General features: G+C 44.1%; 1 long non-coding RNA gene across 1 annotated transcript; it reads right to left on the bottom strand.

Annotated features, from left to right (window-relative positions):
- Nucleotides 1-27665: 27665 nt before the first annotated feature.
- On the bottom strand, nucleotides 27666-55111 carry LOC143830476 (uncharacterized). The gene is made up of 5 exons (XR_013228472.1): nucleotides 54988-55111; nucleotides 39666-39813; nucleotides 36959-37094; nucleotides 28557-28623; nucleotides 27666-27764 (listed from the first exon to the last, which is right to left on the bottom strand). It is a non-coding gene; the product is annotated as an uncharacterized LOC143830476 (long non-coding RNA).
- Between the last annotated feature and the right edge of the window lie 16978 nt (nucleotides 55112-72089).

Here is a 72089-nt window from a genome sequence, read left to right as displayed (position 1 = left end):
ATGCAGTTTCCCAACATGCTAGTTGTCTATTTTGTTTGTTTGCACATGCACATTAATAAAATTTTGTAATTATAACATCAGAAACCACCGTGTTCATTTGATGGGTGAAAGCTACTGCTGACTTGCCTTTGAGATTCCCACAATGCTGCCATTTTGTGACGGAGGCTTGTTCACTTCGCCTGCCGCCTTCCATCCAACCCCCTCCCCCTCCTTGGGCACTATGGATATGCATACCTGTTGTGGTGAGGGAGCAGTTTTAAACATGGTAGTTGTGCAGTTAGTTCTGCATGAGGATTGTTTAAAAATGCCCCCCTCCCATTATGCCATTTAGTCCTGTTACTCCTGTGTGATCATAATCTCCCCCCACCATGATCTATGCTATGAACTTCAGGTGGAAAGTGAGATGCTGCAGGACCCACCTTACCTGTCACCTCCCTGTGCCCAGCTAATACCCAGCCCATAGGATGGCGTGTGTGCAGGTCCATGTGTGTCTGGACTCGGGTGGCAGGCATTTTGGCTTCCATGCAGTATGCTGGCTGCAAGATGGCTGGATCTGCCTTTATTATGCCCACACTCAATTAAATAACAATAAAGGCTGTGGGCAATTTTTTGCCAATACATGTGTGTCATGTTATTATTTCTGTCCTGTGACCTGTCTGCTTACCATGCAACATAAAAAGCCCAGTGGCACATTAAAGACTAACAGCATTAATTTTACTATGAGCTTTTTTGAATCACCACACCCTTCTTTCAGTAGGTAAGGAAATGACTTATGGGGGAATTCAGTGGAGGGGAGTGCCGTGAGCGTCAGAAGCCAGTCAGCATACCCAGGAAGTCCAGGTTCCAGCTGATCTGGAAGTGGAAAGGGAAACATTGCTATGCAATATTGACAAAAATGGGGCTGCTGTGCTTGGGGAGAGAGTACAGCTGGGAGCCTCTTCCTCTCCAAGTTGAATTCCCAAGCAAGGTGACTCCTTTGTGCTCCAGCAGGCACAGCAAAATTGGAGATTTTTTGAAAAGCAAGTCTTGGTGATTGCCTTCCCATGCTGCAGATAAGCAAGGAGGCCCTGGCTGCAATGGGTTGCCTGGACAGAATCCTCCCCCCCATCCCACCGGACTGAGGTGGAGTCAAGAGGAAAAGCAATCTGGTGTGCCAGGGAAGGCAAGTAATGGCAAATGTCTGTGGGGTGGTGGTGGTAGAAGGAACTTGGGTGGAGTGGGTATGGCAGCAGGCAGGGTGGACACATGACAAAATTCAAAATGGCCACGGGGCAGGAAAAGAAATTTGGATTCTGAGATTTCTCATTTGAATACTGTGATTTGTAACCTCAAGGGGAAAAAGCACCATCCTAAAGGAGAATTCTGAAAACATGGGGTAGGGGATCTCCAAATTCAAGTCAACACCTGTGGAGGTTGAATTCTGTGCAGGACAAATGGCATTATCCAAAACTTTAAGAATGACGCTGTGGGGTTTTGATCTATTGTGGAAATGGTCTGGGTGACCTTGGGCCAGCTACCTACTGCCAGCATAACTTACCTTACAGGGCTGTTGTGATGGAAGGAAGAGAGGAGAAAATGTAAGCACTTTGGATCTTCACTGATAAGAAAGGCAGGGCATAAATGAAATAAATAAATAAGGAAATAAATAGTTACACCTCATCTCTAGGCTATGGATGACTCCTTCTGGGCCTCAAATTTCCAGCTTTTTCTTCTGCAGTTTTTTCTGTGAGTGCACATGAGATGAAGAAGCCTGAAAGAAGCTATTTTCCCTTGACTGTAGCTGCAGCTCATTCTCCTCTAATGCACTTACTTTCACCATGGGCTGTTCTTTCTCTAAGGCTGCCAACCTCCTGGTGTTGGCAGCCCTCTCTCTCCAGCATTCCACCCCTGTCTCGACTGGCTGGCTCATGGACAGACAAACCTTCCTTTTTGGCTCCTGATGGCAGTCCAAGCCCACCATCTGCTTATCCATCTCCTGGATTTCCTCTGATCACTATAAGGATCATATCACGAGGAGCAAATTTTGATGCACTCACATCAAAATCACAAGACGTCATAGTCCGATTGTATACGGCACTGGTCAGATCACACCTGGAGTACTGTGTGCAGTTCAGAAGGCCTCACTTCAAGAAGGACATAGATAAAATTGAAAGGGTACAAAGGAGAGCGACGAGGATGATCTGGGGCCAAGGGACCAAGCCCTATGAAGATAGGTTGAGGGACTTGGGAATGTTCAGCCTGGAGAAAAGGAAGTTGAGAGGGGACATGATAGCCCTCTTTAAGTATTTGAAAGGTTGTCACTTGGAGGAGGGCAGGATGCTGTTCCCGTTGGCTGCAGAGGAGAGGACACGCAGTAATGGGTTTAAACTTCAAGTACAACGATATAGGCTAGATATCAGGAAAACTTTTTCATAGTCAGAGTAGTTCAGCAGTGGAATAGGCTGCCTAAGGAGGTGGTGAGCTCCCCCTCACTGGCAGTCTTCAAGCAAAGGTTGGATACACACTTTTCTTGGACGCTTTAGGATGCTTAGGGCTGATCCTGCGTTGAGCAGGTGGTTGGACTAGATGGCCTGTATGGCTCCTTCCAACTCTATGATTCTATGATTCAAATCATGGATCTGCAGCAAAGAAATGAATTGGCAGAAATTATAACTTCACTTATTTCAATGGAAATTTTAGTCTAGACGTACTCCTTGTTTCTCTCTAGGGAAGTACAATCCTATTTTACACAAGCATGCCTCATTTCCCCAAGTGGTAAGAATTTCAAGGAGTGAGCACTTGATTTAGATTGGTTCCCTTTGGAGTAAAGGACAGTGGGGACTTACAATGGCGTTTGTAGTATTTGATTTAAGCAGGTAATGATACAGATGTGCATTTATAGAGCAGCAGATCTGCTAACCCACACCGGATCCCAAAGAAATAAATCCCATGTTCCTAAAGTGCTTCATCCAGCTCCAGCAGTGGCTTTCTACTTCTCTCTCCATCCCTTTCAGCATCTAAAATTGTGTTTTACTTTTGCATAAATGCCTGTTGGCTCCTGCCATGCAGCTAAATGGGAAGCTCACTTCTTCCAAACCAAGATGGGCACTTGAATACAGCCATTTCCTGTAAATGAATATCCTTCGAGGACATATCCACTATCATTGAGACATATTAGGTATTCTTAAGTCATAAAGGATGGATGGAGGGCTTTTCTGCATCTACTCTAGGTTGGCTTCATGACTGAATCAGTTTTTCCCTTCCCCTCTGCACAGTATCATTTCCCATTTATTGTTCCTCTACCAATCCCATCCTCCCAGTCATGAAAATGCTCTGTGGAAAAGCCCCAAATTCCAGGGATCAGAGGCCAATTGTATGACAGATTATGTGCCGCTTTTCATGGCTAAAATGAAAACAATCTAGACCCCTGCTTTATTTACGGTATTCTTCTCCAGTGCAGTGACTTGTCTTTATTGCTTCACTGAAAGTAAGCAGAAAATGCTTACAACCTCGATCACTCTTTCCACATCCATGCTTGCACAAGGGAAAGAGTTTTTACAGACCAACACATTTATGTACAGATTATTTTAACTTAAAAAAATGATTTTGGCTGATGGGCAATTCATCCAGGAGCACCCGTAAAATAGGCTAATCTCAGATAGTTAAGGCTTAACAAAACCCCTACCCAAAAGCTCACGTGGTGTAGTGGGTAGGAGTGCAGACTTCTAATCTTGTGAGCTGGGTTTGATTCTGCGCTCCCCCACATTCAGCCAGCTGGGTGACCTTGGGCTAGTCACAGCACTGATAAAGCTGTTCTGACTGAGCAGTAATATGAGGGCTCTCTCAGCCTCACCTACCTCACAGGATGTCTGTTGTGTGGAGAGGAAAGGGAAAGTGATCATGAGACTCCTTCTGCTAGGGAAAGGGGCATATAAGAACCAGCTCTTCTCCTTCTTCTTCTTCTTCTTTCTGCCCCACCATCACTCTACATACTATACAGCAGTTAAGGTGCAGCTGACGGCTCTCCAGCACCAAGGGAGGGCCCACATCATGCCCCTCCCACTTTACAGACAATAAGCAGCTGAGTTAGATGCTTCAAGGTGCTCACCAAGTTTTTCTGTCCATCTCATTTTTTATTTAAAAAATTCTACTTATCCACTTATTTTAAAATGTTTCTTTAAGCAATCAAATGCCATTTATGAGCCTAAAAAGTACCTAACAAGTTCCAGTAAAGAAGTATGCCCAGGTCATTCGCTAGTTTATTTTAGAAATCCCATCCAATTTTGCAGCCAAAAAGAGCAGCTCATGACCACCGCACAATAAAACTCAGAATATAATAAAGCAATCAACACCAGGCCAGCAAAACAGCACTTAACTAAAGCTAGCCATTGCATCCTCAGGAGCAAACATGTTGAACATTGGACATTTCACATCTAGAAATGTGCTTGTTAGTTAAGCATAGAAGAACACAACTGAACTTCCCCTGCTAAGCCATTTATAGATTGATATAAAGATTAACAAAAGATCTAGCTTTGTGCTTATGTGTATGTATGGGGCTGACCTTTAGCTGTCACTGGCTTGCTGAACTATGAGCACTTTTGCTGACTGACAAGGCTGGACAGTAAATGGTCTTTCAGTCTTCATGAGGCCATCTGGTATCTGAATGTGCCCATTCCACTGGTAAAATAATATTTAAAGAGGAACAGAAGCATCTTCTTCTTATGTCAAAATTTCTTCTTTGACTTTTATATACAGTACATGCATTATAATCCTCCAAACTGAAGAAATGTGGCTTCTTGCTGTTCCCTGACTCAACTTGATGTCGTTAAAAAATCTCAGCTTCTGATGCATTAGATTCAAAATACCAAGTCTGACCTTTTCAACATCCTGTACAAAAGGCATATTGAGTGTGTGGGCAAATGAGTCACACATTTCTCACATGCATGAAATCCAAATGTACTGGAACTACCAGGGAGGTAGACATAAAGGCTTACAGGCCAACTGTAGTGGGGTAAGCCATAGTATACCTTCCATGAAGACTGTGGGAGAAAAATCTCAACTTCTCGCTGGATGCTGTTTTGTGAAGAGTGGTGGCCAGTTCTGAAACCTGACAGACATCTTTTACTTTTACCTTTCAATCCAATCATGCTTTTAGTGAGCATAAAAGGTAGCTAGGATCCATGACAGTTCAGTACATTATTCCTCTCATTTGTTATGCAAGGTTGGTACAAAGAGAACATTTTTACAGTGACTTGTATGCTAATATATATTGACCTTAATATGTGGGAAACTGATGCAATCTTGATTTGACTCAGTAACCTGCTCTGCATCTCAATTCTGTTACATGAATACCTCTCACTTTTCAGTATTTGGGGACTGTAAAACTGATAATCAATGAATTCATTAGGACTTCCACAACAACAGCAACAAAAAATTGTATAAAGAAAGGAGCTACCTCACATTTTAAATGATTTTGCCTCCTCTGAGACTAAACATTGCAGTGAGAATAACTGCATATCAGGTTTGTAACATTTTAAAATGTTTATTTTAATGTAATAGATTTAAAAGTATAGCTGGGGAAAAGGCAAATTGCTTTAGCTTAGTCTTGAAATTCAAAACATGTAATGATTCTGGCTTGCTGGACCCATTCCATCTATGGCAGTCTTTCTCAACTATTTTTACTGCTGAGAAGCCCTTGAAACGTTCTTCAGGCTTGGAGAAACTCCAGAAGCGATATGATCATGCAGAATATGACTGGGAAGCACAGCTGTGCACATGTCCACTTGGGGCTCCACCCTCCCCAGGCCCATCATTGCCCATTTTGGGAGGGTGGAGCAGGTCAATATGTCCATATATAGGCATGTCACCCAATAAATATTTAACAAATTTAAAAAAAAACATTAACAATGAATTAACTCCCACCCATTTGGAAAACCCTCCCTGGGCCATCAAAAGACTCCAGGGTTTCATGAAACCCTGGTTGAGAAAGCCTGATCTATGATATACAAAGGCCTGACTCCAGAGATCCAAATGTATATAACATGTGTACACCTCTTTCATTGTATGTTTATGGAAAATATGATAGAGGTCAACATAGCAGAAGTTTATATGTTATGCATGATAAGGAAAAAGTAGATATAGTGAACTTTTCCTTCCTTTCCCATAATACTAAATCTCAAGCCAACCAAGGAAGTTGATGGGCAGTAGATTCAGGATAGATTAAAGAAAATACTTTCCCACACTGTGCAAAATTAACTTTTGAAAATTCATTGTCAAAGAATATAGTTATGATCACTGTTTTTGATGGCTTTAAAGAACTTTAGAAAAATCCATGAGGGGTAGAGCCTCCGATGGCAATTAGCCATGACGTTCAGAGGCAGTGAATGTCCTTTGAAGGGTGGCAGCAGACTTAGAGTTTTCTGTTTTTAGGAGAACCTGGTTAGCCATTTTGTGAAATAAGATGCTGGACTTAATGGACCATTGGTCTGATCTGGCAGGCCTCTTATATTCCATTGTGATCAACATTGTACCCAGTGTGCTTCCTCTCTAGTTTAGAAGAGTTTGAACTTGGTTTAGAAGGGCCACCTTGATCCAAGTGGAAAGGTAGGGTACAGATATTTTAATTAATAAAGAAAAATCCACAGACCACATTCCCAAGATAGTTCAGCCCTAGGAGCTTGTTTCCATGGAAAGATTACTCATGCAAGATTCTGGTGATAATACTTTGCAGACTTTTGCAGGAGAAAAAAAACATTGTACATTGGAAAAGTCAGAAGGTGGATTTCTCTTAACTCCTTCCCAAAGCATGAGCCTTCCCAATGCTTTCATTCTAAGAAGACATGTCATTTTGGTTAGAAGGAACATATCATGTAGGTATCTTTGGGCATTCTGTGATTTTAGAGGAAGTGTCTGCATGGTTTCTGTTCCTCTGGAATACTCATTTGGAATTACAACTTTCTTACCTCTTCCCATTTAGAAAGAGGAGGTTTCCAGTGTAGGGAAAGCTTGTCCCTTCAGAACAGGGAATGTGGTCCATTTCATGGGTTTGCCTTCCTGCTACATGGTCTCTCCCTCTTGAGACAAGAAAATCAGGTGGTTGTGGGGAAAAATCCAGACCAAAGAACTACTCCCTAATTATTCACCTGTGGTGGAAAGATGCATTTCTTAGATGACACTGATGCAAAGGAGCAAAAGTTGTTGGTAAATTGCACTTTCTGATTTTGTGCAACTACAGTTCTTCCAATGGATGTAACTTTGCCAGCTGGTTTTCATTCTATCTGTATGAAAAGGAGGGAGAAGATTGCTTATCCACGTTTAATTTCTGAATTCTAAACACATCTTATTACACCATCATGCAGCTTTCTATAGATATGGTGTTTTACTTGTGTAAGTAATTAAGATCCAGCTTAAAAGCCATTAGCTTGTATAGAGACCCATATATAAATAATCTCTACAAATTCTAACCTCTGAAAAGAAAATTACAAAATACTTTGTTTATAGTGAACCTTTCAGGCCATGAGAATGGAAAGGAAATTGTGGAAGATTTATGTTGCTGCATTTCATTTTTAAGAGTATTTCAGGCACAATCTTACATGTGTGTTTACACTAGGGAAGCATAATTTCATATACTTCCTTTATAGTTAAAGTGTGTTTCTTTCTTTCTTTCTGTTTTTTTACAATTAGATGTAATAAAGAATAGCCTGGCAATATATCTTATACTTCAGCTCACTTTTAAAAATCAATTAATAGACAATAACAACTAATTAGGGGACTAAATGCCATGTAGGTAGTCACAGAAGAGTATATAAATATAATTAACTATAATAAAGCGTTAGATGTTCACATACCTGTAATAAAGCATATTTTTCTTTAGGAGAATTACAATTATACACATTGACTTTTTTAAAGGATCTACAATATAGCTAATTGTAAAGGTCTTTATAATAAAATATACAGCTTTGAAAATCAGAAATGAACAGTTTCTTAGCTTTATAATTTGTATATTTTCCATTGACTAGCAGCAAGAATTCTTTGGCTTATGTAAAGTCACATAATATAGTTCATTTAAAAGTCCGCTATTTAATGTGCATAGGAATAGATGCTATTTTATATTCATATATACATACATATATAAAGATAGGTGTTCCTCAGTGACAAAGAGTGAAATCCTTCAAAGTGTTTTCTTTCATAACGAAATACAAAAGACTATTAGTATGGTAATGCTGTAAAAAGTACAGCAAAGTAGAATGAACAATAATAATTGGCTGTTGTAGATAAATCATGGAGCCAAATTTTAAAAAGACAAACAATAAACCTGTTCAAATATTGATCTAGATAACTTGGATTAATTTTCTCCCTTGCATGGCCTTTTTATACCTCCACACAGTACTTTTCATAATTCTACAGAACAGCACCATAAAAATAAACATCAGCTCATTAAATCCTCATGTCATATAACGGAGTAGTCAAGGCCAATCTTTTTTTTACAGCAATTCTGCCTACTGAAATCTAAGATAAGGAATACGGCATAATTGCTGTTTGACACTTTTGATATGTTACAGTTCTCTGAAACCATAACCTTGAAGAGCTAATCTAATTTTACTAAAAAAGACAGAAAGAAAGAAAAGAACCCCCCCAAGTGGTTATTAACCTCAAAGGAGCTGTGAATAAGTGTTACAGACTGAAGAATATATGGAACTTCTACTCAAGCAGTCAAATTAAGTGATCAGTCTCTATTTAGGAACCTTTTTCAATATATTTGATCCCCCAGGGGATCTAGATCCAACCTAGAGCTAGGAGTTGTAGCAGCTCTGCCTACATTTGCAACAGCTTGAGGTATGTCATCTCACATGGTTTAGGGAAATTGCTGCCAGCATAAACCATATAATTCCCTCCCTTTTGCCCTCAAGGATAGCGGGAAAGTGTAATCTCTCATTATTAAGACGTCTGCTGTCCTGCTGTAGCTCTGTGTCATGAGTCTTGTTCACACTCACCTTTTCATCTTAGTCACAAAGACATTTTTTTCAATGTGACAAAATTACATTTAGCAGTCAGCAGCACGAGAGCTCCTTGGAGCTTGAGGTAAAATCCTAAAAGAAATCACCAGAATGCTGTGGAAAATTTCACCAATTTTATCTACATTCATGGTCATCCTCACCTGTTTAGTTTTGCACCTTGAAGTTGATGGGAAGGGCAAAATTGTTATGATGTTTTAACCCATTCTATTTTATCTCCTTAAAAAATAAACCCAAAGATTCTCCCTTGAAAATATTGAAGTATTTTCAGTCTTCAAATCTAAGTTTTCAAACCCAGCCTTCACTCATTCGTACTCATAACAATTACCCAGTTCCTTATAAAAGTGTAATTTTTGAAAATGTGTCAGTCAGCATTGGTACCAGTTATTGTTATTTCAGTTTATTACCCACCACTCCAAAGTAGCTCGTGGTGGGTTACAATAGTCTGAATAAAATCCCCAATAAAACTCCTGTTAAAACTCCAGACATAAAACACATAAATCCATAATCACAAACCAAAAGAGAGATAGAGCGGAAAAAAATTTCAAACCACAATCCATTCTCCCCACTAGAAATCTCCTAGAGGTGGGAAGAGGGGGGCAGATGGAACCCACATCTGCCATACACATTGCTGTATCCTGGAAAGGGGGGCATACAGATCTTCCATAGACCTGGTGGAAGAGCTCCGTTTTGCAGGCCCTGCAGAACGCGGAAGCATTATAAGAATCTGTTCCCTGATTTCTGAAGGAAGTCTTTCTTCAGAATTTATTTCCCTTTACAATCATTTTACTGCTTTGAAGAAGAAGATACTGAAGAAGAAGAGTTGGTATTTATACCCCACTTTTCACTGCCTGAAGGAATCTCAAAGCGGCTTTCAATTGCCTCCCCTTACTCTCCCCACAACAAATATCCTGTGAGGTAAGTGAGGCTAATTTCTCCACTGGGGACTTTGCTGCCCCGGCTCCTGTGCAGGAGTACGAATCTGGGGTGGATTAGGTGTACTGGGCCAAATGCTCCCTCATGTGAGAGCTGGAAGAGGTGGGGCAACCTGTCCTGACTCAAACTCCAGCCTGCAACCCTGTGTGAAGCCTCCAATGCAGAAATGGAGAGCTCTGACAGGACTGCTCAATCAGAGCAGCATTATCAGGGCTGTGACAAGCCCAAGGTCACCCAGCTAGCTGCAGATTATAAGTAGCTGCTCTTAACCACCACACCACACTGGCTCTCTGTGCCTTACAGCAGTGGTCCACAACCACCGGTCTGGAGACCGGTACCGGTCTGTAGATCAGCCGGTACTGGGCCGTGGGTTCTCCTTATCCTCCTCTCTGGCTGTTGCCTCGGGGGCTGCCCTGCCACTCTGCCGCCAGCTCACCTTTGGTGCTCTCCAGCGGCCGCCATGGCTAGGGCTCCCCCTCAGCGTGGCACTGCGTAGCTGCTGCTGGCAGCGCCCCCCCAGCGGGCGGCGGGAAGTCAGGGGCGTTGGCAGGAAAGCAAGTGGAGCAGGGGCTCAGGTGGTATTGTCGACTTCCCAAAAGACTACTCTCCCCAGGCCTCAATATAATTGTCAAGCGTTGACCGGTCCCCGGTGATAAAAAGGTTGGAGACCACTGTCTTACAGTACAATTCTATCCAGTCTTACTCTAGCCTAAGACTATTACTCTAAGCAGATTTAGACTGGAGCAACTATGTGTAGGTCTTCAGTGTTAGAGAAGGAAAGCTCCCCCCCCTGAAATTACTGCCAGTGGTCTGAATAATAGACATGGGTCAAAAGGAAACAAGAAATCCACAAGGGTTACTTTACATAGGGCTGCTTTCTTCTGATCTGGAAGTCCAGTACTCTTATCTTGGGGACAGAAGGTGTTATGTGATTGCCTGATAGCAATATAATAATCTGACTCCACTCTCAGATTTTTCCCCTTTCTACCCAATTTTGAATTATCCTATTGATAATGAGCCATGTTAAATTGCAAATGCAGGTAAGCTGATGGTTCTCAAACTATGGGCTGGGAACCCCAACGTGGGATGTGACTCTCTTGCAAGTGGGTTACAAGGCTTGGAGCAAGGAAGAGCAACAGTAAAAGTAGAAGGAAGAGGATGTTCTAGGAGTAGAGTAGTTAGCTCTGGGTTAGGAAATACCTGGAGATTTGGAAGGGGGGTGGAGCCTGAGGAGGACAGGGTTTGAGGAAGGGAGAAATTTCAGTGGGGTATAACGGCATGGAGTCTGCCTTCCAAAGAGGCCATTTTATCCAGATGAAATGTCACTTGGAGATCAGCTTTAATAGCAGATCTCCAGCCACCAGTTGGTAATCATACCTAGGAGTCAGCTGCAGAATATGGATTTGCCTCTGCAAAGAAATACAGCTTGTTGTTCAGCAATTCAATATGTTGATAAATAACAAAGAAAAAAATTATAACCTGTTTACTGTCAGCTGAAGTGAGATTCCTACATTGTATGTTGGGAAGGCGGAAAATAATATAGAATTACTTTTCAAGTGGGCTCCAAAACTGCAGTTGATTCTGAAAAATTCTGATAAGTTTCTGTATTCAGTCATAGCATGCAAAGTTTTCCTGCATTTCTGTCCATTTTGCTTCTTGGAAGAATAATTCCTGTGTGCATGACAAAAAGCTGTATCAATCTGACCACTGTAGTGAAGAGGCAGAATGGGATAAAATCATCCCTTTCAACAGAATTGAACTTTTGTAACAGAAAGCAGGAGCAATTTTTATCCTCTTTCCTGCTCTTCTCCCTCACCAGGACCCAAAGTGGCTGATTACACTATGAGCATATCCTGAAACTTATCCTTTATGCCACAACCATGTGAGGTAGGTTAGTCTAATAGATTTTGATGGTTAGCCAGCAAGCTTTCAGGACAGAGCACAGGTTCTAACCCAATTGTCTCTTCCAAAAGCCTGAGAACCATTAGGGTTAATTTATATGAAAAAGGTGTTCCTGGCCTCACCTAATTTTGGAAGCTAAGCAGAGCTGGTACGAACGGGAGACCATCAGGGATTGGGTTATATATATATATATATATTTTTCCCCCATACTTTTCATATCAAGAGGAGGATTTTTAAAAAGTTGTTGAAAGAGATACTAGGGAGAACAATACAGCTCTCTTATTCCATTAAATCACTAGTATTTGAGGTTTATAAAGTTAAATGGAGTGGAAGCAGATTCTGGATGTATTTTTCACACATTACATATAAATAAAAGGATGTATTTTTCACACATTACAGTTAATATAGAATTCAATGCAACAGAATGTTGGGATAGCCACTCCTTTAAGAGAATCCCAGTTTTGGTTCTTAAGTCATTATGGAGCTTGGAGCTGGGATAGTTAAAGAACCACGCCCTCTTGTCCTGAGCACTAGTTAAGAACCTCTTCTCAGTCCCTGCTGTTTGTGCCCCCCCCCACTTACTTTCTTTTATATGCCAAGTAAATATTTTCATTTACTCAGCCTTTTAACTCGTTGAAGCAATATTTAAAGGTATTTTCTGGTTTGTTTCAAGCCTGAGGACTTACCAAAATAATTTTAGATGGCTCTGCTTATTTTACACCATTATTATATTCTGGCAGGTTTTTCGTGACCTGCTTTTACTGTTATGATATGTTTTAATATTTTATGGCTTGACTTATTTTTATTGGTTTATTGACTTGTTAGTATTTGTTTCATTGGGGACTGAACTCAAGGGGATTCTGGAGAGGTAGCACACACATTTCCTAAATACATAATGTGTAGTAATATTATTTCTCTTGTTTGTCAGCCAATGTTGAAAACCGAAGCCCTTCATAATAATATCTGTTTCTGAGTTGTATTCAGGCACCACCTCAGATGCCCTCAGATAAGGGTTTGTTTGTTTTTTTTAAAGAAAAGAAGATAATAACAAGTTGGGGCAAACAGGTTTACAATGGTTTTAATCTAAAAACAGAACATCTGTGTTCAGAAGTAATATAATCATTAATTACTAGATGTTGGGGACAAACAGGGGATATGTTGTACCAGGCAGTAGTAGTCCAGCCAGTATTTTGTAGCTAATCACAATATAAAATTTGGTTCAGGAACTGAGATAAAAATTCTGCTGGTTCAGTCCAAAAGCTGACAAGCACAGCACCTAGTTTCTCATAAGGGCATGTTTCTTACACACCATCAGGTAGTCCACAATAAAAACAATAACTTTCCCTTCTCCTTAGTGTTATCTCTCAAACATGGACTTTTTCTGAATATACAGGGTTGTTTTTTATAAGTACTCCTCTTCTGTGTATGTTCACAATTACCTGGACTAGAAACTGAAACTAAGAAACCAAAGAGTGATTTATAGAAAACATTTTTTCCCAAGACTATGGAGTTTTTCTCCCAAGTTAGTATAGTAGGCAAAGCATTATGACTGATTAACATTGTTTTTCTATAACCTATTATTTACTTTCATGTTTTCAGCCTTGTGTTATTTCTATATTGTTATATATGCAAGATAATCATTTTCTTATTGAATGGCAATTAAATCTCTAAAAAGCTGAGTGTAGCCAGCTAAATAACACTTGTAGATTTATTAATGGTAATTATTCATCTGTCACAGTGAGAGATTATTTCTAAAAGCATAAGACAGTCTCCCATGTGGCAGCTTTATTAACGTAGAATGAGATATTTTACTGAAAGTATTTTCCAATACTTCAAAGTTGAACAATGATCAAACTAAGGGATATAAACCCCCCTCCCCAAAGTTCTCTGAGGATAAGAGTAAAGTACAATCTTTTATTAGATTTCACCTTTAAACTCTGTTTGAAATATACACCTAATATCAGGAACATTTTGAATATAAAGAAGTAAAGAAATAATATATTTATTTTAAAAATATTTTTACACTGCCTTTCCGCCATACATGGACATTAAGGTAGTTTACAAAATGTAGGTGCATGTAATTTTTTTCAAATAATAATAATTGTTTTTCTTTCTGTTGAAAGAAAATTCTGTTGAAAGAAAATAATAATAATTATTTTTTCTGTAACAACAGAAAAAAAAGAACAGAAAATAGAAAAAAATCAAAATCCAATGTAATAAGAGCACGGAGGGTCCATTTTTGTTGACCATCTGTTAATTTTAAAGAGATCGGAAGATAGTTTAAAGGTACATAAGAATCTTAACAAAATAAATGGACATTCTAATTCAAAACTGATATAACTTCCTATAAAAATGAATGACTGGATGCACCAAAAACAATGCTTAAGGGACATGTCCTTTGAGTTTGCACCCATAATTGGACATTTTACTCAAGCGTTGTTTTGGTATCCAATATCTCTTAAATTTTTTTTCTTGCTGAACATGACTCTGTTTAATTTTCATTAAGACAGCAGCATAAACTTTAAATACATATACCATTGCTTGGCAAAATAGGGAACTCTATCTCCGTCTTCTGTTCACACCAACAGATGTTGCAATTTAAAATACTGCAATTCAGCTGGGAAAAATGAAAAAAAAATCATAATCATAGTCTGTTAGTTGGTCCAATGGGGAAAAACAATGGCTCAAGCCTTCCATAAAAAAAAAAAAAGATTTCTTCCCAATATTTGGGTCTGAATTGGCCTGTAATTTTATTATAGCATTTGAAAATGTATCAAATTGATATTGTCATGATTTTACGTGCCATAGTTCTCTAGCTGCAGAAACTACTGAAAGAGTGGGATCCACTCTAGCACAAATAGACCTTAATGCAGTCTACATATAGAGGAACACCAGACAAGATGCTTCAAAAAGAGTTTGATATACATTACAACTGTGAGGAGTGTTCCCAGTAATGAATTAACAAGTATGCCTGAGAAACCAAATCATTCTTCTTTGAATGGGAGCTGCATACTTTTAAAAGAAATCTGACACAGTTAGCTATCCTATATAAAGTTCCAAAATAAAGTATTAATTTTATGAACATTTCTACAAGGTAAATGAAAAGAAAGTGCATGTAAAATACCAATAATTCTTGATATAATATTCATTTTGAATGCATTTATTTTGTCCATAAAGACAACTTTAAGGGGTCTAAAGATATATCAGTAATTTAGCATAGCACCATGCATAATATTTCTAGGAAACAAGATTCAGAGATGATACTCAGGGGCTTTCTGCACCGGGATCCTTGTAGCAAATTGTTTGCTGAACGAAAAATTGCCATTTAAAATAGTCATTATGCATACCTGACTTTGTAGTGGAATCCAGTTGCGTTTCTATCGTTTCCCACAAGCTTCCGGTCTCAGCAAAAATCGCTAGAAAGGAAGCGCTATTGCCGAGCTCATCCCGCCCCTGGCCGTCCAGCAGCCAATGGGCAGCCGTTAGCATGCTCCCAAACAGCCCCTTTCCCTTTAAGAAAGGTTTCTTTTAAAAAAAAAACACACACCCATTGCAACGAATATGTGTTGATTCGTTGCAACGGAGAGACCCATCAGCTGGCAGGTGTGTTTGAGCTGTCGTTTTATCGTTGCCACGCTCCCCCCAAGTGAAAAAAAAATCCCCCCCCTCACGGGCCCGATTTTCGGCCGAAAACAGTGTAAAAAATAAAGGGAAAATACATCAGCAAACGGGCTTCTCTGTTGTTTGTGCTTAGTGACTAAACAGCTCTGGGGAGGGACTGAAGCCGGGGAAGCCTCTAAAAAGGCTTGCTGGTGGGTTGAACTTCGCTCGCTCGGAGAGAAAAAAATGGCGATCGCTTCGCCGGAAGATCAGAGGAGAGAGCCAGGGGGAGGGACTTTGTAGAAACCACAACAATGGTAACGCACAGAACTTTCCCGCTAGTGTTGCAGATTGGTTGCAGGAGTGTAGCGCTTTCCAGAGGGTGAATCCACTTTTGGGGATTTCCCTGAAAGCGCTACAAGGAAGCGCTTTTTGCGGATCGGTTTCAGGTGTGTGGCAGATTGTCAACGACGTTGTGCATAATGGCAAATCAGTAGCGTTTTCAATTGGCAACCATTGTGCGATTTTGAAGGCGTGCGAAAAGCCCCTCAGAATGGTGCACATGGTTCTTTCTCCCTCAGTTTACCCTCACAACAGCCTTGTGAATTACAGTAGGCTGAGACAAGGTGACTGGATCAAGGTGACCCGCCAAACTTCAGAGATGAGTAGGGATTTGAATTTGGCTTTCCTACATTTTAATCCAGTGCTATATGCAGTGCATGACAGTTGTTCATGCATTAGCAATAGACTTTCCCTTTTATCAACTTATTTAGTGATACACAACAACAACCCCCCCCCCAAATAATAACTCAGGTCTCAGTTTCTTTACTCTCACAAATACAGTTTCAACTGGCAAGGTGATCTACCCATCCTCTAACATAGCCAATGGTAACTGTTGAAGACAGGGCAATTCTTTATAAAGAGTATTTTTCTATTAAGGTTATTTGGAGAACTTTTACTATATTGAATATTAACATCATATCACCATAAATATTAATAATATAAATATTGTTGTTGTTGTTATGTGCGAAGTCGTGTCCGACCCATCGCGACCCCATGGACAATGATCCTCCAGGCCTTCCTGTCCTCTACCATTCCCTGGAGTCCTTTTAAGTTTGCACCTACTGCTTCAGTGACTCCATCCATCCACCTCATTCTCTGTCGTCCCCTTCTTCTTTTGCCCTCGATCACTCCCAGCATTAGGCTCTTCTCCAGGGAGTCCTTCCTTCTCATGAGGTGGCCAAAGTATTTGAGTTTCATCTTCAGGATCTGGCCTTCTAAAGAGCAGTCAGGGCTAATCTCCTCGAGGACTGACCGGTTTGTTCGCCTTGCAGTCCAAGGGACTCGCAAGAGTCTTCTCCAGCACCAGAGTTCAAAAGCCTCAATTCTTTGACGCTCGGCCTTCCTTATGGTCCAACTTTCGCAGCCATACATTGCAACTGGGAATACCATAGCCTTGACTAAATGCACTTTTGTTGGTAGGGTGATGTCTCTGCTATATGGAAGGGCAAGTTAGAATTTTAAAAGTAATATAAATATAATACTTTTAAAATTCTAACTTGCCCTTCCATATAGCTCAGGGTATGTAACAGCATTATAAAAACATAATATGATCCTCATAAAATTATTAATCCCATTAATGAAATAACATCCACATTAAAAAGTATTCAGATGTGTTGTCCTCTAAGAATGTCTTTACTAAGCATTTCACTTTCAGAAAAGCTAAATAAACACTGCACTAATGTGTAGTTTTGCACTATGTATTAAGAAGTAATAAGGTGCTCAGAATGGTGTACATGGTTCTTTCTCCCTCAGCTTATCCTCACATCAGCCTTGTGAAGACTAGTTGACCCACCAGTACCCACCATAGGACCAATATATATTATTGCATGATACCTTGCATTGCAGGTATGCTTTCAAAAAGGAAACCATCCATAAAAACTCCCCCCTTTTAAATAAAAGTCAAAAACTGAGCATCTGTGAACTAATTTATCTGAGATAAATTTCTCTGTATAAAAAATGGCCTTCAGATCTATAATTGTTGCAAACACAAAACAGATTTTGTTATTTATAGGGTTGCTCAAACACCTCCTGATTCAGCTCATGTCCTGTTTTCCAGTTGCAAACAGGGAGCTAATTCTTGATGAAATGTTCATCTGTTCATTGACCTATTCATTGCTTTTCAGCAGGTTGCTCCAATGATTCCTTCTTAACACTACAGTAAAGGGAAATCAGCTTTTTGCACATGTGAGTTCTCTCATATCCAATTAAGTTCTGCTTCCTCTTCTCCTTGCTTCACCACTGCTTTGCTTGGTTTTTAAACAGAAAGTTAATTAGACAGTTAAATCATATCAACCAATGAAACAAATGCTGCATTTAATGCTGCATTTGGTGTTTATATACGTTTTTTTTAATGTCACTAATGGCATTTATTGTGACCAGCCATGTTTTCACATACATTCAGTTTTTCAAAATCCCAATTCAAACCTGTTTGTCAATTGTCTAAGTCATTCAGATGTTATGACTTGATAGTTGAACAAAATAAGGCCAAATATTGAACTGGTTCACTGCAAAATTTGTAGCATCTCTAGTTATTTACAACGCAATCCCAAGGGCTGTCTTTAAACTGCTTAAAATGGCCATCAAACCTGAAGCTGGCATTCTTAGATATATTGGCATAATTTGGAGACACCCAGTGTATCAGACTCAGACTAGTTTGCTCTCATCAAATCTCAGAAGCTAAGCAGGTTTGGCCCAAATTAGTACTTGGATGGGGGACCCCCCAGGAAGTGCAGGATTGCTACAAAGATGCAGGCAATGGCAAATCACCTCTGAGCATCTCTTGCCATGAAAATACCCATGAGGGATCACCATAAATCAGGTGCAAATTGATGGTACTTTCCATCCCTACCAGTGTATCTGAATATATGCTGGTGCTGTGCTGAAATATCCATTACTGGTACAGATGGGCCATTGTAAGGATCAGAAATGGGAAGGGGCAGGGAGAAATGCATCCTAGGTCATCTCAGCTCAAAGTCTAGAGTAATGTTTCAATATTCTCCTTTCTTTTTTTTATTATTATTATTATATTTATATTTATACCCCGCCTCCCCCCGAAGGCTCTCAGTTATTGGATCACGAGAGGGTTTTGCCTTAGCATGCAATAACACCACATTCAGCATGATAATCCCTCAAATTGCTCCACATACATGTTAGCACTTGCCATAAAAGCAGTTGTTATCCTAAGCCTTTTCATCCAACATCTGGATCTGTTACCAGCCAAACACATTACTTGTAGGGATGCTGAATTAAGAGAGAGTGAACAGCAAACTCACTGCTTATGTCGTATCTCTTAAAAGTACACCATCTCAGGACATGAACTGGGGTTGTATGCAATTTTACAGTTGTGAAGTTTATATTCTTCAGCATCTTTTTCTGGCCTATTCCAGGGGCATTTTGGTTGGGAATGGGGTAATAAAAGTGTGAGAAATCTGCTTTTTCATTTTAAAAATATTGTTCACAAGTGTCTGTAATGCATCTCACTTTTTTTGTGGTACTCTTGTTTGTTTAAAGCCTGTTCTGAACTGTTCCAGGGTGTTCATGAGGTTTTTTGGCCTAGTAAGGGTTAATAAAGGTGTGACATTTCTGCCTTATCACTTCTAAAATATTGTTCTGAAATATTTGTAATGCATCCCACTATTTTTTGTGGTGCTCTGACCTGTTCTGGGCTGTTCTGGCTTTCACCTTGTCCCGTAAAGTTTCACACATGAACACAGAGCTCACACAACCATTCTGGTGGAATGCTCTACCAGGGCCTAGTCTGCACACATAGGATAATGCATTTTCAATGTGCTTTGGCAGCTGGGTTTTCCTGTGCAGAACAGGAAAATCTACTTCTAAAATGCATTGAAAGTGCATTATCTATTGTGTGCAGACTAGGCCCAGGTGAGATCAGGACCTTAGGGCATTATGTGGAGCTTGCAAAAGAGAGCTGTTCCACCAGACCTACGGTTGAGGCCCAAAAAACTAATACTAAAATACTGCTGGCCTTCCTTCCCAATTCTGCAAGAAAAACTGCATTGAAGTTGCACTTTAACATCCCCCCTTATGGATCAAGCAGATTAATACTATTTATTGGTTATATACTGATAAACTATTTATTTATAAGCATACATTTTAACGTTTAGATTTATGTATATGTGTTATGTGTTATGATTATATTGTGTAAACTCAGGGAAGGGTGGCATACAAGTATAAAAATACTCGGCAGTTGCCGAGACCAAATATTATCAGCAGCTCAAAATATCATCATCATCATCATCATCATCATCATCATCATCATCATCATCATCATCATCATCATCATCATCATTATTATTATTATTATTATTATTATTATTATTATTATTACCCACCACTCCCAAGTAGGCTCGTCGTGGGTTACAGATGTCCAGTTAAAACCCTCATTAAAACCCTATTAAAATGGACAAAAAATACAAATACAGTGGACCAACAACCCAACAACATGGTGGAAAACCCCCCTCTACCCCCAACCACTACCCCTACCTCTTGAGGGAGGAGGCCAGAAAGTAATCGAGTTGCCCCTTAACACCAGGGGGGGGCATCAATCTTCCCCCACTGCCCTAGCCTCAACCGTAGATCTGGTGGAAGAGCTCCATTTTGCAGGCCCTGTAGAATGCTGGAAGGTCCCACAGGGCCCACAGCTCATCCGGGAGCTCATTCCACCAGGTCAGGGCCAGGACTGAAAAAGCCATGGCCCTGGTTGAGGCCGGGCATGCTTGTTTGGGGCGGGTAATGACCAATAAATTCTCACTCTCAGAGCGTAAGGCCCTGTAGGGGGCATAGGCTAATAGGAGATCCCTCAGGTATGTGGGTCTCAACCTACGTAAGGCCTTAAAGGTTAAAACCAAAATCTTGAACCAGATCCAGACAGCAACTGGCAACCAGTGCAGCTGCTTCAGCATAGGCTGGATGTGGGTCCTCCATGGTGTTCCTGTGAAGACCCTAGCAGCTGCATTTTGTACCAACTGGAATCTCCAGTTATATTTTTCTTTAAACAAAATAACAGACATTTGCTTTGCTTTTAAATGCACAGAGTACAAATACAGCAGGTAGAGGCAGTACCAATGTGGAATACTAGGGAGAGAATGACAGATCAAATATTGATCTTTGATTACGGAAATGGGATGTAAGATGATTCCTGCTTTCATCTGCAAAATGCCAGAACGTGCACAATGTGTTTGTACCAGGAGGTTCAGTATATACTGTAGCATATATTTAGATGCCTCTATCTCACATAAAGAGAAAGATACACCCAATTGAATGCAGAATTCCAGAGAAAAGCTAGAAGAGATAAGAATGCCTTCTTAAATGAACAGTGCAAGCAAATAGAAGAAAACAATAGAATGGGGAGGACCAGAGATCTTTTCAAGAAAATTGGAGATATGAAGAGAACGTTTCATGCAAAGATGGGTATGATAAGGGACCAAAATGGTAGGGACCTCACAGAAGCAGAAGAGATCAAACAAAGGTGGCAAAATTATACAGAAGAACTATACAAGAGCGAGCTTAACATCCCTGATGACCACAGTGGGGTAGTTACTGACCTGGAGCCAGACATCCTGGAATGTGAAGTCAAATGGGCCTTAGGAAGTCTGAGCAACAATAAAGCTAGTGGTAGTGACAGCATTCCAGTTGAACTATTCAAAATCTTAAAGGACGATGCAGTAAAAGTGCTACACTCAATATGCCAGCAAATTTGGAAAACTCAACAATGGCCACAGGATTGGAAAAGGTCAGTTTACATTCCAATCCCAAAGAAGGGCAATGTCAAAGAATGTTCAAACTACCGCACCATTGCACTAATTTCTCATGCTAGCAAAGTTATGCTCAAAATCCTACAAGCTAGGCTCCAGCAATATGTGGACCGAGAACTTCCAGAAGTACAGGCAGGATTTCGAAGAGGCAGAGGAACTAGAGATCAAATTGCCAACATACGCTGGATCATGGAGAAAGCTAGGGAGTACCAGAAGAACGTCTACTTCTGCTTCATTGACTATGCTAAAGCCTTTGATCGTGTGGAGCACAACAAATTGTGGCAAGTTCTTAAAGAGATGGGAATACCAGAGCATCTTATTTGTCTCTTGAGAAATTTATATGCAGGTCAAGAAGCAACAGTGAGAACTGAACATGGAATCACTGACTGGTTCAAAATTGAGAAAGGAGTTCGGCAAGGCTGTATACTGTCGCCTTGCCTATTTAACTTGTATGCAGAGCACATCATGAGAAATGCGGGATTAGAGGAGTCACAAATTGGGATCAAGATTGCAGGGAGAAATATCAACAACCTCAGATATGCAGATGATACCACTCTAATGGCAGAAAGTGAAGAGGAACTAAAGAGCCTGTTGATGCGGGTGAAGGAGGAGAGTGCAAAAGTTGGCTTGAAACTCAACATCAAGAAAACAAAGATCATGGCATCCGGCCCTCTCAATTCATGGCAAATAGAAGGGGAAGAAATGGAGATAGTGACAGATTTTATTTTCCTGGGCTCCAAGATCACTGCAGATGGGGACTGCAGCAAAGAAATTAAAAGACGCTTGCTCCTGGGGAGGAAAGCTATGGCAAATTTAGACAGCATCCTAAAAAGCAGAGATATCACCCTGCCAACAAAAGTGCGTTTAGTCAAGGCTATGGTCTTCCCAGTTGCAATGTATGGCTGCGAAAGTTGGACCATAAGGAAGGCCGAGCGTCAAAGAATTGAGGCTTTTGAACTCTGGTGCTGGAGAAGACTCTTGCGAGTCCCTTGGACTGCAAGGCGAACAAACCGGTCAGTCCTCGAGGAGATTAGCCCTGACTGCTCTTTAGAAGGCCAGATCCTGAAGATGAAACTCAAATATTTTGGCCACCTCATGAGAAGGAAGGACTCCCTGGAGAAGAGCCTAATGCTGGGAGAGATCGAGGGCAAAAGAAGAAGGGGACGACAGAGAATGAGGTGGATGGATGGTTTGCAGTAGGTGCAAACTTAAATGGACTCCGGGGAATGGTAGAGGACAGGAAGGCCTGGAGGATCATTGTCCATGGGGTCGCGATTGGTCGGACACGACTTCGCACATAACAACAACAACAATCTCACATATCCAATAATAAAAGGTATCTTCCTGTTACATCTGTATATAGTAGATGATGGCTCTTGTTGAATTATCCACAAAATTTCCTGAAGTTAAACTTAGACAGAATTAACATGATTTTCCAAACCACAATGGCTATTAATCATTGCATACCAGAGTGCTGTTTTAGCACCAGCTAGTACAGATCTGTTTGCATAATATCCCTAAGGCATCGTTTAAATTCTAATTTGGCAGTTGACAACTGGAACTCTACAAACTCTACAAAATAATGCATAGAAGAGCCATGTAATTGGATCAAATGAGCCATTTTTAAGTGCCAAGTGAGTGATTTGGTAGAATTTAGTTGAATTTGCTCACATGCAGATAGTCTTGGGAGTCTCTCTTTTGGCATATGAATTAGTTCAAGCCAGGAGTTGAATAAATTCAAGAATGCTGTCATCCATAAAGGAAGTAGGCTAGTGTTGATTCTTAACAAGGTCGAAAGAATGCACTTATAGATTCCTAATGTGGCTATTTAAGAGTTTATTCCAGGAAAAAAAAAGCCACCTTCCAGATTAACAGTTCCTTGAAAGCCAATGCCAATAATTGATTTCACTGTAAAAACCAATTGCAGAAGACTGAGAGTTCAGAAGAAGTTCTTGAAAGTTGAGAAGTGATGTATAGCAATGGAAAGTGCCATCAAGTTGCAACTAGAGTTGGGTGCTTTGGTGCCTGAAGCGGCCAATCTCTCCCGGCACAGCCAGCACCACACCACTGTGGGGAGGCAGTAATTTTGGCCATGTGGATAGTCAATCGCTGGTTTCTAAGGTCTTCCTTGATTTGTTTAAGCTATGCTTTCTTTGGTGCCAGTTGTTGGATCTTCCATTCAGTTCATCGTTCTCACCAGAGGAGTTTATGAGACAATCTGCTGGTGTTCATTCTGTAGAGATCGTCAAATCATTGCAGTCTGTACTTTTGGATTTGTTTTTTAATTTGCAGCTGGTTGTCACATTTTGTCTGAATTGTCTCATTTCAATTATGATCACATGGACCAATTATGCATGGCAGTGGCTGTGCTGGGATGCTGCTGGGTCTTTGTGGTGGGGTAGCATGCCCTACTGCATCCTGAGAATGTCACATGTAGTTTGCCCCGACGTTGTGTGCGTGTGTGCACAATGCTGGAGTTGGAGAGCCCAGCATGCTGTGCAGTGGTAGTGGCAGGGGGGGAGAGCAGCATGCCACTCTTCCACCAGCATGGAGGTGGGAGAATGCCCCATCCAGCTCCGTGGCTCTATGAAGCTGACAGGGGCATTTGGTGTCCCTTCCATTATGCACAGGGCTGGCCCAGATGGCAGCAGTATCATGCATAATTGGGGATTAGCCCCACTGCCACCACCCTGGACTACCTGTCCCATGAATAATCGGTCATAGAGAGACACCCAGAATCTGCCACAAGCATCACATTTGGAAGTTCTCGAATTTGTTTATGTCACGTAGGAGGATTAGCATGATTAGTGTCTGGAAGAGATGAACTTTGGTCTTGAGATAGATGTTTGTCTTCTTCCAGAGGCACCATTTCAGTATGGCAAATGCTGATGTTGCTTGGCTAATCCTATTGTGGGCTTCAGTGGTAGATGACACTTTCTTTTTCTTGCACCAATGAGCCTAAGTATTTAAATTCTTTGAATTTCTCAATTTGGCTCCATTGAGATGTACATTTGTTGGTGATCCATTTGTGGTTATGACTTTTGTCCACATTTATTTTTAAGCCATAAGATTGGGCGATGCAGGCAATGTCATAGAGGATGTTAGTAGGCTCTTCATCTGTAATGGCAAATATGGCACTATCATCTGCAAACATTAGATCTGTCTGGTAGTTGCTATGGCCATAATGAACTCCATTTCTATTCATGTCTATTCATGTCTCCATGTCTAACTCTGCCAAGGACGGTCCCAAGCCCAGCTGCAAAAGGAGGAGGGTGATCACTCTGCTGAAGTGATCAGAACTGGGAAACCAGGGAGACCAGGCAAGAGACCACATGGAATAGGACCTTATTTACCAGGTGATGCTATTTATACCCAAAGTATGAACAGCTGCCCATTCCTAAACAATATGCTTTTATGCAGGAGGCTGGACATTTTTTTGTAACAGGTGTAACCCTTTCCTTCAGAGAGATTCTTAGCTGAGCAGGGCTCAGGCACAGTAAAAGTGTCTGGCTGCTTCCTGACCTCCAACCAATAGTCTCTTTAATGATGGCTGCATAATAGAGGGAATTGGGTTCTCAGCTGCAACATGAGTACTTATGTAGACGTGACAATTATCATATGGATCAGTTGTAGGCCTGTGTATTTTCAGTCTTTTCTCTGTGCATATGATATAGCTGGTATGCTGAGTCAGCGCAGTGTTGTGATTAGAGCTACGGATTTGGACTAGAGAGTCCTGGATTCAAGTCTTTTTCTCTGCCCCCCCCCCCCCGGTTCAGCCATTTACCCTGCAATCCTAAGCGAGTAGACTTAGAAGTATGTCCCATTTTATTCAACGGAACTCATTTTCACGGAAGTGTTCTTAGGATTTTAGCCTAATTTTCTCTCAACCTTATTATGAGTAGGTTAATGGAGAAGTGACAGATTCATGCTTAGAGACTTAAAAATTGTGGTAAATAAAATAGTATCTAGTCACTGAGACAACATTAATTAGGAATGCCTCTGGTACAAGTCTAATTAAATACTTTTAATTTACTTCATAGTCTGCCTTTCTCACTGAGACAATAGGCCCACTGCAATAGGCCCACTGTTGGGTGCGGATGGACAAACTCTAACGGAAGATGCAGAGAAAGCAGAAAGGCTTAGTGCCTATTTTACATCTGTTTTTTCCCACAGGTCAAAGTGTTTAGGCACATCTAGAGATGGCCATAGCCAAAGGACAGTGTCTGGGTGGCAGGTTAACATGGATAGAGAGGTTGTCGAGAGGCATTTAGCTGCACTGGAAGAGTTCAAATCCCCTGGTCCGGATGAAATGCACCCGAGAGTACTCAAAGGACTTTCCACAGAACTTGCACAGCCCTTGTCCATCATCTTCGGAACCTCTTTAAGGACTGGAGATGTCCCGGAGGACTGGAAGAGAGCAAACGTTATTCCGATCTTCAAAAAAGGGAGGAAGGAAGACCCGGGAAACTACAGACCAGTGAGTCTGATCTCTCTTGTGGGGAAGATAATGGAGCAGATATTAAAGGGAGCGATCTGCAAACATCTGGTGGACAATTTGGTGGTCCAAGGAAGTCAGCATGGATTTGTCTCCAGCAGGTCCTGCCAGACCAACCTAGTTTCCTTTTTTGACCAAGTAACAGGTTTGCTGGATCGGGGAAATTCGGTTGATGTCATTTACTTGGATTTTAGTAAAGCTTTTGACAAGGTTCCCCATGATGTTCTGATGGATAAGTTGAAGGACTGCAATCTGGATTTTCAGATACTTAGGTGGTTAGGGAATTGGTTAGAGAACTGCACTCAAAGAGTTGTTGTCAATGGTGTTTCATCAGACTGGAGAGAGGTGAGTAGCGGGGTACCTCAGGGCTTGGTGCTCGGCCCGGTACTTTTTAACATATTTATTAATGATCTAGATGAGGGGGTGGAGGGACTACTCATCAAGTTTGCAGATGACACCAAATTGGGAGGACTGGCAAATACTCCATAGAATCATAGAATCATAGAGTTGGAAGGGGCCATACAGGCCATCTAGTCCAACCCCCTGATCAACGCAGGATTAGCTCCGGAAGATAGAGACAGAGTTCAACGAGATCTGAACACAATGGAAAAATGGGCAAATGAGAACAAGATGCAATTTAATAAAGATAAGTGTAAAGTTCTGCATCTGGGTCAGAAAAATGAAAAGCATGCCTACTGGATGGGGGATACGCTTCTAGGTAACACTGTGTGTGAACGAGACCTTGGGGTACTTGTGGACTGTAAACTAAACATGAGCAGGCAGTGTGATGCAGCGGTAAAAAAGGCAAATGCCATTTTGGGCTGTATCAACAGAGGCATCGCATCAAAATCACAAGATGTCATAGTCCCATTGTATACGGCACTGGTCAGACCACACCTGGAGTACTGTGTGCAGTTCCGGAGGCCTCACTTCAAGAAGGACGTAGATAAAATTGAAAGGGTACAGAGGAGAGCGACGAAGATGATCTGGGGCCAAGGGACCAAGCCCTATGAAGTTAGGTTGAGGGACTTGGGAATGTTCAGCCTGGAGAAAAGGAGGTTGAGAGGGGACATGATAGCCCTCTTTAAGTATTTGAAATGTTGTCACGTGGAGGAGGGCAGGATGCTGTTTCTGTTGGCTGCGGAGGAGAGGACACGCAGTAATGGGTTTAAACTTCAAGTACAACGATATAGGCTAGATATCAGGAAAAAAAATTTCACAGTCAGAGTAGTTCAGCAGTGGAATAGGCTGCCTAAGGAGGTGGTGAGCTCCCCCTCCCTGGCAGTCTTCAAGCAAAGGTTGGATACACACTTTTCTTGGATGCTTTAGGATGCTAGGGCTAATCCTGCGTTGAGCAGGGGATTTGACTAGATGGCCTGTATGGCCCCTTCCAACTCTATGATTCTATGATTCTATGACTACTTGCTTTTTAAAAATCTTGTTTCTACCAAATGGATGTGATTTTGCAGTGAGTTTCCCATACCTCCCAGTTCTTCTGTGTCCTCTGACATCCTAGCCCACAATCTCCAGAGAAGCTTGCAGAGGTTAATTTTGCTACCAAAGAAAACTGCATTCAATGAATGCTATCATCTATGTTTATTGCAGTCTACTGTTTACTGTGGACAACTGTTCATACCAGTTCCCCCCCACCCTTTCTATTTTCCATGGACACCAATACCTCTTGCTGCCAGCATATTAGAAAGGAAGACAAAATGAATTTGCACCAATATGTCTGGCATAAAGGGGAGTGGTCCTAAATATGGGCAAATGGTGTTGGCCTTACCTTCTTAGCTGTTTCTGCTTACAGTGCCTACATATTCTTTTTCAATTCACAACTGCTTTCACACGGTGACAGTGGACAGGAGGTTAAGTGAGCTGTCATCAGAGTGTCACTTTGTTTCACAAGTTCTGAAGACCATTAGGTGTGATAGTGATGATGGAAAATGCAAAACGCTGCAGAATTCCCACTGAACTCTGCATCCTCCCATAACAGAGGTCCTCCTATGAATGATGCAAGCAGAAGCATTTAGCTACAGTGAGCGCAACAGTCATGATTTGCAGATTGGCTAGTTTTTGTTTTCTCAAGACATTCAAGAAGGACTCTGGAGGCATGCATTTCGTGCAAACTCTTCCATGACAAAGCTGTACCTGAATGGTAACAGCAGAGAGCCAGTTTGATGTAGTGGTTAGGAGTGTGGACTTCTAACCTGGCATACTGGGTTCAATTCTTCGCTCCCCCACATGTAGCCAGCTGGGTGACCTTGGGCTTGCCACGACACTGATAAAGCTGTTCTGACCGAGCAGTGATATCAGGGTTTTCTCAGCCTCACCCACCTCACAGGGTGTCTGTTGTGGGGAGAGGAAAGGGAAGGCGAATGTAAGCTGCTTTGAGCCTCCCTTTGGTAGAGAAAAGCGGCATATAAGAACCAACTCTTCTTCTTCTTCTTCAGAAGTTAAAAACACTGGCAACCTTTTCAGCAAATGCCGCCATTACTTCTGTTCTAAGAGTCACCCTGAGAACATGGTAAGTATATTATATCTGGCATAAAATTCTATTATGAGTCCTTGGCACTACCATTCTAAGTAGTCTTACACCATTAATGGCAGTCTCTTTAAGATGACACTGTTAATCTGAAAACTGGTACAGATTTTTATTTATAACCTATGGTATGTTGCATTTGTGTTTATACATGTATGTGTGTGAGAAACCGAAACAGAGAGAATGAAAGAAGGAAGAAAGGAATGTGTGTAGAGAGAGAGGGGGGAGGGAGGAATAAAAAACATCAGGCTTACTCTCAGCAATGTTTCTCCAGTTCAGAGATGTATGCCTGTCCAGAAGTGCTGCACACATGTGTGGAACCTGTAGGAGGTATGCTATTATCTATTTATCTTTTCTATCTTTCAAGTTAGGGGAAAAAATTCAAAAGTTGGCTAACAAAATTAATTGGCAACAAACTAGACAAGCTAAGGTATTATAGAACATGACACAATAACAAACTAGTAAATTTTGCACCAAAGACTAAACATCAGCCATGGAACCGGCAGAAAAGCAACCAAATTAAAGTAAGAACAACCAGAATATCCTGCATAGCTCTCTGAAACCTCTATATCAGAAAGAAAGGACTAAGAAGGAAAAGAAAAGGTAGCCAATTGTGTTAGACTGGGGAAATATGTTCATAGAAACCTGGGACAGAAGGGGTTAGCATACTCAAAGGTCAAGCAATATGGCTACATTCAGAATTTACACAAAATCATGGTTAATTCAGTTATGGGATTAGAATGATCACTGACTATGGTTATTTAAGATGTTAAGTCAGGATCTGAATCTGAAACCACAGTCTGAAGTATACCTAAGAAGCTGCCTTACACTGAATACATAATTCTTAGTTCATCAAGGGCAGTCCACTTAGACTGGCAGTGGCCCTCCAGACTCTCAGGCAGAGGTCCTTTGCATCGCCTGCTGCCTGGTCCTTTCAGCTGGAGATGCCACAAATTGAATATGAGACCTTCCAAAGCCAAGCAAATGCTCTACTACCGAGTTAGGGTCTCTCTGCAAAGTTGAGCCTGGGAACCAGTGGGAGGGTTGGGGGCAGGGGCATGACGGTGGTGGGGGAAATGACTATGATGAAGTCACTCCTGGAAAAAACTCTGAAGTGAGAGCAATGGCTCTAGGAATCACTAGAAATTATATGATAAACTATAGAGATTCTGGCAATTCCTAGAACTACCGTTGTCACATCTTATTTTTTTTCCTGGAAGTAACGTTATCATGCATGTCTTTTAAAATTTCCCCTGATCACACTTGGAATCACAGTGGGCAACAGGACTTTGGGGTGGAGAATCCCACTCTGACCAGGGGCTTGGCAGGTCTAGTTTGAAGTTGTATGATAAACAAATCTTGACATTCATATGTGAACATCCTGGTTTAAGGATGACTTCATCCCAAGTATTGTAATGCAAGCCAGAATACCATCTAGGCTTTTCAGGAGATGGGGGAAAGAGTGAAAATAATGAAACCAAACCATGGTTTCAGAAGCCAGGTTTGTAGTGTGCTGATCCAGTCTTGTATAATGTCTGTAAACCTGTACCTTTAACTATGTGGCTGCCCTAGTTACCCATAGTTACTGGCAGCTGGTGCAACTTAAAGCACAAAAAGTCTATGCTGGTAGTATATGAAAAACACTCTCCCAACTGCTATTTACCCCACAGCTAGTTTTCCTCCACAAAGTGGTACAGCAGGAAGTGGAGGCAATTTTGCATGATTCTCACTCTTTACTAGTCTCCAGTCTCCAGCATTCGGTGCATAAATCTTCCCCCATACAGTCAGTCCCTATGATCACATTATCAATATGAAAGTTTACAAAATGCTGCAAGTTTTATTTTTATGTGCAAGGAAATTTTTAAAAATCCAATCTCTACACAGTCCAAAATACAGGAAAAATTCTAGCAGCTAATCCTGTGCAAAGTATAGACTTTACAATATATATTTTTTCCATACACTCATACACCAATAGGTTGGAAGAGACGTGCTAACCATCCCAGAGTTTTGCTGGCTCCATAATGCATGTCAAGAGCAGCAGTTTTTCTTAGGCATGATGACCAGCTCCCTGTCCACTTTCCCCAAGAATACTGAGAATACCATATAAGCAAACCTTCAAATTGTATCCTAAGTTAGGATCCAATGAAACTTAGGGAAATGCTTCATGGAAAATAAATGGTACTTTCATGACATGATCATGTTCAGGACATGAATGTTTAAATATGGACACAGACATCCTAGCACATTTCCCTCTAAGGTAACGGAACACCCAAGTCCTTGTACTCTAGTTGCCGACCAGTCTCTCATCATTTTTGTTTACTGAACACAGCAAAATGCACTCTGAATTCTTGACTCATATTCAAAGTAATGCAAATATATTTGTTTTCTAATGATACTAAAATAAAGCAGTTTTTAAAAGACATAGTTCTTGACTGGTGTCAACAGAAAGCATTATCAAGTATCTTCCACTTAGTAAACATTTCTCAAGTTGTCTTACTAGTACATTATCTGATCAAGAGTCCAGTAACAGATTACAATGGCAATGGAGTCTTTTTTTGCTCAGATCTGAAGGGTGCCCTCCAATTCTTGAATTTGGCAGTAAAGCTAGCTGTATGTTCTTCTCATGCACCACTGACTAAATAAGAAAGTTTTATCCATCCATGATCCACTAGATCAGGGGTAGTCAAATGTGGCCCTCCAGATGTCCGTGGACTACAATTCCCAGGAGCCCCTGCCAGCATTCGCTGGCAGGGGCTCCTGGGAATTGTAGTCCACGGACATCTGGAGGGCCGCAGTTTGACTACCCCTGCACTAGATATTTCTGTTCATTCTGTTTGCTGAACTTTTCAGAAAGCAGTCCTGCTCTGCATTGCTATGGTTAACTTCACCTGGAAAAGGTAATCCCATACGTCAAAGCAATCCACGCAATGAAATCTGACACAATTGCTTTGAGCACTAGCTTTGGAACAGCATGACTACACAACATAATTGTGTGTACTGTATTGTGTTGTGGTATTATGGTGACAAGCTTATACAATCAAAGCCCTCACACACAAACAGGCATTGCACACTGTAATTATATTTGTCTATCAGGCCATGATAATTGCAGATGGCAGGTAGGCAGCATAAAGCAATTCCTTTTCTCCTTTCCTCTGTTGTGGCATGTTTTTCTTTTTCCTCCAACTAAAAAAAGAATAAATTGAAAAAGAAAAGGTCAAGTTTTTTCCTCCTTGTAGTCTCTCCAATCTCATATCAAATTATATCTTGACTGAGATGTTTGCATTCTGCATTCTGTGAAATGCTTCTTTTCAGGTTCTTAGCATGTATGCTTCTTCCATTTATATCCTCCTAGAGACAGGACCAGTAAACATGGGGCAAAACCAAGATACTTCAGCTATAATGTTGCAGAGCAGACGTTTAGTATGTGGCTTCATTACATGGGGTCATCTGGTGGTAAAGCAAAACTTAAGCAGTGTATCTCAAAGCTTTGACTGGATTCCTATTTTTAGAATCAGAAGCTAGGCCATCCATCTTGTTTCTGTGTCAGTTCAATTAGCATTTGCTGTCTGGAAAAGAGAACACAGAGCTTCCCTAATTTTTAGCACTGGATGTTTTCCTAATATTGTCCCAAATGGTAATAATAAAAAAATTCTTACATGTTCTTAAATGGTAATTAAAAAAAATCGTACATGTTTTTAAAAGTAATATTTTACAGAACATTTTGCAAACAATATATTTTATATAACAATAACCCCTTGTTACTGTTGGACCATACATTTCCCCCCCCACTATTTCTCTAGGGAGCTCAGAGTGCTGTACATTGTTCTTCCTCCCATTTTATCTCCAGATCACTCCTGCAAGGTAAGTCGGGTTGTGAGACAGTGACCTCCCAGTGAGTTTGCAGGGCCAGTTCTGTCCTTGCCCACCCCCTGTTCTTGCTAGTTGCCAACTCCAGGCGGGTGGCAAAATGAACTCTTTGGGTAACCACTGCCACAACCTGGCTAAAGTACAGGGACACATCTGGGAGAGCCCTAACTGCCCCTTCCACACTCGAGGCCTCACATCTGTAGCCTCCTACAGCCCCAGCTCCTGAGCACTGTGGGGGATGAGATACTGCAAGGGTTCATAGAATAGAATCATAGAATCATAGAGTTGGAAGGGGCCATACAGGCCATCTAGTCCAACCCCTGCTCAACGCCGGATCAGACCTAAGCATCCTAAAGCATCCAAGAAAAGTGTGTATCCAATGTTTGCTTGAAGACTGCCAGTGAGGGGGAGTTTACCACCTCCTTAGGCAGCCTATTCCACTGTGAAATTTTTCCCCCTGATATCTAGCCTATATCGTTGTACTTGTAGTTTAAACCCATTACTGCATGTCCTCTTCTCTGCAGCCAACAGAAACAGCATCCTGCCCTCCTCCAAGTGACAACCTTTCAAATACTTAAAGAGGGCTATCATGTCCCCTCTCAACCTCCTTTTCTCCAGGCTGAACATTCCCAAGTCCCTCAACCTATCTTCATAGGGCTTGGTCCCTTGGCCCCAGATCATCTTCGTCGCTCTCCTCTGTACCCTTTCGATTTTATCTACGTCCTTCTTGAAGTGTGGCCTCCAGAACTGGACACAGTACTCCAGGTGTGGTCTGACCAGTGCCATATACAATGGGACTATGACATCTTGTGATTTTGATGTGATGGCCCTGTTGATACAGCCCAAAATGGCATTTGCCTTTTTTACCGCTGCATCACACTGCCTACTCATGTTTAGTTTACAATCCACAAGTACCCCAAGGTCTCGTTCACACACAGTGTTATCTAGAAGCGTATCCCCCATCCAGTAGGCATGCTTTTCATTTTTCTGACCCAGATGCAGAACTTTACACTTATCATTAAATTGCATCTTGTTCTCATTTGCCCATTTTTCCATTGTGTTCAGATCTCGTTGAACTCTGTCTCTATCTTCTGGAATATTTGCCAGTCCTCCCAATTTGGTGTCATCTGCAAACTTGATTAGTCCCTCCACCCCCTCATCTAGGTCATTAATAAATATGTTAAAAAGTACTAGGCCGAGCCCCGAGCCCTGAGGTACCCCACTACTCACCTCCCTCCAGTCTGATGAAACACCATTGACAACAACTCTTTGAGTGCAGTTCTCTAACCAATTCCCTATCCACTTAACTATCTGAAAATCCAGATTGCAGTCCGTCAACCTATCCATCAGAACATCATGGGGAACTTTATCAAAAGTTTTACAAAAATCCAAGTAAACTACATCAACCGAATTTCCACGATCCAGAAAACCTGTTACTTGGTCAAAAAAGGAAACCAGGTTGTTCTGACAGGACCTGTTGGAGACAAATCCATGCTGACTTCTTTGGATTACCAAATTGTCCTCCAGATGTTTGCAGATCACTCCCTTTAATATCTGCTCCATTATTTCCCCCACAACAGAGATCAGACTCACTGGTCTGTAGTTTCCCGGGGCATCCTTCCTCCCTTTTTTGAGAGCCAGTTTGGTGTAGTGGTTAGGAGTGCGGACTTCTAATCTGGCATGCCAGGTTCGATTCTGTGCTCCCCCACATGCAACCAGCTGGGTGACCTTGGGCTCGCCACAGCACTGATAAAACTGTTCTGACTGAGCAGTGATATCAGCGCTCTCTCAGCCTCACCCACCCCACAGGGTGTCTGTTGTGGGGAGAGGAATGGGAAGGCGACTGTAAGCCGCTTTGAGCCTCCTTCGGGGAGGGAAAAGCAGCATATAAGAACCAACTCCTCTTCTTCTTCTTCTTTTGAAGATTGGAATAACGTTTGCTCTCTTCCAGTCCTCCGGGACAGCTCCAGTCCTTAAAGAGGTCCCAAAGATGATGGACAAGGGTTGGGCAAGTTCTCTAGAAAGTTCTTTGAGCACTCTCGGGTGCATTTCATCCGGCCCAGGGATTTGAACTCATCCAGTGCAGCTAAATGCCTCTCGACAACCTCTCTATCCATGTTAACCTGCCACCCAGACACTATCCTTTGGCTGCTTCCATCTCTAGATGTGCCTAAACCCTTTGACCTGTGGGAAAAAACAGATGTAAAATAGGCACTAAGCCTTTCTGCTTTCTCTGCATCTTCTGTTAGAGTTTGTCCATCCGCACCCAACAGTGGGCCTATTGCCTCCTTTACTTTACGTTTGCTCCTCACATAACTGAAAAATCTTTTCTTGTTACAATGGGCTTCCCTGGCCAATCTTAGCTCACTCTCAGCTTTGGCCTTTCTGATGATTGATCTACAGTGCCTAGTAACCTGTAGGTACTCTTCTTTAGAGCTCTGTCCTTCCCTCCATTTCCTGAACATTTTCCTTTTCTTTCTTAGTTCCTCTTGAAGTTCTCTGTTCATCCAAATAGGCTTCTTAGAGCTCCTGCAGTGTTTTCGTCTTTCTGGGATAGTCATTGATTGAGCATGCAACAGCTCTTGTTTGAGTAGCGCCCACCCTTCACATGCTCCCTTCCCTTCCAGCATTCTCATCCATGGTATGACACTCATCATGTCTCTGAGTTTATTAAAGTTTGCCCTACGAAAATCCAACATCCATGTCTGGCTATAAGCTTCCTTGGCTCCCCATCTCAAAAGGAATTCTATGAAGACATGGTCAGTTCCCCCTAGGGTCCCCACCTCCTTCACCTCATCCACCAACTCTTGACTGTTGGTCAGTATTAAGTCCAGTATGGCTGAACCTCTTGTGGGTTCATCTACCATTTGATAAATGAAATTGTCAGCCATACAGGTCAGAAAGTTGCACAACTGAGGATGCTTCGCAGAGTTTGTTTCCCAGCATGCATCTGGGAAATTGAAGTCACCCATGATGACAAGGTCCTGCCGCTTGGATATTTTCTCAAGCTGCTCACAAAGTGCAGCATCCACATCCTCTCATTGGTCAGGCGGTCGGTAGCAGACACCAACCACCACACTGTTTGTTTTCCCCTTGCTTATTTTCACCCAGATGCTTTCCACTGTAGATATGCTCTCCTTCACTAGAATTTCCTGACAGGTAAGCCCTTTCCTCACATACAGTGCCACTCCTCCACCTCTTCGATCTATTCTGTTTTTTCTGAACAGTTCATATCCATCCACCATTACATTCCAGTCACCCCTCTGGGTCTTCCCTTTGCACTTCTCCTAGCATTTCTGAGGTGGGGGAGCACTATGTGGATTAGAGGACCATGGCCCAACTCCAATTTATATAAGATTAAAAGAACAAGTTTTAAAAAGCAAATCTTTAGCACAGATCAGAGTTAAGCAAAAGAGACCAAAAGAAATTCAGTACTTCTGTCCCTCTGCTAAACATGCCCTATCTGATGCTAAATACAGGGCAGACATCTTTGCTTAAAGAGGTTCCAAATTCTCATTGGATTGCTCATATGTCAAAGATGGATGCTCACCTCTTCTTCCAAGAACAGGCTCCTTCCCTAATGATCAGCAGGTGAAGATCAACGGCAAAAGCCCTTCTTCATTGTGATCAGGATTAGATATACTTTTCTGTCCCCTCCCACAGGAAGCCCCTTACCTAGGAGTTCTGGAAAGAAGAAGCTCTCCCTCCTCCCCCCCACTCTAAGTACCTGCTTCCTTGCCAGGTCAATTAACGTGTGAAAGGGAAGGTGGAAGAGGGGCTTAGCAGCCATTCCCCCCTCTCCCCCCAGCCTAGAGGAAAAATAACAGTCCTTTTGAACCCCCAACTGTTTCAGGTTAGAAAAAGGCCAGAGGATTTTTGTAGGGGATGGGGTGGAGATTATGAGAAGAAAGGAGAAGGCCTAGGCTTCATAATTGGCATTACAAAAGAAATAACATCATCACATCAGTGATGACTGATATTTGGGCAAAAACTCTATGGTAAAAATGACTTCTACCATAGAGTTTTTGCCCAAATACCAGAAAAAATCTGTGGTTTGGGCAGATGGCAGCAGAAGAGGAAGCTAGAATCTTCTCTAAAATAATCTATAGCGTTTTTAGCACACTATGTCATGTACAGACAGAATAAAACAAATTATGGCTATTTTGATAGCATTTTATCTATTTAATTTTGTTATGTTCCAGTTGGAAAGTACTTCACAAAATTCCCTTTACCCCTATTCTCGTTACAGATCCAGTTACCCACTAACATTACAAATGGCAGTTGAAATATTCCTTTAATCCAGACTTTCTCAACCAGGGTTTCGTGAAACCCTGTGATTTTGTAATGGCCCCAGAATGGTTTTGCCGATTGTGCATCAGTCTTTTTTATTATTAAAAATAATCTATACAAATATGAAGCTGTGAACCTGAAATAAAATAAGGAATCAAACTCAATCTATTTGCTATCAAATGTCACTACTGAGATTATTGTACAGTGTTAACTGGTAGGGGGAGAAATCCTATTTCTGATCTTCGACAACAATGTTTACATCTAGTTGGAATTTTCCAATTTACCAAAAGTTTGACTAAGATATTTCAAAGAAATGGTGCTGAAAACTTTTGAGTGGTGACTCTTGTTCAGGGAAATCCCTTACTTTCAAATCTCACTCTGATTTTGTTTTGGACTCCAAAACTCATTTGAAACTAGGCCCAGTTCAAAAAGTATTCATACTTGCCATCCTCTGCCTCATATCCCTTCCTGCTAGTCCTTCCAAAGAACAAAAACTTACCTTTCAAACAAGGGTGATAACCATGAGTGGAAAAGGGTTTCATTATCCACAGGATGAACTTCAAAGACTTCTGCCTCTCTTGCAGAGCCAGCTCACAATCATCGTTTCTTGTTGTTGATGGGAATCATAGTTTATTCTGCCAAAGAAGCTACAATTCAGCTGGATGTCATGGCTGGGAGAGACATCATCATCATCATCATCATCATCATCATCATCATCATCATCATCATCGTTGTTGTTGTTGCTGTTGCTGTTGTTGTTATTATTTAATTTTTTAGACCGCCCTTCTCCAATAGGTCTCAGGGCGGTTTACAACATAAACAGTTAAAACACAATAAAATCCCCATAAAAACCCCAATTAACATCAACAACAAGTAACATAAACATATAAGCGGCAGTTCTGGGAAGTTTAGTGAATCTGCCTTTGCTGATTTTTATGCTGTTTTGAGGAAACAGACAAGGGAGGAGAGCAGGGCGGGCAGGCACATGAATGAGCACCCAGAACATCTTTCAGCTTTACTGATTACAAGCACCCCCTCCTCTGCTTAATATGGAAATGTATGAGAATAGGGTTATTGGAGATCTTCTCGAAGTACAGTTGATTTCTAGATTACAGAGAAAATTTCCTCTGGAGAAAGTAGCTACTGTGAAAGGTGGACTCCTGGCTTTTTACTCTGCTGAGATCTTTCTGCTCCCTAACCTTGCCCTCCACAAACTCCATCCCAGATCTCCAGGGATATATCCCAACCAAGAGCGGACAGAGCTTTTCTGGGTTTTTTTTCCACTGGGAAAACTGGTGAAACGGGGAACACTGAAAATCCAATCCCATTCCCCTTTGGAATGAGTGAAAGGAAAGGTTTTATTCAAAATCTGTAGTATAAAAAACTTGATGTAAGACAATCGGCAGCATTTAATAGTGATAATATCTACCGGGGACTGTAGATATATAGGATGTGTTGTTTAAATGTAAATGATATTGGCAACAATTATTATTATGTTTTAATTATAATATATCAAAAAAGACTTCAGTGTTCCTAATGTATATGTGATTTAATATCCAGGTACGCTGGTAGTCTGACCTATTGTTACTGTGTGCGATTGTTTCTGTCCCAATAATGCACTTTCATTTGTTTATGACATAATTTGTTTTGTGCCTTCAAATTATATTTTACCTACCTCTCAAATGGCAAAATTTAGGATACCTATAGATGGAGCACAGCAGCTTGCAACTTCCTCAGGTATCTCACACACTTGCAGTTTTCTGGCAAATGTATAGACTTTAAAAGTATATGTCTTTGTTTTCTGTCACAAAGGCACATATAATTTTAAAGTCTGTACATTTGCCAGGTATTACAATTGTATTATGTTCTAAATTATGCATTTTATGTTATTTTACTGATTTAAGTTTATATTTGAATGGCTAGTGAGTATGGCTTATATTTCAATTCCCCCCAAATGGTCTCTTTTCTCTCTCTTTGACTTCGAATTTCTGGAAATTCTACATCTTTATTTGTAAGGCATAATAAACTTGGATGTAAAATATCAGCTCAATTCCAGAAATCCACTAGCAATCCTAACCTGTAGGCCAATGGTACTAAAATCTGTGGAATGCAGGAAGTCCCAGGATCAATTTCTGGCCTCTCCAGTTAAAAGGATCAGATAGAAGGTGATGTGAAAGATCTCTGCCCAAGGCCCTGGAGCGTCAATGCCATTCAGAGGGCATAATGCAGACTTTGACTGAGCAGTGGTCTGACTCAAGGCAGCTTCATGTGTTCAAGGGTCACTCAGCGTTGAAAGCTTTTGTAACAACCCTCCAAATGTGGCTCAGAAAGAGGCAGCAATCCAGGGCTGTTGAACCAAAAGGAGTTCTTGCGTGTTTTCAGCATCTCACCCGTTAGGAGGCAACAGGCCACACTCTGTACTCCCTGTATTTACCTGGCTATCTTCAAAGTAAGTCTAGGATTATAACCTGTAGTGAAGAACTAGTTAATACTTAATTATGGATGACAACTGGATCATTAAAACTCACACCTTTCCTTTATGTCATTCCATCGTTCTCTAGTTCCTTTGTGTTCTCAGTCTAGTTTTTCCTATTTTCTCTTCCTAGACTAAAATGTATTTAAATGTTCATCATGCCTTGCCAAGTTCTTCTCAGCTCTGTTCTTTCTGCGTTCACTTCACTTGCCAGTTAACATCAATTTAGACCCATTTCAGGCACATTTTACATGCTTCCCCCGTTTTTGGGTTTGTTTTTTTTTGCTACGAAGTTGAATTCCTGTTCAGAAGCATGACAGCATTTATTCTCTTCTAGTTTTACAGAACAATCCTACCATATGGCACATTTTATGAAAATAATGTAGGCTGAATGTTCGGATCTTTACGTCAGTTATATTGGCACCTATTATCAAAGTGAAAATAGACAGTTGTGAGAACATTAAAACATATTGAAGCTTCTTGCACAGCCGCTAGGTACACAGCTTATTCCCAATTTCTTAACTTCTTCTTACTCTTCTGCTTGTTGTTTTTCACTCAAATTATGACACCTTTTCTTTAAAATAAATTAAAGTTATTTCAATCTTCAAGTCTTCTAGAAAAGATTAATATAAAGCAGTCATTAGACTTTGGTACGAATCCAAGTTTTTGTAAAGCAAATAAGGGTGGTGGGGGGAAACCCTTCCAGGAAAATAAAACAGATTCAAATACTCACAACATGCATGGAATTAGTACAAATCCTTCCGATTATAGTACTTATCATTAGACGAAAGATTTTCTTTAATCCTGCACAATGTCCATGAATGAGGGTTTTCAAAGAGGTTGCCTTTTCCTGCTGACAGTAAGCTTGATCCGACGGGCCTCTGCAACAATGAACGTATGCCAAAGTATAGAGAACTGGTGGTGCAGTGTTGCAGGGCCTATATAAACAGACTGCTGGTATTGCTGTGGCTGTCTTGTGGTTTGCCAAAGGACCATGGCATTTGGGGGCATGGCAGTCACATCCAACCAAAATAGTAGTTAAAAAAGAAAGCACAATAATGGGGGGGGGGGTTGTTCTTCATGCTGCCACCTTGCACTGCTTCCAGAAAGTATTAAACATATCACTTAATATGCCTTTGATTCCAAATTTTCAGGAATACATTAAAATAATTACAGAAAAATTTTCTTTGAGGGAGGAAGCAAGGTCATACAGCAATATTTGACAATATTTGGTGTGCAATTTACCTTCAAACAGGACCATATTGTGAACATGGTAGTTTATCATTGCTAGTTTGTTAATCTGAAAATGGGTCTTAGCAGCTGGGTACTGGCTGTACAACACATATGACAATATGAGACTACTTAAAATCAGTCTGTAGGATCATTGTCCATGGGGTCGTGATGGGTTGGACATGACTTCACACCTAACAACAACAAAATCAGTCAAACCACTGAGGCATGTAGCCCAATACTAGTTATGCCTGTTGACTGGCATGATGGTAATTGGTCAATGAGACGTGACTCAGCTTTTTGTCATGAACAAGGCCACAGCTTTATTAACCAAACAATCAAGGATTGGCCTGGCATGAGCAATAGAGTAACCCCCACACAGCCTTCCGGCTGCTGACTTAGGCACAAGGGGCACCCTGGGTCCTCCTTCCTCCCAGCTGGAAGGAAGGCTCCCTTGCCCATTGAAACCTTCCCCTGGGAGGAGGCCAGTAATGGTTGCTGGGCATCCACCTCATTCAGGAATCCTTACCTCCTGGCTCCGAGCCCCTGGCCTTCCCAGCTGGGCAAGGCCATGCTCGGTGTTAGCCGACCTCTTATTGAGATTCCCTCCTCAGGGACCAGTACGCAAACTGGCCCCTGAACCAAATACTCTAGCTCGTGCTCCTATTCTGCAGCTGTGATGAAACTGAACACCAACCAATAACAAATGAAGGGCGGGAGGGTGGGCATCTGACTTCTGGCTCATATCGGGCAGTGAAGAGGGCACTCTGCATGTGCATGGCACTTATAAAGCGCTTTCCCCCACCCTCTCCGACGCCCCGATGCACTCCCTGTGCACTGATGCTTGCTGGGCCATCTCCCTGGCCCGCCCCACTCCACCGCGTCAACTGCGGCCTTGTTAAGCCTTGGCCACTCTGCCTTCTGAAGTCTTAGGCAAAGAACTTGCCTGCTTCTGTTGCTGAAACCACTTTCTTTATACTAGAGAAAGGACTCATTTCTTAACTGAATCGCATGCAAAGCATGTGTGGTGCTGCTACAGTTCATTCCTGAAAGCTCAGCAAGAATATCAGCCAGTCATCTGTAGTGCTGTGGATGACCTACAATGTGTGGCCATAAGCAGCTGGAAGGGGACCAGAGAAAAGTAAAGGGTTTAAAACAGGAAAAAATAATGGGGGAAAAAAGTTGGGACAATCTTAATAATGAGTTTTCTAGGCCCCTATCTAGAGAAATTCTAAGGAAAGGTTCACCATAATTTTACCTAGGCAACATGAGTTTGCCTCTATATTTGAGTAATTATGGCAGTGTTGCCCACCTGGAGGTTAGAAACCCAACCAAACAATAATAAAGTACATAATCAGGTAAGGACCACACCAAAGTACATGTAATAGTTTATCACCAGAATATTCAACTAGTTTCCTTGAATACTGTCTAATTCCTACCACCCCAAGCTCTTCCCTCTAACTATATCCTCTGTAAATTCTTATCTTGTCCGTGCCTTTAATGATGTGTTTCTGAATTACAACAATCACTACATTCTCTAGGGCTGCCATGCTAGCACTAGCAATGAGTGGGAGGTTTAGGGGGCAGGGATTTGTAAGTAGGCAGTGTTTCAAAGCCACAACATCACTTTGACATAAATCCATAAGTACATCATCACATAGCCACAAAGCCGTACTATTTCTCCTAAATGTTATGGTTTTACTGCAGAGTTTGGGGGGCATCCTAAAGCATTTTGCTGATATCACTTCGAGATTCACACTGGAAGGGAAACTGAGGGATTGGAATGGTGCCTATTTCCCTCCCTCTATAGTAGGAGACCTTGTAGCCCTAACAGTCTCCTAGATGTATCCAAGAACATTAAGGTACAAATATAGAAGAGAACCATGCCACAGAGATATCCGCTTTATTAGGATCAGTGGCTTTGCCTTCTAGGCATACTTTGCACCACAAAAATTAGTCTTGCTGGTCTGTGGCCTCAGTGTCATGCAGCCAACTTCTATTCACATCATGAATCTTTTGAAGCCTTAATTGTATTCAGAATCACAGCCTGTATTTATTTACAATAAGTGACTCTGGAAGATATTTTTTGTATGATCTCATTGAGCTAAATATTGTTTCCTTTCACTGTTGAATAAACTTTTAAAACTCTTGGCTGCAGCACATTGTTGTTCCTGCCTCTTTAAATATCACAGCTATGTGTGGGCCGTGAGTACGATTCCTTTGAATAGCTGTGATTCTCTGTGATCAGAAGCGATTCCTCTGTAATCTGTAACAGTTACTCTAATCGGATTTAAGGCTGGCCATGCACTTCTAACGCAGCCAGGCAGTGACATGTATTAAAACATTACATGGTTTTGCCTTTAAAGAGAAAGCGAACACTTCTAGTATGATGGCTCCTTCAGAGGAAAACCTCAGTTGTTATTTGTCTTTCCTGACTGAACTGCCCTAGTAATGTGTTTTCTTCCTTATTGAAGAACTCTGAGTGTGTCACCTTGTCACAGTACCATATTTTGGTTGTTAGCTCAGCCAAGGTTGTTGGCTCAGCCTGAAGGAAGGATCAGGAGTCCACTTTAACTTAAACAAATGAAGGGCGGTACTGTTAAGCACAAATGTTTTACTGTTAAGCACAAATGAAGGGTGGCAGGGGGCGGGATCAGGAAGTGCACTTACCCAACCTGGCAGGGGCACAACTTACGACTGCGCCCCAAGTCAGGAATCTGGGTGTGCCTCGCTTCCCATGGAGGCACAGGTCAAGAAGGTAGCTGGCCAGGCATTTTTCCATCTTCATCAGGCCCAGCTACTAGCACCCTACCTGTCCCCCGGACAATTGGCCACAGTGATCCATGCGATGGTCACCTCCAGAATAGATTTCTGTAACTCGCTCTACGTGGGCCTGCCCTTGTCCTTGATCTGGAGACTTCAGCTGGTGCAAAATGCACCTGCTAGGATCCTCACTGGTACACCTTGGTGGGCCCATATCCAGCCTGTGCTCAGGTAGCTGCACTGGTTGCCAATTGCTGTCCGGATACGGTTCAAGGTTCTGGTTTTGACCTTTAAGGCCTTACGCTAATTGGGACCCACATACCTGCATGACCGCTTAATGCCCTATGCTCCCCACAGGGGGGTTTTACGCTCTGCGGGTGATAATTTATTGATCGTTCCTGGCCCCAGGGAAGCACGCCTAGCCTCAACCAGGGCCAGGGCCTTTTCAGTCCTGGCCCCAACCTGGTGAAATGAGCTCCCAGGTGAGCTACAGGCCCTGTGGGAGCTTACAATATTCCGCAGGGCCTGTAAAATGGAGCTCTTCCATCAGTTTTATGGTTGAGGCTGGGGCCGACGAGGTAGATCTATGCCCTCCCTCCAGGTATGAGGGTGTCTGTTGTGGGGAGAGGAAAGGGAAGGCGTCTGTAAGCTGTTTTGAGCCTCCTTCGGGTAGAGAAAAGCGACATATTAGAACCAACTCTTCCTCCTCCTCCTCTTCTTCTTCTACCTCCTTCCCCCCTCTAATAGCAGGGGGTGGGGAGGTTTTCCACCATGTTGGGGATTATGTTTTAATTGGGTTTTTTTATGGTGTTTTTATGACTTGTAACCCGCCACGAGCCGGCTCGGGAGTGGCGAGAAATAAATCCAGAACAATAACAACAACAACAACAACAACAACAACAATATACCTGTGACCATTACTACATCCTCTGGCAGAGAATTCCATATTTTAATCAGTCCCTGTATCGAAAAGTATATCCTTCTGTCCATCCTGAATCTACTGTCCTTCAGCTACAATCGATGCCCTCAAATTCTAATATTTTGGGAGAAAGAAAAATTTCTTGGTTAGCTCTTTCTGCCCCTTGTATAATTACCTTTCCCCATACTATTTCCAGCCCTGTGATGCCATTTTTGAGGAACAGTGACCCAGACCATGCAAAATACTCCAGATAAGTCTGCACCATATAGCAGAATTATAATATCTATCATTTTATTTTCAATTCCTTTCCCAATAACCCCTAACATAGATTTTGTTTTTTTCACTACTGCAGCACAGTTTCATCAAGCTATCCACTATGACCCCAAGATCTACTCCCCTCTCCTTGCAACTTCAGTCCCCATTAGCATATACCTTCAGATGGGATTTCATTCATTCATTCATTCTCATCAATATGGAAGAACTGGTAGATGAGGTAGAAGTAGTGGGTACACTTGGTAATAGTGACCATGTGATTTTGAAATTTTCTATTGTGGGAAAGATAAAAACTTTATGTAGTTGCACGTATAGACTGGACTTCAGGAAAGCAGATTTTAACAGACATAAAGGTACGTTGGGTAGAGTCTTGTGGTCAGAAAGAGATGGGAGTCCAGGAGGGTTAGGAGTTTCTTACAAGTGAAATACTGAAGGCTCGGACACAAATAATTCCCTTGAGAAGAAAAGATTTGAAGGAGACTAAGGAAGCTAAGATGGCTCCATAAGCAGCTGTCAAATGGTTTGAGGAATAAAAAAGAGTCATTTAGGAAATGGAAGGAAGGCCTTATTACCAAGGATGAGTATAAACAAATATCCAATGATTGTAGGGAGAGTGTAAGAAAAGCTAAAATTCAATATGAGCTTAGGCTAGCAAGAAGTGTTAAACAAGGCTTCTTTAGCTATATTTCCAGTAAGAATAAGAGTAGGGATTCTGTAGGACCACTGTGAGGACAAGAAAGTGAAATTATAACAGACTAGTAAAATAGCCCATTGTATTCTAAAGACAATGGGCGCTAGCAGGGGGGGGAGAAATCAAGGGACTGGCGAGGGCTGGCTGAAGAAAGGTGGCTTACGGTAAAGAGGGCGACAGGGACGGCGGGCAGCTCCAGCGCGGCGGCTTCTTGGCGGCGGCCATCTTCTTTTTGCAGGGGTGTGTCCTTCGGCGGCGGGGACTCCGTGGGCGGCAGCTATTTGTAGGCGGTGCGTTCTTTGGCCGTGGGGACTCCCTGGGCGGCAGCTCTTGCGAGGCGGTGCGTTCTTCGGCCGCAGGGACTCCCTGGGCATTGGCTCTTTTGAAGCGGTGTGTCCTTCGGGCGCGGGTAGGTGCGGTGTGTCCTTCGGCCGGCGGTGTGTCCTTCAGTCCGGGAGCAACTCCTTCGGCCGTGGGGACTCCCTGGGCGGCTGGTTTTGCGGGACTTCCTTGAGGAGAGGCAGGCGGCTTCTTGGCGGCGTCTTCTTGGCAGCAGCCATCTTCTTTTCAGAAAGGCATTTCCTTCGGCCGCGGGGACTCCCTGGGCGGCTGGTTTAGCAAGGCGTTGTGTCCCTCGGCGGCGGGGACTCCCAGCCCGGCGGCTGGACGCGGTGAGAGGCACTTTGCGCCTCTCGCCGCGTCCAACCGCCAGGCAGGGAGTCCCCGGCAGCGGCGCTCCGCGCGACTGGCGGGGATTTCCTTGAGGAGAGGCAGGCGGCTTCTTGGTGGCGTCTTCTTGGCGGAGTCTTCTTGGCAGCGGCCATCTTCTTTTCAGAAAGGTATTTCCTTCGGCCGCGGGGACTCCCTGGGCAGCTGGTTTAGCGCGGCGTTGTGTCCCTCGGCGGTGGGGACTCCCAGCCCGGCGGCTGGATGCGGTGAGAGGCGCTTCGCGCCTCTCGCCGCGTCCAACTGCCGGGCAGGGAGTCCCCGGCAGCCGCGCTCCGCGCGACTGGCGGGGGCTCCCTTGAGGAGAGGCAGGCGGCTTCTTGGCGGCGGCTTCTTGGCGGCGGCCATCTTCTTTTCAGAGTGGTATTTCCTTCGGTGGTGGGGACTCCCTGCCCGGTGGCTTGACGCGGCGAGAGGCTCTCGCCGCGTCAAGCCGCCGGGCAGGGAGCCCCCGCAGCCGCGCTCCGCGCGACTGCCGGGGGCTCCGTCAGGCTGGGAGCAACTGCGCGCGGCTTGCAGTTCCTGGGGCTGGGAATCAGAGGGACCAATCTCCAGATTGGTCCCTCTGATTGTCTGTCATGAGAAAGGGTCCAATCCGGACCCTTCCTCATCCCGGACACATCCCGCCCCAGAACCCCTTACTGTTTTATTTAGTCCGTGGCGCCCGCGGCGCCACGGGCGGTGTACAGATGATGGAGAGAGGGCTGAACTGCTTAACTCCTATTTCTCCTCAGTTTTCTCTTGTGAGGGAAATAGTGCTTAATGTGGCAAAAACATATCACAACAGGGGGTGGTGGAAATGGTGGCCTAGGATCACTGTGGGGGGCAGTCCATAAACACCTAGTTTTTAAAAATGAAACTAAGTCTTCTGGGCCAGATGAATTGCATCCAAAGGTACTAAAAGAACTTGCAGATGTAATCTCTGAACCTCTGTCCATTCTTTTTTGACAACTCTTGGAGAACAGGTGAGGAGCCAGATGATTGGAGGCAGGTGAATGTTGTCCCCATCTTCAAGAAAGGGAAAAAGGAAGATCCGGCTAACTACTGACCCATCAGCTTGACATCTGTAGCTGGCAAAATTTTGGAACAAATCATCAGCCAGTCCTTGAGCAGCTGGAACTGAGAGCTGTGATTTCTCAGCACGAGTTTCACAAGAACACGTCACCTTATCTCTTTTTTTGAGAAAGTGACTACCTTGCTGGATCAGGGGAATGCCGTGGACATAGTTTATCTGGATTTCAGTAAAGCTTTTGATAAGGTTCCACATGATATTCTTGTTGACAAGTTGGTAAAATGCGGTATGGATTCTAATTCTGTCAGGTGGATCGATAACTCGTTGACAGATCATCCCCAAAGGGTACTTGTTAATGGTTCAGCATCCTCTTGGAGAAATGTGACAAGTGGAATGCCCCAGGGATCTGTCCTGTGTTGTTCAACATATTTATAAATGATTTGGATGAGGGATTAGAGGGGGTACTAATTAAATTTGCAGATGATACTAAATTGGGAGGGGTAGCAAACACAACAGAAGACCGGATCAGAATACAGGATGACCTTGATAGGCTCGAGAAGTGGGCTCAACTGAACAAAATGAAATTCAATAGGGACATATGTCAAGTTCTGCATTTAGAAAGGAGAAAACATAGACACCAATATAGGATGGGGGAGATATGTCTTGGCAGTAGTATATGCAAAAAGGATTTAGGAGTCTTAGTAGACCATACATTGAACATGAGTCAGCAGAGTGACTTGGTGGCTAAAAGGGCAAACGGGATTTTGGGCTGCATCAAATGGAGTATTGTGTCCAGATAACAGAAGGAGATGGTACTGCTTTACTCTGCTTTGGTTTGGCCTCACTTGGAGTACTGTGTTCAGTTTTGGGTACCACAGTTGAAGAGGGATGTAGACAAACTCGAGCATGTCCAGAAGAGGACAACAAAGATGGTGAAGGGTTTGGAAACCATGACGTATGAGGAAAGGTTGGGGGAGTTTGGTCTGCTTAGCCTGGAGAGGAAGCAACTGAGAGGGGATTTGATAACCATCTTCAACTATTTAAAAGGCTGCCATGTAGAGAAGTGCTCCCCAACCTTTTTATCACTGGGGACCGGTCAACACTTAACAATTTTACTGAGTCCCAGGGGGGGGGGGTAGTCTTTTGCCAAGGGACGCAGCAGCCACCTAAGCCCCTGCTCTACTTGCTTTCCCGCTGGCACCTCTGAATGTCCGCCGCCCACTGGGGGGCACTGCCAGCAGCAGCTACACAGTGCCATGCCGAGGGGAAGCCCAGACATGGCGGCCACTGGAGAGCACCAAATGTGAGCTGGCAGCAGAGTGGCAGGGCAGCCCCCAAGGCAGCAGCCAGGGGGGAGGAGCTGCGGCCTGGTACCGACTGATGCATGAACCAGAACCAGTCCCCGGACCAGGGGTTGGGGACCACTGATGTAGAGGATGGAACAGAGTTGTTCTCTCTTGCCCCAGAGGGACAGACCAGAACCAATTAATTCAAAATAATTTCCTTCTAAACTACAGAAGAAGTTCCTGATAGTTAGAGCTATTTCTCATTGGAACAAGCTTTCTTGGGAGATGGTGGGTTCTCAATTTTTGGAAATTTTTAAACAGAAGCTGGATAGCCATCTGACAGAGAGGCAGATTCTGTGAAGGTTCAAGGGGGTGGCAGGTTACAGTGGATAAGCGATAAGGTATTTAGTGTCCTGTATATGTTAGCGGGTTGGACTAGATCGCTGGAGGTCCTTTCCAACTCTATTATGATTAATTTGATTTTTAACCCGCCACTCTCCAAAGACTCATGTTGGAGTACAATATAACTTCCCCCATTAAAAACATGATAAACCTCCATCCTATAACAGAATAACAAAACATAGCTAAAAAGGATAAAATAAGATTGGCGGTATAGTCCCCTCATCTCAGCAGCTGTTCACCCCCCCAGGGTTGGATACACTGGATGTTACTGCGTAGCCTGAGGAGGGTCCCCTGTTTTTCCTGGCTCCGACCTCAACCAAAGACCTAGTGGAAGAGCTCCATTTTGCAGACCCTGTGGAATTTTGATAGCTCTGTTAGGGCTCTCAGCTCTCCTAGGAGTTCATTCTATCAGGTCAGGCCCAGGACTGAAAAGGCTCTGGCCTGGGTCGATGCCAGGCATGCTTCTTTGGGGCCAGGGATATTGGATTCCCCCCTCACATTGAAACAGTTTATTTTTGGGGGAGGAGGGTGAAAAAACCACCTAATTATCTTTTACCTCTAGACAGTTTTTATAGAAGGTCCTACATTCCACCTGATAATTTATTTTTGAAACTCTGATGATGATGATTTGGATTTATAGCCTGCCACTCCCCTAAGGCTCATGGCAGGTAACAGCATATAACCCCCCCTCCGATAAAAACCACTAATACATAAAAACCATGCTAATACATAAACACATCAGCCAACCTAACACGGCGACATTACCCAAGGAGGAGACCAGAAATAGCTTGAAAGGACTGCAGAAGAGGGGGACCCAATCTCACCAGATGGCGCCAGCCTCAGCCATAAGCCTGGTGGAAGAGCTCCATTTTGCAGGCTTTTCAGAAAGCTGGTAAATCCTGCAGGGCCAGCAGCTCTTCCAGGAGCTCATTCCACCAGGTAGGGGCCAGGGCTAAAAAGGCCCTAGCCCTGGTCAAAGCCAGATGCGCCTCCCGTGGGCTGGAAATCACCAACAAGTTAGTCCCCGCGGAGCGTAAGGCCCTGTGGGGGGGCATAGGGCGTCAGGCGGTCCCTCAAATATGTGGACCCCAGACCGCGGAGGGCCTTAAAGGTTAAAACTAAAACCTTGAACCTGATCCAGCTAGCAACTGGTAACCAATGCAGCTGCCTCAGCACCTGCTGGATGTGGGTCCTCCAAGATGTTCCTGTGAGGACCCTAGCAGCTGCATTTTGCAAGAACTGCAATTTCCAGATCAGTCGCAAGGATAGGCCCGCGTAGAGGGAGTTACAGAAATCTATTCTGGAGGTGACTGTCACATGGATCACTGTGGCCAGGTGGTCAGGAGACAGGTAGGGTGCTAGTAGCCAGGCCTGGCGAAGCTGGAAGAAGGCCTGGCCCACTACCTTCTTAACCTGTGCCTCCGATGTTAACGAGGCATCCAAGGTCACCCAAATTCCTGGCCTGGGACATGATGGTAAGTTGCGTCCTGGCCAAGGTGGGTAGTCGTGCTTCCTGATCTGCTCCCTTCCCCCCAGACCACAGGACCTCCGTCTTGGCAGGGTTGAGTTTCAGGCAGCTTTGCTCAAGCCATCCAGCCATGGCTTCCAAACATCTGGCAAATGGATCCGGGGGGGAGTCTGTGTGGCTGTCCATCAGGAGATACAGCTGGGTGTTATCAGCATACTGATGACAGCCCAAGCCATAGGTTTGTAGGGAAAAAAAGGCATTCCCATCTCCCGGAAGCTTGGGGGTGGGAGCGGAGGAGGGACCTTCTTCCTAACGCTATTTTGAGAATGCACATGTTTTTTGCTGATGTGTTGCAGGTTGTTTTCAGGAGTCAGGTGCTTTTTAAAGGGGGAATCCACTTTTTACCATTCCCCCGAAGTGCTATAAAAAAGTGAATGTTGCTGGAGTGTTGCGGTTTGCCATGCATAATGCAAAAAATGTAACGTTTACAAAGTGTTACAATTCAACTACATTTAAGTTGTGCGGAATGGATCTGAGACATAGAATAACAATTAATATTTACATAGCACCATTATTTGGGCATTAAAGTCATGGGCTGAAGAATTATTAATGGATTAAATCAAGAAATATTTCAACTATGCTTTATAGAACTAAATGCTTTAAGTCCCAGCTGAGAGCTGAAGGAGCACAAAGCAACTGGCAAACCATGAGGAAAAAGAATGTGTTATAAGAGGGGTGGACAAGCCTTGGTCAGGTGCGCAGCTGTTCTATGGAGCCATAAAAAGCGAATGCTTTAAACAGTTAATCTTTCATTAACGCTCAATTGCTCAATGCTCTCAAATTCTGAGGGCTGCGCTCTAAAAATGGCTGTTCCTAGTTCTAATGTCTTTAGCTCTGTAAGAAAACAGTGCCTTAATTCAGCATTTTAAGTGATGCATAATGGTTAAAGTGTAATTGACTATTCAGCTCCATCCTGCTGTCTATCAGTGCAAACCTATGCAGAATTATTCCTTAGCCTGATAACTATAGGATTCCACTGTAAATCCAGTATCAAATAGTTTTTAGTCTGTGAATTAGACAATTGAACTTAAATATGCACCATATGAAAAAGCTAAGAGGAAAAGCATTGAGGGACAAAGGACAACCTTTTTACCTAGGGTTACCCTGAGAAAAGGATCAATATTTACATAAGTTACAACCATGAAGCTTCACTGTGTAATCTTTGGATTTTTTCCTCAGTCAAGTAATATCTCCATAAAGAGTGATATGCAATATGAATGGCAATTAAGTATCTTAATGTTAGCTCAATATGATATTCCCTTGATATACCACTGTGCACCTATGTGACATAAATAAAGCAATACAAGGTGATTTCCTTCATTGCTGCTCCTTAACATAGCATATATGTATGTAGACTACATGTATGACTTCATGCAACAGCATATGCATTTATAGCCTCCTATCTTTCTCCTATTATAGACATCAAGATATCACATTGGATTGTCAAGAGTTGTTCCATCTGGACACTGATCAGACTCCAGCAAGTTTACTGGATCATGTTTGCACCAGTCATAATCTGCATTTTTCAGAGCTCCATTGGATTTCTGATACAATGCCATGTGTGCAGTTTACAGATAGATTTTCTTGCACAGATCTGACACCCAAGGAAGAAACTGTTCCCTGTGAAGCTGTTATGATACTGGTTATAGTTGCACCAGAAGAAGGAAGAAATGGGATGGAGTAAGACTGGGAGGGGTCAGGAGTCTGGGAAGATTTCTTTCCACTGCTTACAGCCACTGGGGTTTAATGCGATCTATAAACTCATCTGTCTGTTTACATACCAGCAAATGATACGTCTCTCTGATCCACTTACATTTTCAAGCCTAATGTATACACAGGGCACTGATGCTGTGTATACAAGACACAGAGATAGCTGGGGGCAGTGTGCTGTCCCTGCTTTCCCAGCACACTGTCACTCTTATGAATAAAGCATTGGCTCTGGTAAAGAGTCTGAGCACCGGCGAGCCACATTGCGTGCAAATCCGGCTCAATGCCTGAGCTTCCTCGAGGTTGAAGCTAATCCTAACTGACAGGTTACAGTAAAAGTACTTTATAAAATCAATATTAAATTCACAGCCTTTGACATCTTGGGACATCAAAGATAAAGGGGGAAATAAGCCGTAGAGTAAACAGTCCTGCAGCTATGCCAGTTGCTCAAGGAGAGGCCAAGGAAGACACAGGAGGCCATGGGGTGAATTAGTACGGCACTAGTCTTGTTTTTATAGCAAGGTCTTGACATCAATGAAAACATTAGAAGAACGGCACGCAAACTCTTACATACAAGAAAAAAATAGAGATCAGGAATAATCCAGGAAATTGTGGCTTCTTGAACCTTTGATGGCTGACGAGATGAGACTGCACTACCGCAAGCACAATACTGTTCCCTCCCCTTAAAAAAATAACTTAGTGGTATATGAAGCCAGGAAAAAAAAAACACCTGCACACACATTTTTACCTTACAGGAAAAATGCTGGCTGAGGATTTGCCTGTGGAGCTCTAGTCTAATAATATCATATATCACAGACATAAACCCTTGTGAATTTCACTAACATCAGCACCCAAATAAAGTCAAACATTGTCTTGTTTCAATTCTGGTGTGAACTATGAGTAGTACGGGGGATTAAGGGAGAGGGAGGCTGATCATGAATGAAACATAAGAAACTGCAGAAGAAATAGCAGAAATACTTCGTTGGGCTGGGGGAGAATTTTATAATTTGCATCAACAGGCACATGACTGAAGCAATTGTCTGGCATAACAAACTTCTAATCTCATTGTGGTCTAGTAGATGGACTAAAGAAATTAGGGTTAAAACCCTTGTAAAACTATGAAATTCAGTGGATGTCCTGGGGCAAGCCACCTCTCAGCCAAGCCTGCCTCATGAGGCAGTTTTGGTAAGACAAAAAAGTTGATGTACATATTCTAAACAGCCCCATGTTGTACCTTCTGCTCCTGAGTTATGAACTGTAGAATCAAAGAATTATAGAGTTGGAAGGTTCATTTTTGAGTGGGCTATTTAACCATAATGCAGCAGAACATTTTCCAGGATACTACAAATTTAAATAGTCACTCTGTGCCATTGTATTGAAACAACCCCACTCAAACCATCCTGAGTGCTTGGGAAAATGGACAGGAAACAGGCAAATAAAATCAATTCTGATTTCCTTTCCCATGAAGACTTGTGTGGCCAGTTTGGTTTTACAACTCAGGAGCAAAAGGTGCAACATGGGGCTGTTTTTTTATTATCATTATCATTATTGAAATTATTACCTGCCACTCCCATTGCGGGTTACAACATTAAAAATCCCATAATAAAATATAATCATCCCCAGTTAAAACCATTCTGAGTCCGATGATCAACAAAGCTTCTTCCCACTGACAACACCCCCGTCCAACGCCTCAGGGTAAAAGAAGTAATGGGAGGACAGCGTGATGTCCTGGCTGAACTGAGGAGGGGCCCTTGATCCTATTGCCACCTGGCCACAACCAAATGCTTGGTGGAAGAGCTCCATCTTGCAGGCCCTGGAAACAGACACACACCCCATGTAAAAAAGAAGCAAAGGCCAGAGCAGATTAACTTCATGGCCTTATTCCTATAGGCTAGGGAGCCCATGCAATTTGCTCCATAGGTATACCGATCAGTACTGGTTTCGTTCATGTCTTGTTCACCAATTGCAAACAGGAGCTGATTTTATACCAAACCAAGGCTGTGCATAAGGCGAGGGGGGTTTAATCCTACCCCAAAACGATTAAATCACAGAAATAACACAAAAAGCTATTCATTGCATTAATGAAAATCTGTTCTTTCTTTCAGGATGTACTCCCCCTCCCCCCCCCAAAATGTACTCATGAGAAAACATTCTTGGAATCCTTTCCTTCCCTCCTTAATAGCTCCTCCCCCATGGCTCAGGCTGCTTAACCCTTCCAGTGGGCAAATGAGAACAAGATGCAATTTAATAAAGATAAGTGTAAAGTTCTGCATCTGGGTCAGAAAAATGAAAAGCATGCCTACTGGATGGGGGATACGCTTCTAGGTAACACTGTGTGTGAACGAGACCTTGGGGTACTTGTGGATTGTAAACTAAACATGAGCAGGCAGTATGATGCAGCGGTAAAAAAGGCAAATGCCATTTTGGGCTGTATCAACAGAGGCATCACATCAAAATCACAAGATGTCATAGTCCCATTGTATACGGCACTGGTCAGACCACACCTGGAGTACTGTGTGCAGTTCTGGAGGCCTCACTTCAGGAAGGACGTAGATAAAATTGAAAGGATACAGAGGAGAGCTACGAAGATGATCTGGGACCAAGGGACCAAGCCCTATGAAGATAGGTTGAGGGACTTGGGAATGTTCAGCCTGGAGAAAAGGAGGTTGAGAGGGGACATGATAGCCCTCTTTCAATATTTGAAAGGTTATCATTTGGAGGAGGGCAGGATGCTGTTCCAATTGGCTGCAGAGGAAAGAACACACAGTAATGGGTTTAAACTACAAGTACAACGATATAGGCTAGATATCAGGGAAAAAAATTTCACAGTCAGAGTAGTTCAGCAGTGGAATAGGCTGCCTAAGGAGGTGGTGAGCTCCCCCTCACTGGCAGTCTTCAAGCAAAGGTTGGATACACACTTTTCTTGGATGCTCTAGGATGCTTTGGGCTGATCCTGCGTTGAGCAGGGGGTTGGACTAGATGGTTTATATGGCCCCTTCCAACTCTATGATTCAGTGCTGCAGATAAAAGAGAAAAAGCGGCGAAGACTTATCAGCAGCCGCCATTGATGCAGTGGAGGAGCGGGCGGCAAGAAGACACGTGGGGGTGGGGAGGTTCAAAGCCAGGAGGAAGGGCAGCTCTGCATGAGAGGATTGTGCTAGCCTGGTTGGCGCCTGGGCGTGGGCTCAGGGCGCCTTAAAAGGCACCACGTGGAGGAGCCCTGCCTTTTGCACCAGGCTTGCCGCCCGAGCAGCTTGTCTGCTCGCAGCTGCAGAGTTTCTCGGCCGGGGAGGTCCCTTGGGGCAACAAGCTGTTGGAGTGCCTCCCTGGCCTTGGGACTCCTGAAGTCTGGCAGCGGAGCAGGAGTCTGGGGTCTCCTGCACAGCAAAGCCCTTCATCTGCGCTGCAGCTTTTTCGGGCTCTTTCAACCTTCCTGCCCCACGAGCCCGTTTATTGTCTGCTGTGCCTTTAAGAGCAGCGCAGCCTGCTTTGCCTAAGCTCACCTCCTTCCCACTCACCGCTTCCAGCACGATCCCTTCCTCCAGGCCTCCAGGCCGTTTCCTTGCATATTCGGAGCCTCGTCAGAGTGAGTGAAAGATTGGAGCCCTCCAGCTTTTCCCTCAGCTGTTCTCTGTGAGTCGGTAGTCAGCCCGGGATTGGGGGGGGGGGGGGGGAATGTGCATGGTTTCTCCTGCCCAGCCAGGATCAACAGGGAAACGTGCACTTGGGAAAGCCTCCCCTCCCCCCCCCCCCCCCGTTCAATGGGAGATCCGGGGGAAGGAGAACAATGCACAGCAGCACTTGCCATCCACCTTCACCAGGGGTGAGAATGGGGGGGGGGCTTTCACCCCCAGGACCCTGGTTGCAAAACCCTGGCAACCCTCATCTTAGGGCCCTCAGGCATGCAGGATCAGATTCCTGGGGGAGGTGGGGGGCATTCAGACCTCCAGGGCAGCGGGTCTGGCATTGCACCTGAGAGGCCCTTTGTTCAAGCCCAGATACATTGGGCTGGGAGGGACCTGGATTGCCTCTGGCACACGAGGAGGCCTTCACTGTTGCCTGGATTGCCACAAACAAACAATGAGCAAAAACTACTGCTAGTGGATTTTTCTCCAGGCTAGCAAGTGGGATCTTCTAGGTCATCTAGTCCAACCCCCTGCTTCAGGCAGCGGTCTTCATTTTAGGAGCACAGAGTTGGCAGGGATCTCAATGGCCATCTAAGCCAACCCCCTGCATCAGGCAGCGGTCTTGGTCATAGGAGCACAGACCTGGCAGGGATCCCTGGGGATCATCCAGTCCAACCCCCGGCTTTAAGTAGTAGCCTGGGTTTGCAGGGTCACAGAGCTGGCTGGATCTTCCTTCCATCTGGTCCAGCCCCCCCCTGCTTCAAGCGGCAGTCACATTTTCTGGAGGCACAGAGCTGGCAGGAACCTCCTTTGGGTCATCTGGTCCAGCCTCCTGCTTCAGGCAGTTGTTGTGGTTAGCAGGGACACAGAGCTGGCAGGAACCTCCTTTGGGTCATCGGCTCTAACCCCCTGCTTCTGGCAATGGTCTTGGTTTACAAGAGCACAGCTGGCAGGCACCTCCACGGCATGTAGTCCAACTCCCTGCTGGGGCATTGATCTTGGTTGCAGAAGCTCAGAGCTGGCAGGGACCCATAGGGTCATCTAGTCTCACCCCCTGCTCAGGTAGTGGTCTCGGTTTGTGGGAGCTCAGAGTTGGTAGGGGCCCACAGGGTCATCCAGTCCAACTCCTTGCAATTGCGGCAAGCAAGGGCATTACAGCACTTAATGGGACCCTGGAGTATACAAAGGCAGTGGCTCGGTTCACAGGAGCTCTGAGCTGGCAGGGATCTCCAGGGCTATCTAGTCCAACCCCCACTTCCAGAAGTGGTCTAGTTACAGGAGCTCAGTGGGCAAAGACCTCCTGAGTCAGCTAGTCCAGGTCCCTGCTTCAGGCAGTGTTCTTGGTTCGTTGGGGATCAGAACTGGCAGGGATCTCCATAATCATCTAGTCCAACCTCCTGCTTAAGGCAGCAGTCTTGGTGAGCGGGAGCTCGAAGCTGGCAGAGATCTCCGGGGTCTTCCAGTCCAACCCCCTGCTTCAGGCAGTGGTCTTGGTTTGCAGGAGCATAGAGTCGGGAGAGACCTCCAGGGTCATCCAGTCCAAACCCCTGCCTTGGGCAGCAGTCTTAGTTCGTGGGAGCTCAGAGCTGTTGGGGAACTGCAGGGGCTTCCAGCCCAACCTCCTGTTTCACACAGAGGCACATTTGAATCCCGGCTTAGGCCATATGCAGTACAAGTCATATGGGGTATCAACCCCTCCCCCAGGGGAGCGGGGGTGCCACCCACCCCCTGGGTGGGGATTGAGGCCCTCAGAGGATCTCAGCTGGAGGCCGGTGGTCGGTGGCTGCCAGCTAGGGCTACACCTTTGTATTTGTCAGGTAATATGGACCCATTGCCAGTGCTTGCATGCTTATAGCAGCAGTCGGGCATTGCCTGATGATTTCTGGGCAGGCCATGCCTTTCCACAAATGGTGTCAGAGTCACCACCTGGCCTTGCTTGGCGGGACAGCCAGCCCTAGGTTGCTTGCAGTTAATGGGCCAGCCTGGCTTGGAGGGGGGTGTCTTGCAGGTCCATCACGGTGGTGGCGTCGGCGTGGATGGGAGAGCAATACCGAGGGTCTCCCCAGGGCTTGGGCCCAGAATGCACTTGGCACAGGAAGTGGCTGCTTCAGGACTGTTGCACAAGAGATGCTGCTCCCTAGAGGCCAGTGGAAGTCTTTGGGCTGGGAAGTTAAGTAGCCCACAAGGTAAGGTGTGTTGCTCTCGGGGAGCATCCATCTGGACATTTGGTCTCAGTCATGACAGAATGCAGGTGGATCAGTGCACGTCGGACCACTTCTTCTGCGGGGGCCTCTTCATCCCATTCAGGGATTACACGGCTTCATATTTCTGCAGCAAAGTTTGTCCCCCCCATCACCTTGATGCCACTGCTGTCTCCAGTTGGCAGGGGTGGAATGCACATTAAGTTCTGTGTATTAGTCCAGCATAGCTCAGGTCTCCATGCTGGCACCTGGGGTTGCCCCAGTAAGTCATCCGGGGGTAAAAGGTGATGCACATCATGATTTCGCAGCAACAGGGTTCGACTGCTCGGCCAGCAGCTGGGGGTCTCCTGCAAGGAGCAGCCCATTACTTGCTAAGCTGGTCATATAGTGGCGGACTCTGTCCTTTGGTCGCCTCCGACGGAATGGAGTGGTGGGGGCTGGGCTGCCCTCGCTCCAGCATTTTTGGGGTCTGGCAGCCTCAGGACCTGGGGTCCCTAGGGCCAGTTCGCGGGGACCGTACTTAGCCTAGTGGGACAGCCAAATCACAGAGACCACATGGCTTTAGCTGGTATTCCAGTCGAACCTAATCAGGGGTTGGGCCTGGGATCATGGCAATGGTGGGTCTGATTCGCTGGTTTACCTGGATGGCATGACACTCAGATGTCAGATGGTAGGGTATGTTCAACCACAATGGGACTGCCCATGGCTGCACAACACTGAATCTGGGGGCACCAGGAGGCTTGGGTTGGTGCCAATCAGTGTGATGATGCCCAGCAGTTTTTCTAGTAACAACCTTTTTGGTTACCTTCAAGGTAGCGGTCAATGGGGAGGCAAAAGCCAGGAATGGAGCATGGCGCCAAGCAGCGGACAGGATGGCATGCGGTAAGAGCAAGGAGGAGGTCCAGTTGTGGAGTCCAGAGGCATCGCCTGGCCCAGACACTGCGGAGGGAGGCCGCTGCTTTCCTGGACATCATTGTGACAGAGGACTTCCTATACAAGCGTGCCGGCTGGCGTCTGTGTTTCCCGAAACCTAGACTGCTTGTTCTGGAATACTGGCCTGGCTATGGTTGCAGTGTGGAGCAGAGCACCAGGCCATGTTTAGCAGCAGCTGCTGTATGGAATTTTGCCAGCTTTGGCAGGGGCTGGGGTGTTGAGCCCTGGTAACTTCAAGGGGCACTTACAGTCCAGGCTGTGTGGCTGGGATGCCATGTTGCAAGAGGCAAATTCCCACGAGAGGCACACCGGGGGCGGACATTCCCCACAGAATGCCCACAGCGGGTGGAGCCAGGGTGAAACTCCAGCCAGAGTGCCAGGGGGATTTGGGATGTGGTTACCAATCGAAGCTCCCATGGTGGGGTGCGGTTCTGGAGTGTTGGCGGGAACGAGGCCAGGGGGCCTCGTTCTGGTGGCGGTTTTGGCATGGGATGGAGCCTGTTTGGGGGGAGTTCGGTCTGCGCATCGGACTCTCCAGGTTTGGGACCTCCCTACGAGGTGGCAGGTCTGCGGGCAGGGCCGACCCGGCTGGGAAGGCTTGGGGCTCGCAGTGCCAGGTAGCCCGGGGTGGGACCAAGAAGGAGGTGGGCACCTCTCCTTGGCACCCCGGGGCTTACAGTGCCGGGTGGCCTGGGGCGGTGGCCGAGGGAAGTGTGCGCTTCCTCTTGGCGCCCCAGGTGGACACTTCCCTATGGTGGGAATCCAGTGGCAAGGGGACCCGTGTTCCTGGTGGGGGAACCGGGTGGGCCCCAGGGCGCCACTGGCTCTTCCTATGGATGGGATCCCAGCAGCAAGGAGACATGTGTTCCCAGCGGGGGATCCAGAAGGACTCCAGGGCGCTGCTGGGTCCAGGTTCTTGTGGTCTTCTGACTGCAAGTCAGGCTCCCTCTCCCATGCTGTGCCAACACTCCTGTGGAGTATTAATAAAGCTGTGGCCTTGTTTAAGCCAACTAAAATGTGTGAGTGTCTTCCTTGAGCCCAAAATGCCCTCCTGCAAGTCAAAAAGCGTCGAAGACTTATCAGCAGCCGCCATTGATGCAGCGGAGGAGCGGGCGGCAAGAAGACACGTGGGGGTGGGGAGGTTCAAAGCCAGGAGGAAGGGCAGCTCTGCATGAGAGGATTGTGCTAGCCTGGTTGGCGCCTGGGCGTGGGCTCAGGGCGCCTTAAAAGGCACCACGTGGAGGAGCCCTGCCTTTTGCACCAGGCTTGCCGCCCGAGCAGCTTCCCTCCCACCCACCCTGTTTTGTTGGCTGTTAAGCTTACGTCTGTATGGCCACTGGATGATGTCTTTATATTGCATTTTGTCACAGCTGGCGGTTTTGGCATGGGATGGAGCCTGTTTGGGGGGAGTTCGGTCTGCGCATCGGACTCTCCAGGTTTGGGACCTCCCTACGAGGTGGCAGGTCTGCGGGCAGGGCCGACCCGGCTAGGAAGGCTTGGGGCTCGCAGTGCCAGGTAGCCCGGGGTGGGACCAAGAAGGAGGTGGGCACCTCTCCTTGGCACCCCGGGGCTTACAGTGCCGGGTGGCCTGGGGCGGTGGCCGAGGGAAGTGTGCGCTTCCTCTTGGCGCCCCAGGTGGACACTTCCCTATGGTGGGAATCCAGTGGCAAGGGGACCCGTGTTCCTGGTGGGGGAACCGGGTGGGCCCCAGGGCGCCACTGGCTCTTCCTATGGATGGGATCCCAGCAGCAAGGAGACATGTGTTCCCAGCGGGGGATCCAGAAGGACTCCAGGGCGCTGCTGGGTCCAGGTTCTTGTGGTCTTCTGACTGCAAGTCAGGCTCCCTCTCCCATGCTGTGCCAACACTCCTGTGGAGTATTAATAAAGCTGTGGCCTTGTTTAAGCCAACTAAAATGTGTGAGTGTCTTCCTTGAGCCCAAAATGCCCTCCTGCAAGTCAAAAACTTTCTCCTGTTCCTTTGCACAAGACCTGCTCATGAGTAACTCTGTACCGGGATCCCAGGCTGTTCAGACCCCTCATAAAACAGCAGGGAGGAGGGAGAAGATGAAGGCAAACTCCAGCAGACTCCGCCTTCAGCCATCCAGAGCAGGTTTTCCCCTCCTCTAGCCTCCAAAGCTAACCTTTAAACATGCTTTCTCTCCCTCCCTCCTTACCTCCCCTGCCCATTGATAACTATAGGGCTGGAAAGGAGACAGGAGGAAGCCAAATAAAGAAGGCGGGGGGGGGGGGTTTGCTGGCCTCCTTGCACTGTTGTTCAGTTATGGGGGGGGGTTGCAGAGAGGGAGGACAACAGAGAAGGCAGTCTGCCTCCTTCCCTGACTCACTGTTGAGGCCAAGGCCAGAAAGCCACCTCACCTTCACCTGGCTTGTCCTGCCCACACCCCCGCTAATTGAAGGGAATGTTGTCTCTCTCTGTCAAGTTGCCTTTCCCTTGCTTTCCTTCAACCTTTCCTCCACAGGTCTGGTGCCAGCACTTCCTTCCTCCTTCTCACATCTTCTCTTCACCTATCATTACCAGACCCTTGTCCTCCCCACTCTGCTGTTCAGGCGTGGGTTGAGGAGTAAAACTTCACATTTGTATACTTCCATTGTACTTTTATCAGGCCCCATATAGAGATGTGCCCCTGCCAGGGTGGGTAAGTGCACTTCCTGACCTATTTCCACATGGGTTATCTGTCTCAGGTTCAGTGCCTTATAAATTTGTGCATTCATGCTCCTCCTGAGGTGTCCCCAGTATTTCTCAAGATTGGGCCAATAGGGTGCTACTTCATTATCTTTCCCTGTCAGAAGTCCAGAGAGGGCCACACGCCTTCCAGTGTTGAGGTCTCTTATTCAATATGACAAAATATCAGTTAGCAAAATACTTATTTGTCAGTTTATTAGCTAACTTTCTCCCTTGTTGAACTCAAAGTGATGTCTTTTACCAGATCACATCTCTTGCGTGCTTAAGTCTGCACCTCTAAGCTGAGTGCGTGTGCACATTTTTGATAAGATAGAGAGTATAGGTTGCTGGTCCTTGTATGGAACCACCCTAGTTTCTCCCTCCAGACTTGTCTGTTTGTCATTTGGCAACCAATTGTATTAATAAACAGTGACAAATTAATCAATCATTTGGTGATTATAAATAAACCTGCATTAAAAAAAGTTCAATCTGGTGTTCAGTTGAGTCATTGTTATTGAGGTTGTTTCATGCATATTAATTTTTGCCCAGCCTTACAGAGTAGTGCCCTCCTTGTATCATTTAATTAGCTGACCTGACCATGCATAACCTTGGAGGATAACTGATTTTATTGTACAGATGCAAAGGGGGTTGCATGACCAAACAAAATAACGTGCAAATACTGCTAGGAATGGACAAGAATTTTGTACAATTGTCATGACCTTTGGTTCACAGACCATAAACAGAAAAATGTGTGAGAAATTTTGCTTGATGGTTTGTTTTGTGCCCATCCCTAAATATCACCACTACTGTGAAACCACAAAGTTGTTTAGCAGTTTTTTTTAAAGCAGACTGAGGTGAACTGAACACATCTGATATTTAGCTCTTCAGTGATTGTGGCTGTTGCACACAGTATGTTCACCTGCTGAAACAGTTTCCTGCTAAGTCTGAGGATTTGGAATGGAGAAACTTTATGTGAGGAGAAAAGCGGTGTTCTCACAAATAAGCATTTGGGACTCTGCAGGATGAAATGTGACTTGGGACAGATTTTGAGCTCATAAGAATGTGCAAGGAAATGGTTAATCATTCCTTCCCCACAGCTTCTCAGTTCCCTCCCACCCACCAAGCTTTTGTTACATGTATATTTCAGTAATGTATAGTTATGCACTAACCTATGGTTCATGTCTTAAAATAATGCTTAAGAACTTGTCAGATGTCTTGTTTTCTGAGACATCTGTCAATAGCAGTTTTCCTTCTCCTATTTGGGCCATCATTAAAGACAGCAACAGTAGGACTGCAGTTGACATCATACTGGTTTTAGCTGTGAGAAAAATTACTACCAGCAATTGCAACTTCTGTGATCAGGGTAATGAAAACTAAGAATACACTAGAGTACTGTAACTTGTTGAAAAAATAGGCAGGAACAGTAGCCCTATTTGTTCCCTGTGTTAGTTCCTGTGAATGGAAATCTATTTTATAAGGCATCGTGGGAGGCAAGACAATATTCAGGAGAGAAAATGAATAGGTACGCAATATTCAAAGGATTATAAATTATTATAAATGTAGATAGTCACAACTCATATATCAGCAATCAAGACAATAATTTATTTTAACCATAAAATAGTGCTTATGAAATATTTCATCCTTTGCTTCATCAAATCTTATTTAAGTAGCTGTATTCAGGGAAATGATAGTTTGTTGTCACATGAATGAACCTTAGAATTCTTTGGGCTTGTGCTTTCCTTCCTTCCTTCCTTCCTTCCTTCCTTCCTTCCTTCCTTCCTTCCTTCCTTCCTTCCTTCCTTCCTTCCTTCCTTCCTTTCCTTCCTTCCTTCCCCCCACCTCTTTTCACCACACAATCTTCCACGGACTTTTTAATTTAACATTCTGAGTGCTATAGCACTAAACCAATATAGTCCTTCAAGCCTATAGTGGCACCATTGAGATGCCTTGACTCCATTGGGCATCTCAGTACTATAATACTGAACTGCTATACTGCTATAACACTGAGCTGCTATATTGGTTTAATGGTACATTGTTAACTTAGAAACTTTCAATGGTGGAAAAGGGGTGGGGTAGGGAAAGCGGCACTGTTTGAAATCACCATAGTGTTTCGGCTCATTAATGGAAGGAAATTCACTGTATGGCATCCCCACTCCTGTATTGCTTTATTCAAATTTGGGCCAACAATGAATAACATCCAGTTTAGAATGGTAATGTGAAAATCTTCACAGTTAGTATCACAGAGTTGGAAAATATGTGAATTATCTGAAGCTGTAGCTGCAGAAAAATGCATATGCACAGTACACCAGTCCCCCAAAGAGACAAGACCAGGCTATATGTACTAGAGGAAAGAGACAGGGCTGCTGAGAGCCACCACAGAACCCCTGAAAAAGTTCCTGTGTTGCCGCTCACACTAATCATCGTACAAATATAAATCATACCACTTACTCGGTAGGCTCCCAGAGTGACCACGTTCCCCAGCAGCCTTCCCATATGTTCCCAGCTCTTGGCAGCTTGGGACACAGGAGCAAAGGAAGAGGGAGCGAGCAGTGGAAAAGAAAGGATAGCTGATATCCGCGTAATTCCCATTTTGCATGCAGTTTTGCACATGATTGTGAAATATGCCCTGTCAGTCCTCATTTTACCAGCAAAGCAGACTCTGAGATAACTCTAGAAGAGACAGCACCAAGCAGGAACTGATAAAAAGATGTGGTATAAACACTTCACATTATATTGCTGTGGGCACTCATGCTGTGAAAATGTGAGTGGACAGGGTATGTTGCTGCACTCTGGGAATTCGGCAGACCTTTGGTGTTGTCTGGTTGGTTCATTTCATGAGTTACTTTGCTTTCATGCCTTTAAAAAATAAAATTTCCTGAAGATGTGTAGCATTTGTTTGTTCCCTGCAAAGTTTTTTCCCCCAGTTTCCTAGCCTTGGAGTAATTGTGTTTCCTTATGTTACTTACTCATGATGTAATTCGCTCATGCAGTGCAAATTATAGGCTAGCTAGAGGCAGGATGGCCCTTTCCCAGTGAAACAATACCGTGGCTCCAGCCATGTGAAAATACAATTTCCTCATACCATAAGTGCTCCCTTGGAGAAATATATCTTGATCTCTCACATACAGGAACAATTGTACCTGTGGATCAGGGCCACAGGCAGAAAGGAGGCTTAGCTGCACACTTGGGTATCCCCCAGGTTTGTATAAAAGTCTGAAAACATTAAAAAGGCAGATGTTAAGTCTCTCTTAAAACAGGAGCTCTCCCCAGCTTGGAAGGAAAGACAAGACAGCTGTTTGGGCATGATGCTGGACTTAGGGCCACCCCCCAACACTATTGTACTTGTCACAGCTCCCAGCAGTGAGGCTGCCGTGGCCAGGCTGCAGACCGCCTCCCCCAGATGCTGGCAGTAACACTGCACTGCTGTGGCACAAATCACAGACGTTCTATCACGTGGCTTGGCCAAAATTACTTGTGCTGTATGGCTGGAGGCAAGCAAGGAGGCCAGCGCATAGTGTGCATACCAGCTCCATCTCTCACCACTATCAGTAGAGGATCCAGCTAGGGGCCTGACTCAGAGCATCCCCAAGAAGAAGCAATCCTCAAGGAAGCCACAGCAAAGACACAGAGAACGGATATGGATCAAGGGGAGGGATTGAAGGGGGCGGGGAGTTTGGCACTAAAAGGGAGGAAGAGGGCTGTTTGGATGGAGAATAAAGGTAAGCGGATGGGATAGGATTTCCCCCTTACTATTATTACAGATCTCTTGTGCAAAGGGACAGAGGGGAATAGTGACAGGATGGAATGGAAGGAGAAAGGAGGTAAGGCGTATTGACAGAGAAGGGTGGGGGCACAGATGGGGAAGATTGACAGAGAGGGAGTGGGAAAAGAGAGGGGAAAAGACAAAGAAGGAATTTGAGAAGAGAAAAGGTGAATAGTGACAGAAAAGGAGGTAAAGGGGAGGAAGCAAAGGTAGGGCGAGGGGGTCCCTCATTATATGCTCAGCCAACCTGGCCAAATCTGAGAATACTTAAATCCAGACATGGAAGCAGTGAACAAATAAAACAGATTTTGACAAACCTGAATAAAACGGCATGTTTGCAAGGCGGGGGGGGGGGGGGGGTAGACCCTTGGTGTGTGTGTGAAAAAACCCAAATTGATATAAGGCATGGCTGAAGTTTCGAGAAGAGGATGTCCTCAGTGGCCCTTGCTTGGTTTCAGTCAGGAAAAGGCCGGGCACGTTCAAGTGCAGCAACCACAGGGCAAATTGCAGTCACCTGACTTGCCTGACTCACCCAGAGTGACTTTTGGCCTGTTACACATTCTCAGCATAACCTGTCTCATAGACTTGTTGTGAAGATAAAATGGAGAAGAGTAAGCTGCATCGGGTCCTTATTGTGGAGGAAAGTAGGAGATAAATGAAGCAGATAAATAATAAATATGGCTGCAGATGGAGGGCAGGTAAAAGGTCGTTTGGTGGGTGAACGGACATAACGGATAGAAGGAAGCAGGGGAACTGCTAGAAGGAGGGAAAGATGAAATAGTGTGTGTGTGTGGGGGGGAAGGAGATGCAGGAGAAAGTGAGGTTTCTCCAGCGCAAATAGACACATTTCCCTTGTCATTATGCAACTGAGCTACAATTTTCCTGGGGAGAGACTGCCAGAAGTAGGGAAAACTGAAGACGAGACGGGGTGGGATGGGGTGGGGTACAGGTAAGTTGGTTCATTGGTGTGAAGGGATGAAGGAGGCAGGGAAAGGGAAGTGGCTATGGAGGTTTTCAGGAAATGGATAGAGGAGTGTGGGAGAAAAGAGGTGTTCCCCACCTGAGTATCGATCTCCCCGCAACTTCTCAATTTTAAACCTAGGAGGAAAGGGAGGATCTTTATTTTAAGATCAGTGTCCTCCTGCATTTTTTTAAAAAAGAAAAACTTACATTAAAATGACTAACTTTTTAAAAGTTTCTAACTGGAAAATTTATTTTGGTAGTCAGTTAATTGAAAAAAAATATTCTTAATCCGAAGAATCAATTAACTATTGTTTACCTTAACACTGATAATAAAACATGTTTTTCCCTGCTCTATTTACTGATAAAAAATTGAATTCGGCTTCACCTTTAAGACCAACAACATTTTATTCAAGGTAGAAACTTTCATTTGCAAGCACACTTCTTCCGATGTCTCCACTTATATCAGATATGAAGAAGTGTGCTTGTGCACAAAAGGTTTTCCTTGAATAAAATTTTGTTGGTCTTAAAGGTGCCACTGTATTCAAATGTTGTTCCGCTGCTTCAGACCGACACAGTTGTCCACCTGTTTTTTCTACCGTATGACTTAGGTATATTGATTGCTGCAATTCCAAGAAGAGCTTATCATATGCTCAGCCTAAATGCTATTCTTAAAATGATAGTAAGTAAAACTATAACCTTCTGATGCACACAGAAGAGATCTGATTTGGAAAAATTGAACTATGGATCCCAGAATACTGAAAATTTACAGTGTGTACCACCTTTGCCAGTCAGAGTTCCATCTGAAATTAAACATGTATTTCCCCATAGTAATTACATATGTAAATATTAAATGTCTAGTTTTATTACTGTGCTCATAATCAAGTCTTTATATACAATCGTTGCTTTCATCCACTATTGCCTACTTTGGTTTCATATGAAATTAAGAGATTAAATAAACCAAACATTTACACAGATGAATCCTACTGTGCTTCAAATGTATTCACAGCTTCAGATCTCAAAACCATTAAATTCAGTCCAAGTCATTTCCTCTCCGCTCCCCACCTCTTCCATCTCAGGCTTTCATCTTCCATTATAAACTTTAAAAGAGTTTCCAGTAATAAAGTTTCAAGTAACAAAGCTGAACTAAGTCCCCCAAACAGCTAAAAGCCATGTAAAGTGATCCCAAGCAATTTGGAAATGTTCCTTACTAAATTCAAGTGGGACATACTCTTTTGTATGTGGGAGTAGAACTGTGGTCTAATTCTGCAAACCTTATTTACAGAGTAAAATGTTGGCTTTTGATTGGCTCTGCACTAGCCTTGTGGACACTTACTAGGAATTAACAGAGATTTTGACCTCACACCTCAAAATAAAAAAATGAATCTCGGTATCGGACTAAGCTATGTGCAGTTTCAGCTGATTTGCAGCACCATGCCTGCTTAAGAAGTTGCCTCCACAACACTCAGAGTGGGTTGCCAGTCTCTTGTGGTTTCAAATGCCCAGCTGTCCTGGCTCACTGGTGGGCTGACCCTATAAATGACTGGGAAAGTGGCCGGCAGAATGCTGCACTGGAACAGTGCTGGCACTGTCACAAGGGATGGAGTTGGCCATTCACGGCACCTGGCCTACAATGACGATGGCAGGCATAAGTTCATTCATTGTCTAGTTCCATGCCACAACCACCCGAGCTGAGGTTAACTGTTGAAAACTGAGTATTATGTATATATGTTGGCAGAGTTTTGATATGCCAAGAGAGTAAAGCACCAGGCTGCTTAAAGAATAAAATAGTTTAATTTAGAACCAATTATGTATAGAAAGAAAGAGACAGAGATGTAACTAACTGGCCATTTGCAGTCATTCTGTTCAACTGCTCTTCTGGAGGCAAGCAGGGGACCATGTGCTCAGAAAGCAGGAAGGCTCCTTCCTGTTGAACCAATTAGGACACTGGAAAAGAAAACGTGAAAATCATCAGGACATTTCTATTCTATCTATGCCCCTGTAGGACACCCTTTATATTCTGCTCAGTTGTACACACTGCATATCTTGCCTATTCCAACAATATATACTAGCAAAATAAGGGTGGACTGAAGAGTTGTAAATTGCAAATTGTTAGGGCCTAAGGAAAGTGTGTTTGTGTGTTCTTTGTGTGTTCCATTCATAGAAGTAAACTGCTAAAATTCTCTGGGATTCACCTTAACCTTAGAATACAGAGTCAGAGCTGTAGGGTATTTGGCTTTCACACATCCTTTAGCAGGAGACCTCTCTCTTTCAGTTAAACACACCTTATTCTATTACTTCTTCACACCTGCCTGATACTCTTTGTGCCCTCCTTAAACATTTGCCCTATGTAAGGAGAAGGTGGAGGTACTTAACTGAAAGGTGAGGCAAAACATTCGGTCAATGAGGGATCCCAATGCCAATTTCCACAAGTGGAGATTGTGGCATTGATCCTATATTAAAAAGGAACTTCTGGGTTGGATCTTACCAATCTGCTCAGTAGGGGCTGCAGAGAGTATGGGACATTTCCGCAGCATGAGAAATCTTGTCCCAGAGGTACAGCCACAGCCAACTAGCTTGGAAGGTTGTTGATGTGGTTACCAACATCATTTTGGCTGAAAGAAGTGTCAGGAAGGGCAACATCATGGAAGTGGCACACCTTCCTCCCAGCACAACACAGAGATCCCCATCTTCTTTCTGAGTGGCACTCCCTCCCTCAGTATAGGAGATATTCAAGAGGCATTGCTTGTTTACTACTTTTTCATGTTGAATCTAGGCTACTGGATCTTCAGTCAGCTGAGCTATAGGCTATGAGACCAATGAGCTAAGAGCAACAGGCAAAGACCCTTTTGGATCTAGCCCTTTGGCTTGCACCAGGGGCCAGTGCTCTAGGCATCAGCAGGTATAATTGACGAACAGCAGCCGTCCAACAAGAAATGGCCAGGAAAGCTCCACAGGTCAGAAATATGAATGTGACATCATTGTGTCACTTTTGGAGGCATTCAAACGCAGTCTACGCATATTATAATTGTCCAGATAAAGGAATATTTACCCAACAGTTCTTTTTCATGAATGGTGTTCTTAGGAAAAAGTTGTTCCATTTACCTGCTTTGTAATCAGGTTTGACTTTTCAAAGGCATAATATGCAATTTGGAAAGAAATTGTAGATGATTTTGTGCTGATTACGCTGAAGAGACTGAGTGCAAAAGTTTTTTGCCCTTCCCCCATCATGTTTTCTTACAGCTTATGTAAGAATTACATTTCTGCTATATTCCTTGTTGGGGGATTTAACATTCTACAGGCTTCAGTGTCCGGGACAGCAGAAGACACTACATCTAAAAGTTTGCGAAGTCCAACCAAAGCACCACTTGTACTGAGAGAGAAGTGAAAGAGGCCAGATATTTTTGCTCTCTTTATTTGAAAGGTTGCCACTTGGAGGAGGGCACGGAGCAGTTCCTGTTGTCAGCAGAGGGTAGGACCGCAGTAATGGGTTTAAACTACAAGAGGAACTGTACTGGCTAGATATCTGGAATTTTTTTTTCACAGTCAGAGTAGTTCAGTACTGGAATAAGCTGCCCCCACACTGGCTGTCTTCAAGCAGTGGCTGGACAGATAATTTATCATGAATGTTTTAGGCTGGTCCTGCATTGAGCAGGGGGTTGGACTAGATGGTCTGTATTCAGCATTACTGTGGTCAAAGCCCATTGGTACTTTGTTCCAGGCAGTCTAAAAGGACCTCAAAGAGAAGCCATACACCTGCAAGACTGAAGCAATCAGGGAAAGTTAACCTCTTTTCTTTTGGATGGGCTGGGTTGCTGGCAGATGGGAGGGATTGGACAATGGTTGCTATGGAAAAGCAGTGAGACAGGATACATGTGAAATATTTACACTCTAATTTAGAACAGCAGAATTCAATGCCTGATAAGAAGTAAACTATTTGAGTATTTGTGGTCCCACTTTCAATTTATAAGTAAGCTGCAGTTTATTTAGAGGAGTAGATGCAGCCACCTGGGTGATCTTGGGCTTGCCACAGCACTGATAAAGCTGTTCTGACTGAGCAGTAATATCAGGGCTCTCTCAGTCTCATCTACCTCACAGGGTGCCTCTTGTGGGGAGAGGAAAGGGAAGGAGATTGTAAGTCCCTTTGAGACTCCTTTAGGTAGAGAAAAGCAGCATATACGTACCAACTCTTTTTCTATATGAAGTGTAAATATGTCACCGTTCTTCCCAAATTAGTTAACTGATTGTAGGCATTTCAATGATAATTTTATGCGCTGCTGAAATTTCTCTTACTGAAATTAATGGGATTTAAGCATTGGTAGAACTGTAAGTGCTTTTAAAACAGCAGGTTGTTTTAACCTAAAAATAGTAACGTATGTCACACTGAATAGAAACAAGATTATTTGGTTTCTATGACAGACCTGGCACCTCTGATTTATATCACTTTATGTAGAAAAGATTGTGTATATATCTATTTTATTTATTTATTTTTTGATTTTTATACTGCCGCTCTTCCAATGATCTTGCAGCGGTTCACAATAATAAAAGACTAAAATACAATAAAACCCATAAAATCACCCCTTACAACAATAATAGGAGGCTGGCGATCACATATTAAACAATTCTAATTTCCCAATCCCCTTCCTCCCCATTCAGCTGGAGGCCAGGTTTTCTTCCACTGGGAGTGAGGTGCTAGATCTAATTATACCTTGGGGTATCCTCAGAAGGAAACACCAGGACTCAACCGTATGCCTGGCAGAAGAGCTCCATCTTGCAGGCCCTGTGGAAAGCTGACAACTCTAGTGTGGGCCTCAGCCCTTCTGGAAACTCATTACACCAGGTTGGGGCCAGGACCAAAAAGGCTCTGGCCCAGGTTGAGGCCAGGCAGACGTCCTGGGGGCCTGGGACAACCAGTAGATTCATACCTGCAGAGTGGAGAGCTCTGCAGGGGGCATAAGCAACCAAGCCGTCCTGCAGGTAAGTGGGACCCAGACAGCATATTGCCTTAAAGGTTCAAGTGGACTTGGCAAGTTTTTTTTTTTTTTTAGTATTTGTAAATAGCTGATCTTTTATGGTTGTAAATACGTGACAAACTTGCATCACAGTGGGGGGGGGGATCAGGTTTTGAGCAGACAAATATGAGTTTGATGTACCTGGAAGGTAATGTACTTTATTATTTCCCGGAAGGTAAGTCATATTTCCTTCAGTGAATATTATTTGTACTTACCACATAGGATGTAGCTGGATTGTCAAAATATTGCTAAGTCTGTGTGTCCTATATGGGTGTACAATGTGGCTGTATTTTATATGGAACTGCTTACTAGTGTGCTATCTGGATTTGAACTTAACTGGCAAAAATGACTCTACTCATGGTAGTCCAGCTGGCAGTGCAGATGTAATAGGAGGCAAAAGAACTCCACAACAGCATCCAGTTTCATCTGCACAACCCTGAGCAGTAGGCCTCAAATGTTCGAGAGTGGCAGAGAAGAGACATGCATGGCTTGGCTGTGTCTTCCCTCCAATTCAAGGCTGGACACAGCAGCATTGTAAGTGAGATGGGGCTTTTCTGTGGCCTCCCTGTCAACCAGCTATAAGGCAGAAGTGGAAAGCTTTCCCCCCTGAAAAGAATGCGCACCCACACCCACAGACTCCCCACAGACTCAGAAACACATCCCTTGTCTCAGTCAGTGTAAGTTAGAGTCTTCCTTCACAGCAGGCCAGAAGGGAAGGGTGTGTGTGTGCAGAATCTTGAGCAAAAGCAGCAATTGGCCCCGAGAGGGGGAAATTCCACCATAGGAGGCTTTGGAACCTTCAGCATGTTGTCAGAAGTACCTGACACATTTTATTGATGTGGAACACATCTTCTGGTGCACCCCTGGAATGGAGATGGGTATATATGTGACGTCTGTAGTCTTGCCCCAGGGAGCATGCCAGAATAGGCAGGTAGGCAGCCAGAGGAGGAAGAGAAGGAGCCTGGGGGCCTGCTGCCAGTGCCACTCCGAGCAATGCTGCTCTCCCACAGCATTGGCAGGGTTGACTCCATCACCATCTTCTCCTGGCACGGGCTGCTGCTGCCGCCACTAAGAAATTCTCCCTGCGCTGCTGAGGTGCTGGACCCACTGGCCAGCAGGAGCTGCAGCAGCAGCAGTGGTGAAGAAGCAGCAAAGGTGGTGGCAGAAGGGTACAGGCAGGTGCCTGGCAGGAACAGCAGGATATAGCAGTGGAGGAGGAGCAGCAAAGGACCAGGAGCTACCTTGCCTGCCAAGAAGAGGGCGGCACTGAGGGGAGAAGCCAGACCCAAAGAGAGACAGTGAGAAAGAGAGAAAGCCAGAGAGCAGGACCCCACTGCCTGCCTGCCTCGCCTGCCAGACACAGGCACCTGCCCTGCTCTGCTTCACCTTGCCTCGCTCTGCTCCAGTTGCCTGCCTACCCGCCCACCTTGGCTCCACCTTCC

Source organism: Paroedura picta, chromosome 2 (genome assembly GCF_049243985.1).
Source record: "Paroedura picta isolate Pp20150507F chromosome 2, Ppicta_v3.0, whole genome shotgun sequence".
In the NCBI taxonomy this organism is placed as follows: Eukaryota; Metazoa; Chordata; class Lepidosauria; order Squamata; family Gekkonidae; genus Paroedura; species Paroedura picta.
This window is presented reverse-complemented; position numbering and strand designations above follow the sequence as displayed.